This window comes from Balaenoptera borealis, assembly GCF_965194805.1.
Source record: "Balaenoptera borealis genome assembly, contig: HAP1_SCAFFOLD_1020, whole genome shotgun sequence".
Taxonomy (NCBI): domain Eukaryota; kingdom Metazoa; phylum Chordata; class Mammalia; order Artiodactyla; family Balaenopteridae; genus Balaenoptera; species Balaenoptera borealis.
In genome coordinates, this window is record NW_028123191.1 from 149900 (window position 1) to 205281 (window position 55382).

The 55382-nt window shown below is 58.5% G+C and overlaps 9 protein-coding genes across 9 annotated transcripts; all 9 read right to left on the reverse strand.

Moving 5' to 3' along the window:
* Positions 1–3160: 3160 nt before the first annotated feature.
* On the reverse strand, positions 3161–4647 carry LOC309621809 (metallothionein-1E; the record flags this gene model as incomplete). Its single annotated transcript, XM_082409137.1, has 3 exons — positions 3161–3252; positions 3979–4044; positions 4620–4647. 3 exons carry the CDS (start codon positions 4645–4647, stop codon positions 3161–3163), a joined length of 186 nt encoding a protein of 61 aa, XP_082265263.1.
* A 3882-nt stretch (positions 4648–8529) lies between these two features.
* Positions 8530–10018, reverse strand: LOC309621813 (metallothionein-1E; the record flags this gene model as incomplete). The annotated part of the gene is made up of 3 exons (XM_082409141.1): positions 8530–8621; positions 9350–9415; positions 9991–10018. 3 exons carry the CDS (start codon positions 10016–10018, stop codon positions 8530–8532), a joined length of 186 nt encoding a protein of 61 aa, XP_082265267.1.
* A 3883-nt stretch (positions 10019–13901) lies between these two features.
* On the reverse strand, positions 13902–15389 carry LOC309621816 (metallothionein-1E; the record flags this gene model as incomplete). The annotated part of the gene is made up of 3 exons (XM_082409144.1): positions 13902–13993; positions 14721–14786; positions 15362–15389. 3 exons carry the CDS (start codon positions 15387–15389, stop codon positions 13902–13904), a joined length of 186 nt encoding a protein of 61 aa, XP_082265270.1.
* Positions 15390–19270: 3881 nt separating this feature from the next.
* Positions 19271–20761, reverse strand: LOC309621820 (metallothionein-1E; the record flags this gene model as incomplete). The annotated part of the gene is made up of 3 exons (XM_082409148.1): positions 19271–19362; positions 20093–20158; positions 20734–20761. The coding sequence occupies 3 exons, from the start codon at positions 20759–20761 to the stop codon at positions 19271–19273; spliced, it is 186 nt and encodes a 61-aa protein (XP_082265274.1).
* Positions 20762–24644: 3883 nt separating this feature from the next.
* On the reverse strand, positions 24645–26132 carry LOC309621822 (metallothionein-1E; the record flags this gene model as incomplete). Its single annotated transcript, XM_082409150.1, has 3 exons — positions 24645–24736; positions 25464–25529; positions 26105–26132. The coding sequence occupies 3 exons, from the start codon at positions 26130–26132 to the stop codon at positions 24645–24647; spliced, it is 186 nt and encodes a 61-aa protein (XP_082265276.1).
* A 3907-nt stretch (positions 26133–30039) lies between these two features.
* Positions 30040–31523, reverse strand: LOC309621824 (metallothionein-1E; the record flags this gene model as incomplete). Its single annotated transcript, XM_082409152.1, has 3 exons — positions 30040–30131; positions 30855–30920; positions 31496–31523. The coding sequence occupies 3 exons, from the start codon at positions 31521–31523 to the stop codon at positions 30040–30042; spliced, it is 186 nt and encodes a 61-aa protein (XP_082265278.1).
* A 3878-nt stretch (positions 31524–35401) lies between these two features.
* On the reverse strand, positions 35402–36885 carry LOC309621827 (metallothionein-1E; the record flags this gene model as incomplete). The annotated part of the gene is made up of 3 exons (XM_082409155.1): positions 35402–35493; positions 36217–36282; positions 36858–36885. 3 exons carry the CDS (start codon positions 36883–36885, stop codon positions 35402–35404), a joined length of 186 nt encoding a protein of 61 aa, XP_082265281.1.
* Positions 36886–40796: 3911 nt separating this feature from the next.
* Positions 40797–42285, reverse strand: LOC309621818 (metallothionein-1E; the record flags this gene model as incomplete). The annotated part of the gene is made up of 3 exons (XM_082409146.1): positions 40797–40888; positions 41617–41682; positions 42258–42285. 3 exons carry the CDS (start codon positions 42283–42285, stop codon positions 40797–40799), a joined length of 186 nt encoding a protein of 61 aa, XP_082265272.1.
* A 3906-nt stretch (positions 42286–46191) lies between these two features.
* LOC309621825 (metallothionein-1E) lies at positions 46192–47675 on the reverse strand (the record flags this gene model as incomplete). The annotated part of the gene is made up of 3 exons (XM_082409153.1): positions 46192–46283; positions 47007–47072; positions 47648–47675. The coding sequence occupies 3 exons, from the start codon at positions 47673–47675 to the stop codon at positions 46192–46194; spliced, it is 186 nt and encodes a 61-aa protein (XP_082265279.1).
* Between the last annotated feature and the right edge of the window lie 7707 nt (positions 47676–55382).

Genomic DNA, 55382 nt, shown 5'->3' on the forward strand with positions numbered 1-55382 from the left:
CCTTTGCCTAAACTTTGCAGGGGCGCTCCTCACCGTGGCCGGTCCACCCCACGCCAGGGTGGAGGTTCCCTGATCATGGGATGCTCCCCAGGGAAGGCATCACTGTAGGCGATAGGCAGACCTGGCATGAAATAACAAAGCGACACAAGTGGAGAGTTCCCTTTGGGTAGTCCTGACGATTACACACCATGGAGTCCATGCCAAGCCTTGTTAATCACTTTTGCTCTTTGAATTGTCACACCAACCCGGAAGGGAGCTAGTAGTCAGCAGCCCGTTTCCCAAAGGCCAAACTACCTACAGTACGAGGAGGCTACAGTAAAGGCAGGCACACAGTGCTGGGGAGTGGTGCCCTGCTTCTGTGGTCTTGTGGCTTCGCAGCTGAAAGAGAGAGTCAGTGAGAAAGCTCCCCTTTGGCCCAGAGCTGTGTCTTCAGCCCGTCTCTACCGTGTCCAGCTGAATCCTGGGGGGGGACCGAAGTGACAGAATAGGAATGTATTTATGCTTTTGTGGCTTCCTTCTGACTCTCTCCTTCAGCAGTGTTCAAGAGGTTTCTTTTGGTACAACGTATTTCAGAAAACCCCTGAAAAGAAAATGGTAGGGAAATCCTGGTGCAGGTGACAGCAGAGATGGCAGGATCCTTCTGCATCTGTTAGGAGGACACCGACTGTCTTGCTCACGGCTTTCTATCTGTGGTGTCAATGGCTCCTTGCGTGAAGGGAGGATAACCCCCTCCGGGGAAGTGGTCCCATGCTCACAGGGTTGATGAGGACGACCCAGAACACAGAGCTAAACACACCATCCTTGCTTGCGTGTCTGGAAGGAGAACAATGTCTCCTAGGCTAATGATAACAAATAAATAAATAAATAGGTGATATGATCGATTACTCCCTGAGTGCCCAGTATATTCTGACATTCTTTGCACGGATTCAGTTCTTTCATCCCGAGAGCCAGACACTATTTTTTTGCCCTTTAGAGCAGCGGAGACTGAGCCACAGCGAGGTTATGTCCCATGGCTATCTGTGGCACAGATGGGACTGGCCCTCCTGCAGGCTGACTGCAGCCCCCCGCCCAATCGGACAGCATTTCATGCCATGAAAGGTGAGGACACTGAACACCTGGCCCAGAGGCAGCAGTGGGAAAGCACTGAGCAGCTGGCAGTCAGAACCCTCTGCACAGCTCTGTGACCTCTCTGGGCTTCAGCCTCCCACCTCTGCAGCCAGGAGCACAGCTGGACTGTCTCCGAAGACCCTTGCGGCCCTGAAAAAGGAGAGGCCGGATTCAGCCTCCAGTGATGTCATAACCGGCACCATGTGGCCGGGAGGTGAGACAGCTGTAGTGTAGGTTTGGTCCTTTGAGTCTAGGCTGTGTGCCCTTGGGTAAGTTGCTCAACCTCTCTGGAATTGGCACCGTCGCTCCAGACCATGCAGGTTCACTGAGTGTGTCCAAATGCTGTGGCGGTGACTCGTTCCATGGGGCTTGTTGGAGGAGATCCCCACGCCCTCTGGCACTGGGTAAGCAAGGTTCCTATCCATCTCTGCCCTCACCATGAGCTTGCTTGCAAAGCAGGGAGCCTTTCTCCAGGAGCTTGTTGGGAGCTAAAGGATTCTCCGTGCACAGATGTCAGTGTGGAGATAGCGATCAGAAAGGACACCGTTCGGGAAGCCCGAGCTAGGAGCCAGGCCACTGTCTCGCTTATTCCCCCTCTTGGAAATTAATCTTTTCTGTAGAAAGGAGGAAATGACATCTCAGAGAGTATCAGTGACTTGCCAGGTCAGGAAGTGGCACGGTGGCTGTGAACCCGGGTGCCTGACACCAGCACCCACGCACGCAGCACGGGCCGGCTCCCGAAATGCCCTCTTCACACAGGGCACCTGTGGCCGATCTTGGTCCTGACTTCTGAGCCTCTTGTCTCCTCTTTCTCTTGGAGTGCCCATGAAATAGGAATTCCCTCCCCAGACCGCCAGGGGGCCCAGCACCTGAACTATATCACCTGTCCCCTCAGCACACACGTCTTGCTAATAAACACCACCAGGCCCTCCGCACTGCAGCACCACCATCACTCTGCAGCGGAACACGTGAAGTCCTCCTTCTGAAACCAAGTCTCCGGGAAACGGCTGGGAAATGCCCACCAGACAAATCCAAGTCACTTTCGGGGTGTCAGGTAGCCACGGGCTGGATTTTGAGGGAAGGGAAGATGTCAGGCTGATCTAGGGAGGCACTGGCGAAGATTCAGGGCCAAGCCCCTGCAGGGAGCCGTCAGGGGTGGCGAGTGTCCTGTCCGTAGCCCTGGGCGAGCCAAGACTGATGTTGCGTGTGGGGAGGCAGGGGGCAGAGCTGCTCCAGGCGTGTGTGGTCCACACAGTGGGGCATGTGTGAAGTGTTCCCGGGACTCAAGCACACACTTCAATGTATGTGCAGCCTATGAGAGCCTCTAATTTTCAGAATTGCTCCTCCACGTGTTAAGGTGATTTTACGTGTTGAAGGGAAAAATGGGTTTCCCATATCGTGTCCTTTTACATTTTTTTCTTAGCGATTCTTTTTACTGACCAGGGTGAAAACTGTGGCAGAAAATACAAATAGGTCTTTCCAGGGTGTGTTAGACGCAAGCCCCGTGTAGAAGTCAAACAAGGGGGGTGTGGGATTCCATCCCCTCTGGGTGCTTTTCCAGGCTCTCATCACCGAGGACTGAGTTTGGCAGGGGCCCCCAGAGAAGGAAAATGAGAAACGGACCACTTGCTCTGCAATCCATACTCCTAAGGGGAATAGAGGGAGTGCGTCCTCTGTGTGTCCGATGCCCTGTGTCTTCTGGGCGAGGCTTTCCTTTGGAGCTGAGAAACTGAAGCTCACATTAACCTAAGCGGCTAAGACGCTCCGTGTGTGTGTGTGTGTTTTGGGGGGTGGGGGAGGGTCCTCTTTGGTCCAGAGCCGAGGTCTCTGCACTTCCAGCCCAGTTCCCCACGCCAGCCCTGATGGGCACGGAGTCTCTTTGTCCAAGACAGACAAAGGAAGACAGAGCCAGAATGAAGTCAACAACTTTTATTACAGCTCACATATTTCATAGAAAAAGGAATGTAGCGTCAGGTCCGGTTGTATGAAAAACGGTAAAATGCAGGTTCGTCCTGGTTGCTCTGTTGACACCCGGGGCAGGCTCTCCGCGACATCAGGCACAGCAGCTGCACTTGTCCGAGGCCCCTTTGCAGACGCAGCCCTGGGCACACTTGGCGCAGCCCACGGGGCAGCAGGAGCAGCAGCCTGGGGAAGCGAGGGCAGCGTGCGGTCGGACCACGCGTTGTCCGGAGCCACCCTTCCCAGCAGCAGGCCTGGCCCCAGCTGCCCTCAGGCCCAGACCCTGAGTTTAGGATGGTGTCCTCTGTCCTGAGATCATTGCTCTCAGACACTAGGTTCAGGTTGCCTGCCCCATCTGTGCCCAGGACAGGGCACAGAGCCTTGGAGAGACAGTGAGCAGGGCCTCTGGGGACGAGAGAAAGCCAGCGCCCAGCACCGTCAGTGATGTGAGCAAAGTCCTCAGGATCAAAGTGGAGGCAAAGCCCTGACAGAGCAGCTCCCGCTCGGGATAGGGAAGCTCTGGGCTGCTTCGACAGGAAGGGGCTGCCCCAGGTCCGAGAAACCACACACGGTCACTAGTTCATGTCCCTAAAGTGCTTCAGTCCCTGAGAGGATTCAGAAGCGTGACTCAGGAGGCAGGAGGACTAGTTCTACTGACAGGTCTGAGGTTGTTTGTTAATGACCCGTCTGGGCCTCAGTCTCCCTGTTCTCTAGTGCGCACTTGGGTCTCGGTCATCTGGAAGGTGATTCCAGCTCTGATTGTGAATCCCTTCCTGGTGGGGGGGGGGGGTGGGGGGGGGGGGGGTTACCGGGAAGTTTGGTCACTGTCCTGCTCCTGCCTGCTGAGCTCTGGGCTCCCTGCTCGCACTCAGCCCAGACCCCGCATTCCCAGAGAAGGCCCCGCACACTCACTCTTCTTGCAGGAGGTGCATCTGCAGGCTTTGCAGGTGCAGGAGCCAGCGCAGCTGCAGGAGCCGCCTGCCAGGAAGGGAAAGGCCCGCGGTGAGCAGGGAGAGGGATGCAGGAGCTAGAGCAGACGGTCAGCAATGCCTCCCTGAGCCCTCCTCCTCTGTCAGGACCCAGCCCTGGGAGCTCGTGTCCACTCAGGCGGATAGAGAAGCCCCAGCTCCTCTCTTCTGGTCCAAGGAGAGTAGGTCCCCTCCTGATGGACTCCACAGGGAAGGTCCCAGGCTCCAGACCCAGCCCAGGCTGACTGGGGCTGGGGGCCAGGGCCCATGGCCTGAACCCGAAAGAGGCAATGTCCCCTCCTCCCATCAAGTCCTGGCAGCTCCGAGGCCTCCTCCAAACACTGGGTCCCGGTCTAGCAGTCCCCTGACCAGCTGGGTGACCTCAAGAAGGACAGCCTGGAGCCTCCGTGCCCTCAGTGTTAACGGAGAGGCAAAGGGAGACTGACGTGCTCTCAGGAGCCTGGCAGGCAAGAAAGCCCTGGACCCGTGACAGGAGTCCTCCTGAGCTCCAACTCAAAACCCTCCCTTCTCGTCCTGTGCCTGCGAAGGGGGGCATCCTAAGGCTCAAAGCCAGGGTTCCCTTACCAGTGGGGCAGGAGCACTTGGGGTCCATCTGGAGGAGGAGTGAGGCCCGAGGTCCAAAGCAAGGGGCGAAGCGGCTTCACTGGTCCGGTCGGGGGCGTGTGGGAGCCAGGAGCCCGTGGGCTCAGTTATAGGCCGAGGAGGCGGCCCGGGCGCAGAGGCCCCGCCCCCGCCTTGCACCCGCCCCGCGGATCCGCGCCCGCGCCCGCGCCCGCGCTGCCCGCGGCGCCCTGGGCCGGGCTGTGAGCAACACGCGGGGCCGAGCGCACGATTCCACTTCGGTGCCGGCTGGAGCGGAGGAAGCGGGTGCCGTGCGGTAAGCGGTGTCCCAGCCCCCGGCCGCCCCTTCGCGATGTGGCCGACGGGAGCAGCCCCCCTGTTGCCGGGTTGTGCAGGAATCCAGCTCCCGCGTCCTCCGGTCTTCCCCGCCCCAGGCCGCGCGCCGCCGGCCTCCGGGTCGCCGTTTCCTGCAGCCTGAGAACAGCCCCCGCCTCCCGCTCGTGTCCCTGGCTTGGCCGGAGCCGGGGAGCGGTGTCAGAGACCGCAGGCGCATGTGACCCTCACCGCCGTTTCGCCCACCCCGTGTGTCCCCAGGCGTTGGCAGCCCCGGTCTCCACCACGGTCCTTTGGAAGCACTTTTCCGGTACCGTCTCCTGTAACCGCCCCGCGATGAACATTGCCTTCGGCCGCTAGTCGTCACTTGTGTTTTCCTTTCCTGGAGGGATCATGGCGCATTTCTCCGGGGGCTCCTTTGCCTAAACTTTGCAGGGGCGCTCCTCACCGTGGCCGGTCCACCCCACGCCAGGGTGGAGGTTCCCTGATCATGGGATGCTCCCCAGGGAAGGCATCACTGTAGGCGATAGGCAGACCTGGCATGAAATAACAAAGCGACACAAGTGGAGAGTTCCCTTTGGGTAGTCCTGACGATTACACACCATGGAGTCCATGCCAAGCCTTGTTAATCACTTTTGCTCTTTGAATTGTCACACCAACCCGGAAGGGAGCTAGTAGTCAGCAGCCCGTTTCCCAAAGGCCAAACTACCTACAGTACGAGGAGGCTACAGTAAAGGCAGGCACACAGTGCTGGGGAGTGGTGCCCTGCTTCTGTGGTCTTGTGGCTTCGCAGCTGAAAGAGAGAGTCAGTGAGAAAGCTCCCCTTTGGCCCAGAGCTGTGTCTTCAGCCCGTCTCTACCGTGTCCAGCTGAATCCTGGGGGGGGGACCGAAGTGACAGAATAGGAATGTATTTATGCTTTTGTGGCTTCCTTCTGACTCTCTCCTTCAGCAGTGTTCAAGAGGTTTCTTTTGGTACAACGTATTTCAGAAAACCCCTGAAAAGAAAATGGTAGGGAAATCCTGGTGCAGGTGACAGCAGAGATGGCAGGATCCTTCTGCATCTGTTAGGAGGACACCGACTGTCTTGCTCACGGCTTTCTATCTGTAGTGTCAATGGCTCCTTGCGTGAAGGGAGGATAACCCCCTCCGGGGAAGTGGTCCCATGCTCACAGGGTTGATGAGGACGACCCAGAACACAGAGCTAAACACACCATCCTTGCTTGCGTGTCTGGAAGGAGAACAATGTCTCCTAGGCTAATGATAACAAATAAATAAATAAATAGGTGATATGATCGATTACTCCCTGAGTGCCCAGTATATTCTGACATTCTTTGCACGGATTCAGTTCTTTCATCCCGAGAGCCAGACACTATTTTTTTGCCCTTTAGAGCAGCGGAGACTGAGCCACAGCGAGGTTATGTCCCATGGCTATCTGTGGCACAGATGGGACTGGCCCTCCTGCAGGCTGACTGCAGCCCCCCGCCCAACCGGACAGCATGTCATGCCATGAAAGGTGAGGACACTGAACACCTGGCCCAGAGGCAGCAGTGGGAAAGCACTGAGCAGCTGGCAGTCAGAACCCTCTGCACAGCTCTGTGACCTCTCTGGGCTTCAGCCTCCCACCTCTGCAGCCAGGAGCACAGCTGGACTGTCTCCGAAGACCCTTGCGGCCCTGAAAAAGGAGAGGCCGGATTCAGCCTCCAGTGATGTCATAACCGGCACCATGTGGCCGGGAGGTGAGACAGCTGTAGTGTAGGTTTGGTCCTTTGAGTCTAGGCTGTGTGCCCTTGGGTAAGTTGCTCAACCTCTCTGGAATTGGCACCGTCGCTCCAGACCATGCAGGTTCACTGAGTGTGTCCAAATGCTGTGGCGGTGACTCGTTCCATGGGGCTTGTTGGAGGAGATCCCCACGCCCTCTGGCACTGGGTAAGCAAGGTTCCTATCCATCTCTGCCCTCACCATGAGCTTGCTTGCAAAGCAGGGAGCCTTTCTCCAGGAGCTTGTTGGGAGCTAAAGGATTCTCCGTGCACAGATGTCAGTGTGGAGATAGCGATCAGAAAGGACACCGTTCGGGAAGCCCGAGCTAGGAGCCAGGCCACTGTCTCGCTTATTCCCCCTCTTGGAAATTAATCTTTTCTGTAGAAAGGAGGAAATGACATCTCAGAGAGTATCAGTGACTTGCCAGGTCAGGAAGTGGCACGGTGGCTGTGAACCCGGGTGCCTGACACCAGCACCCACGCACGCAGCACGGGCCGGCTCCCGAAATGCCCTCTTCACACAGGGCACCTGTGGCCGATCTTGGTCCTGACTTCTGAGCCTCTTGTCTCCTCTTTCTCTTGGAGTGCCCATGAAATAGGAATTCCCTCCCCAGACCGCCAGGGGGCCCAGCACCTGAACTATATCACCTGTCCCCTCAGCACACACGTCTTGCTAATAAACACCACCAGGCCCTCCGCACTGCAGCACCACCATCACTCTGCAGCGGAACACGTGAAGTCCTCCTTCTGAAACCAAGTCTCTGGGAAACGGCTGGGAAATGCCCACCAGACAAATCCAAGTCACTTTCGGGGTGTCAGGTAGCCACGGGCTGGATTTTGAGGGAAGGGAAGATGTCAGGCTGATCTAGGGAGGCACTGGCGAAGATTCAGGGCCAAGCCCCTGCAGGGAGCCGTCAGGGGTGGCGAGTGTCCTGTCCGTAGCCCTGGGCGAGCCAAGACTGATGTTGCGTGTGGGGAGGCAGGGGGCAGAGCTGCTCCAGGCGTGTGTGGTCCACACAGTGGGGCATGTGTGAAGTGTTCCCGGGACTCAAGCACACACTTCAATGTATGTGCAGCCTATGAGAGCCTCTAATTTTCAGAATTGCTCCTCCACGTGTTAAGGTGATTTTACGTGTTGAAGGGAAAAATGGGTTTCCCATATCGTGTCCTTTTACATTTTTTTCTTAGCGATTCTTTTTACTGACCAGGGTGAAAACTGTGGCAGAAAATACAAATAGGTCTTTCCAGGGTGTGTTAGACGCAAGCCCCGTGTAGAAGTCAAACAAGGGGGGTGTGGGATTCCATCCCCTCTGGGTGCTTTTCCAGGCTCTCATCACCGAGGACTGAGTTTGGCAGGGGCCCCCAGAGAAGGAAAATGAGAAACGGACCACTTGCTCTGCAATCCATACTCCTAAGGGGAATAGAGGGAGTGCGTCCTCTGTGTGTCCGATGCCCTGTGTCTTCTGGGCGAGGCTTTCCTTTGGAGCTGAGAAACTGAAGCTCACATTAACCTAAGCGGCTAAGACGCTCCGTGTGTGTGTGTGTGTGTGTTTTGGGGGGTGGGGGAGGGTCCTCTTTGGTCCAGAGCCGAGGTCTCTGCACTTCCAGCCCAGCTCCCCACGCCAGCCCTGATGGGCACGGAGTCTCTTTGTCCAAGACAGACAAAGGAAGACAGAGCCAGAATGAAGTCAACAACTTTTATTACAGCTCACATATTTCATAGAAAAAGGAATGTAGCGTCAGGTCCGGTTGTATGAAAAACGGTAAAATGCAGGTTCGTCCTGGTTGCTCTGTTGACACCCGGGGCAGGCTCTCCGCGACATCAGGCACAGCAGCTGCACTTGTCCGAGGCCCCTTTGCAGACGCAGCCCTGGGCACACTTGGCGCAGCCCACGGGGCAGCAGGAGCAGCAGCCTGGGGAAGCGAGGGCAGCGTGCGGTCGGACCACGCGTTGTCCGGAGCCACCCTTCCCAGCAGCAGGCCTGGCCCCAGCTGCCCTCAGGCCCAGACCCTGAGTTTAGGATGGTGTCCTCTGTCCTGAGATCATTGCTCTCAGACACTAGGTTCAGGTTGCCTGCCCCATCTGTGCCCAGGACAGGGCACAGAGCCTTGGAGAGACAGTGAGCAGGGCCTCTGGGGACGAGAGAAAGCCAGCGCCCAGCACCGTCAGTGATGTGAGCAAAGTCCTCAGGATCAAAGTGGAGGCAAAGCCCTGACAGAGCAGCTCCCGCTCGGGATAGGGAAGCTCTGGGCTGCTTCGACAGGAAGGGGCTGCCCCAGGTCCGAGAAACCACACACGGTCACTAGTTCATGTCCCTAAAGTGCTTCAGTCCCTGAGAGGATTCAGAAGCGTGACTCAGGAGGCAGGAGGACTAGTTCTACTGACAGGTCTGAGGTTGTTTGTTAATGACCCGTCTGGGCCTCAGTCTCCCTGTTCTCTAGTGCGCACTTGGGTCTCGGTCATCTGGAAGGTGATTCCAGCTCTGATTGTGAATCCCTTCCTGGTGGGGGGGGGGGGTGGGGGGGTGGGGGGGGTTACCGGGAAGTTTGGTCACTGTCCTGCTCCTGCCTGCTGAGCTCTGGGCTCCCTGCTCGCACTCAGCCCAGACCCCGCATTCCCAGAGAAGGCCCCGCACACTCACTCTTCTTGCAGGAGGTGCATCTGCAGGCTTTGCAGGTGCAGGAGCCAGCGCAGCTGCAGGAGCCGCCTGCCAGGAAGGGAAAGGCCCGCGGTGAGCAGGGAGAGGGATGCAGGAGCTAGAGCAGACGGTCAGCAATGCCTCCCTGAGCCCTCCTCCTCTGTCAGGACCCAGCCCTGGGAGCTCGTGTCCACTCAGGCGGATAGAGAAGCCCCAGCTCCTCTCTTCTGGTCCAAGGAGAGTAGGTCCCCTCCTGATGGACTCCACAGGGAAGGTCCCAGGCTCCAGACCCAGCCCAGGCTGACTGGGGCTGGGGGCCAGGGCCCATGGCCTGAACCCGAAAGAGGCAATGTCCCCTCCTCCCATCAAGTCCTGGCAGCTCCGAGGCCTCCTCCAAACACTGGGTCCCGGTCTAGCAGTCCCCTGACCAGCTGGGTGACCTCAAGAAGGACAGCCTGGAGCCTCCGTGCCCTCAGTGTTAACGGAGAGGCAAAGGGAGACTGACGTGCTCTCAGGAGCCTGGCAGGCAAGAAAGCCCTGGACCCGTGACAGGAGTCCTCCTGAGCTCCAACTCAAAACCCTCCCTTCTCGTCCTGTGCCTGCGAAGGGGGGCATCCTAAGGCTCAAAGCCAGGGTTCCCTTACCAGTGGGGCAGGAGCACTTGGGGTCCATCTGGAGGAGGAGTGAGGCCCGAGGTCCAAAGCAAGGGGCGAAGCGGCTTCACTGGTCCGGTCGGGGGCGTGTGGGAGCCAGGAGCCCGTGGGCTCAGTTATAGGCCGAGGAGGCGGCCCGGGCGCAGAGGCCCCGCCCCCGCCTTGCACCCGCCCCGCGGATCCGCGCCCGCGCCCGCGCCCGCGCTGCCCGCGGCGCCCTGGGCCGGGCTGTGAGCAACACGCGGGGCCGAGCGCACGATTCCACTTCGGTGCCGGCTGGAGCGGAGGAAGCGGGTGCCGTGCGGTAAGCGGTGTCCCAGCCCCCTGGCCGCCCCTTCGCGATGTGGCCGACGGGAGCAGCCCCCCTGTTGCCGGGTTGTGCAGGAATCCAGCTCCCGCGTCCTCCGGTCTTCCCCGCCCCAGGCCGCGCGCCGCCGGCCTCCGGGTCGCCGTTTCCTGCAGCCTGAGAACAGCCCCCGCCTCCCGCTCGTGTCCCTGGCTTGGCCGGAGCCGGGGAGCGGTGTCAGAGACCGCAGGCGCATGTGACCCTCACCGCCGTTTCGCCCACCCCGTGTGTCCCCAGGCGTTGGCAGCCCCGGTCTCCACCACGGTCCTTTGGAAGCACTTTTCCGGTACCGTCTCCTGTAACCGCCCCGCGATGAACATTGCCTTCGGCCGCTAGTCGTCACTTGTGTTTTCCTTTCCTGGAGGGATCATGGCGCATTTCTCCGGGGGCTCCTTTGCCTAAACTTTGCAGGGGCGCTCCTCACCGTGGCCGGTCCACCCCACGCCAGGGTGGAGGTTCCCTGATCATGGGATGCTCCCCAGGGAAGGCATCACTGTAGGCGATAGGCAGACCTGGCATGAAATAACAAAGCGACACAAGTGGAGAGTTCCCTTTGGGTAGTCCTGACGATTACACACCATGGAGTCCATGCCAAGCCTTGTTAATCACTTTTGCTCTTTGAATTGTCACACCAACCCGGAAGGGAGCTAGTAGTCAGCAGCCCGTTTCCCAAAGGCCAAACTACCTACAGTACGAGGAGGCTACAGTAAAGGCAGGCACACAGTGCTGGGGAGTGGTGCCCTGCTTCTGTGGTCTTGTGGCTTCGCAGCTGAAAGAGAGAGTCAGTGAGAAAGCTCCCCTTTGGCCCAGAGCTGTGTCTTCAGCCCGTCTCTACCGTGTCCAGCTGAATCCTGGGGGGGGGACCGAAGTGACAGAATAGGAATGTATTTATGCTTTTGTGGCTTCCTTCTGACTCTCTCCTTCAGCAGTGTTCAAGAGGTTTCTTTTGGTACAACGTATTTCAGAAAACCCCTGAAAAGAAAATGGTAGGGAAATCCTGGTGCAGGTGACAGCAGAGATGGCAGGATCCTTCTGCATCTGTTAGGAGGACACCGACTGTCTTGCTCACGGCTTTCTATCTGTAGTGTCAATGGCTCCTTGCGTGAAGGGAGGATAACCCCCTCCGGGGAAGTGGTCCCATGCTCACAGGGTTGATGAGGACGACCCAGAACACAGAGCTAAACACACCATCCTTGCTTGCGTGTCTGGAAGGAGAACAATGTCTCCTAGGCTAATGATAACAAATAAATAAATAAATAGGTGATATGATCGATTACTCCCTGAGTGCCCAGTATATTCTGACATTCTTTGCACGGATTCAGTTCTTTCATCCCGAGAGCCAGACACTATTTTTTTGCCCTTTAGAGCAGCGGAGACTGAGCCACAGCGAGGTTATGTCCCATGGCTATCTGTGGCACAGATGGGACTGGCCCTCCTGCAGGCTGACTGCAGCCCCCCGCCCAACCGGACAGCATGTCATGCCATGAAAGGTGAGGACACTGAACACCTGGCCCAGAGGCAGCAGTGGGAAAGCACTGAGCAGCTGGCAGTCAGAACCCTCTGCACAGCTCTGTGACCTCTCTGGGCTTCAGCCTCCCACCTCTGCAGCCAGGAGCACAGCTGGACTGTCTCCGAAGACCCTTGCGGCCCTGAAAAAGGAGAGGCCGGATTCAGCCTCCAGTGATGTCATAACCGGCACCATGTGGCCGGGAGGTGAGACAGCTGTAGTGTAGGTTTGGTCCTTTGAGTCTAGGCTGTGTGCCCTTGGGTAAGTTGCTCAACCTCTCTGGAATTGGCACCGTCGCTCCAGACCATGCAGGTTCACTGAGTGTGTCCAAATGCTGTGGCGGTGACTCGTTCCATGGGGCTTGTTGGAGGAGATCCCCACGCCCTCTGGCACTGGGTAAGCAAGGTTCCTATCCATCTCTGCCCTCACCATGAGCTTGCTTGCAAAGCAGGGAGCCTTTCTCCAGGAGCTTGTTGGGAGCTAAAGGATTCTCCGTGCACAGATGTCAGTGTGGAGATAGCGATCAGAAAGGACACCGTTCGGGAAGCCCGAGCTAGGAGCCAGGCCACTGTCTCGCTTATTCCCCCTCTTGGAAATTAATCTTTTCTGTAGAAAGGAGGAAATGACATCTCAGAGAGTATCAGTGACTTGCCAGGTCAGGAAGTGGCACGGTGGCTGTGAACCCGGGTGCCTGACACCAGCACCCACGCACGCAGCACGGGCCGGCTCCCGAAATGCCCTCTTCACACAGGGCACCTGTGGCCGATCTTGGTCCTGACTTCTGAGCCTCTTGTCTCCTCTTTCTCTTGGAGTGCCCATGAAATAGGAATTCCCTCCCCAGACCGCCAGGGGGCCCAGCACCTGAACTATATCACCTGTCCCCTCAGCACACACGTCTTGCTAATAAACACCACCAGGCCCTCCGCACTGCAGCACCACCATCACTCTGCAGCGGAACACGTGAAGTCCTCCTTCTGAAACCAAGTCTCCGGGAAACGGCTGGGAAATGCCCACCAGACAAATCCAAGTCACTTTCGGGGTGTCAGGTAGCCACGGGCTGGATTTTGAGGGAAGGGAAGATGTCAGGCTGATCTAGGGAGGCACTGGCGAAGATTCAGGGCCAAGCCCCTGCAGGGAGCCGTCAGGGGTGGCGAGTGTCCTGTCCGTAGCCCTGGGCGAGCCAAGACTGATGTTGCGTGTGGGGAGGCAGGGGGCAGAGCTGCTCCAGGCGTGTGTGGTCCACACAGTGGGGCATGTGTGAAGTGTTCCCGGGACTCAAGCACACACTTCAATGTATGTGCAGCCTATGAGAGCCTCTAATTTTCAGAATTGCTCCTCCACGTGTTAAGGTGATTTTACGTGTTGAAGGGAAAAATGGGTTTCCCATATCGTGTCCTTTTACATTTTTTTCTTAGCGATTCTTTTTACTGACCAGGGTGAAAACTGTGGCAGAAAATACAAATAGGTCTTTCCAGGGTGTGTTAGACGCAAGCCCCGTGTAGAAGTCAAACAAGGGGGGTGTGGGATTCCATCCCCTCTGGGTGCTTTTCCAGGCTCTCATCACCGAGGACTGAGTTTGGCAGGGGCCCCCAGAGAAGGAAAATGAGAAACGGACCACTTGCTCTGCAATCCATACTCCTAAGGGGAATAGAGGGAGTGCGTCCTCTGTGTGTCCGATGCCCTGTGTCTTCTGGGCGAGGCTTTCCTTTGGAGCTGAGAAACTGAAGCTCACATTAACCTAAGCGGCTAAGACGCTCCGTGTGTGTGTGTGTGTGTGTTTTGGGGGGTGGGGGAGGGTCCTCTTTGGTCCAGAGCCGAGGTCTCTGCACTTCCAGCCCAGCTCCCCACGCCAGCCCTGATGGGCACGGAGTCTCTTTGTCCAAGACAGACAAAGGAAGACAGAGCCAGAATGAAGTCAACAACTTTTATTACAGCTCACATATTTCATAGAAAAAGGAATGTAGCGTCAGGTCCGGTTGTATGAAAAACGGTAAAATGCAGGTTCGTCCTGGTTGCTCTGTTGACACCCGGGGCAGGCTCTCCGCGACATCAGGCACAGCAGCTGCACTTGTCCGAGGCCCCTTTGCAGACGCAGCCCTGGGCACACTTGGCGCAGCCCACGGGGCAGCAGGAGCAGCAGCCTGGGGAAGCGAGGGCAGCGTGCGGTCGGACCACGCGTTGTCCGGAGCCACCCTTCCCAGCAGCAGGCCTGGCCCCAGCTGCCCTCAGGCCCAGACCCTGAGTTTAGGATGGTGTCCTCTGTCCTGAGATCATTGCTCTCAGACACTAGGTTCAGGTTGCCTGCCCCATCTGTGCCCAGGACAGGGCACAGAGCCTTGGAGAGACAGTGAGCAGGGCCTCTGGGGACGAGAGAAAGCCAGCGCCCAGCACCGTCAGTGATGTGAGCAAAGTCCTCAGGATCAAAGTGGAGGCAAAGCCCTGACAGAGCAGCTCCCGCTCGGGATAGGGAAGCTCTGGGCTGCTTCGACAGGAAGGGGCTGCCCCAGGTCCGAGAAACCACACACGGTCACTAGTTCATGTCCCTAAAGTGCTTCAGTCCCTGAGAGGATTCAGAAGCGTGACTCAGGAGGCAGGAGGACTAGTTCTACTGACAGGTCTGAGGTTGTTTGTTAATGACCCGTCTGGGCCTCAGTCTCCCTGTTCTCTAGTGCGCACTTGGGTCTCGGTCATCTGGAAGGGGATTCCAGCTCTGATTGTGAATCCCTTCCTGGTGGGTGGGGGGGTGGGGGGGTGGGGGGGGTTACCGGGAAGTTTGGTCACTGTCCTGCTCCTGCCTGCTGAGCTCTGGGCTCCCTGCTCGCACTCAGCCCAGACCCCGCATTCCCAGAGAAGGCCCCGCACACTCACTCTTCTTGCAGGAGGTGCATCTGCAGGCTTTGCAGGTGCAGGAGCCAGCGCAGCTGCAGGAGCCGCCTGCCAGGAAGGGAAAGGCCCGCGGTGAGCAGGGAGAGGGATGCAGGAGCTAGAGCAGACGGTCAGCAATGCCTCCCTGAGCCCTCCTCCTCTGTCAGGACCCAGCCCTGGGAGCTCGTGTCCACTCAGGCGGATAGAGAAGCCCCAGCTCCTCTCTTCTGGTCCAAGGAGAGTAGGTCCCCTCCTGATGGACTCCACAGGGAAGGTCCCAGGCTCCAGACCCAGCCCAGGCTGACTGGGGCTGGGGGCCAGGGCCCATGGCCTGAACCCGAAAGAGGCAATGTCCCCTCCTCCCATCAAGTCCTGGCAGCTCCGAGGCCTCCTCCAAACACTGGGTCCCGGTCTAGCAGTCCCCTGACCAGCTGGGTGACCTCAAGAAGGACAGCCTGGAGCCTCCGTGCCCTCAGTGTTAACGGAGAGGCAAAGGGAGACTGACGTGCTCTCAGGAGCCTGGCAGGCAAGAAAGCCCTGGACCCGTGACAGGAGTCCTCCTGAGCTCCAACTCAAAACCCTCCCTTCTCGTCCTGTGCCTGCGAAGGGGGGCATCCTAAGGCTCAAAGCCAGGGTTCCCTTACCAGTGGGGCAGGAGCACTTGGGGTCCATCTGGAGGAGGAGTGAGGCCCGAGGTCCAAAGCAAGGGGCGAAGCGGCTTCACTGGTCCGGTCGGGGGCGTGTGGGAGCCAGGAGCCCGTGGGCTCAGTTATAGGCCGAGGAGGCGGCCCGGGCGCAGAGGCCCCGCCCCCGCCTTGCACCCGCCCCGCGGATCCGCGCCCGCGCCCGCGCCCGCGCTGCCCGCGGCGCCCTGGGCCGGGCTGTGAGCAACACGCGGGGCCGAGCGCACGATTCCACTTCGGTGCCGGCTGGAGCGGAGGAAGCGGGTGCCGTGCGGTAAGCGGTGTCCCAGCCCCCTGGCCGCCCCTTCGCGATGTGGCCGACGGGAGCAGCCCCCCTGTTGCCGGGTTGTGCAGGAATCCAGCTCCCGCGTCCTCCGGTCTTCCCCGCCCCAGGCCGCGCGCCGCCGGCCTCCGGGTCGCCGTTTCCTGCAGCCTGAGAACAGCCCCCGCCTCCCGCTCGTGTCCCTGGCTTGGCCGGAGCCGGGGAGCGGTGTCAGAGACCGCAGGCGCATGTGACCCTCACCGCCGTTTCGCCCACCCCGTGTGTCCCCAGGCGTTGGCAGCCCCGGTCTCCACCACGGTCCTTTGGAAGCACTTTTCCGGTACCGTCTCCTGTAACCGCCCCGCGATGAACATTGCCTTCGGCCGCTAGTCGTCACTTGTGTTTTCCTTTCCTGGAGGGATCATGGCGCATTTCTCCGGGGGCTCCTTTGCCTAAACTTTGCAGGGGCGCTCCTCACCGTGGCCGGTCCACCCCACGCCAGGGTGGAGGTTCCCTGATCATGGGATGCTCCCCAGGGAAGGCATCACTGTAGGCGATAGGCAGACCTGGCATGAAATAACAAAGCGACACAAGTGGAGAGTTCCCTTTGGGTAGTCCTGACGATTACACACCATGGAGTCCATGCCAAGCCTTGTTAATCACTTTTGCTCTTTGAATTGTCACACCAACCCGGAAGGGAGCTAGTAGTCAGCAGCCCGTTTCCCAAAGGCCAAACTACCTACAGTACGAGGAGGCTACAGTAAAGGCAGGCACACAGTGCTGGGGAGTGGTGCCCTGCTTCTGTGGTCTTGTGGCTTCGCAGCTGAAAGAGAGAGTCAGTGAGAAAGCTCCCCTTTGGCCCAGAGCTGTGTCTTCAGCCCGTCTCTACCGTGTCCAGCTGAATCCTGGGGGGGGGACCGAAGTGACAGAATAGGAATGTATTTATGCTTTTGTGGCTTCCTTCTGACTCTCTCCTTCAGCAGTGTTCAAGAGGTTTCTTTTGGTACAACGTATTTCAGAAAACCCCTGAAAAGAAAATGGTAGGGAAATCCTGGTGCAGGTGACAGCAGAGATGGCAGGATCCTTCTGCATCTGTTAGGAGGACACCGACTGTCTTGCTCACGGCTTTCTATCTGTGGTGTCAATGGCTCCTTGCGTGAAGGGAGGATAACCCCCTCCGGGGAAGTGGTCCCATGCTCACAGGGTTGATGAGGACGACCCAGAACACAGAGCTAAACACACCATCCTCGCTTGCGTGTCTGGAAGGAGAACAATGTCTCCTAGGCTAATGATAACAAATAAATAAATAAATAGGTGATATGATCGATTACTCCCTGAGTGCCCAGTATATTCTGACATTCTTTGCACGGATTCAGTTCTTTCATCCCGAGAGCCAGACACTATTTTTTTGCCCTTTAGAGCAGCGGAGACTGAGCCACAGCGAGGTTATGTCCCATGGCTATCTGTGGCACAGATGGGACTGGCCCTCCTGCAGGCTGACTGCAGCCCCCCGCCCAACCGGACAGCATGTCATGCCATGAAAGGTGAGGACACTGAACACCTGGCCCAGAGGCAGCAGTGGGAAAGCACTGAGCAGCTGGCAGTCAGAACCCTCTGCACAGCTCTGTGACCTCTCTGGGCTTCAGCCTCCCACCTCTGCAGCCAGGAGCACAGCTGGACTGTCTCCGAAGACCCTTGCGGCCCTGAAAAAGGAGAGGCCGGATTCAGCCTCCAGTGATGTCATAACCGGCACCATGTGGCCGGGAGGTGAGACAGCTGTAGTGTAGGTTTGGTCCTTTGAGTCTAGGCTGTGTGCCCTTGGGTAAGTTGCTCAACCTCTCTGGAATTGGCACCGTCGCTCCAGACCATGCAGGTTCACTGAGTGTGTCCAAATGCTGTGGCGGTGACTCGTTCCATGGGGCTTGTTGGAGGAGATCCCCACGCCCTCTGGCACTGGGTAAGCAAGGTTCCTATCCATCTCTGCCCTCACCATGAGCTTGCTTGCAAAGCAGGGAGCCTTTCTCCAGGAGCTTGTTGGGAGCTAAAGGATTCTCCGTGCACAGATGTCAGTGTGGAGATAGCGATCAGAAAGGACACCGTTCGGGAAGCCCGAGCTAGGAGCCAGGCCACTGTCTCGCTTATTCCCCCTCTTGGAAATTAATCTTTTCTGTAGAAAGGAGGAAATGACATCTCAGAGAGTATCAGTGACTTGCCAGGTCAGGAAGTGGCACGGTGGCTGTGAACCCGGGTGCCTGACACCAGCACCCACGCACGCAGCACGGGCCGGCTCCCGAAATGCCCTCTTCACACAGGGCACCTGTGGCCGATCTTGGTCCTGACTTCTGAGCCTCTTGTCTCCTCTTTCTCGTGGAGTGCCCATGAAATAGGAATTCCCTCCCCAGACCGCCAGGGGGCCCAGCACCTGAACTATATCACCTGTCCCCTCAGCACACACGTCTTGCTAATAAACACCACCAGGCCCTCCGCACTGCAGCACCACCATCACTCTGCAGCGGAACACGTGAAGTCCTCCTTCTGAAACCAAGTCTCCGGGAAACGGCTGGGAAATGCCCACCAGACAAATCCAAGTCACTTTCGGGGTGTCAGGTAGCCACGGGCTGGATTTTGAGGGAAGGGAAGATGTCAGGCTGATCTAGGGAGGCACTGGCGAAGATTCAGGGCCAAGCCCCTGCAGGGAGCCGTCAGGGGTGGCGAGTGTCCTGTCCGTAGCCCTGGGCGAGCCAAGACTGATGTTGCGTGTGGGGAGGCAGGGGGCAGAGCTGCTCCAGGCGTGTGTGGTCCACACAGTGGGGCATGTGTGAAGTGTTCCCGGGACTCAAGCACACACTTCAATGTATGTGCAGCCTATGAGAGCCTCTAATTTTCAGAATTGCTCCTCCACGTGTTAAGGTGATTTTACGTGTTGAAGGGAAAAATGGGTTTCCCATATCGTGTCCTTTTACATTTTTTTCTTAGCGATTCTTTTTACTGACCAGGGTGAAAACTGTGGCAGAAAATACAAATAGGTCTTTCCAGGGTGTGTTAGACGCAAGCCCCGTGTAGAAGTCAAACAAGGGGGGTGTGGGATTCCATCCCCTCTGGGTGCTTTTCCAGGCTCTCATCACCGAGGACTGAGTTTGGCAGGGGCCCCCAGAGAAGGAAAATGAGAAACGGACCACTTGCTCTGCAATCCATACTCCTAAGGGGAATAGAGGGAGTGCGTCCTCTGTGTGTCCGATGCCCTGTGTCTTCTGGGCGAGGCTTTCCTTTGGAGCTGAGAAACTGAAGCTCACATTAACCTAAGCGGCTAAGACGCTCCGTGTGTGTGTGTGTGTGTTTTGGGGGGTGGGGGAGGGTCCTCTTTGGTCCAGAGCCGAGGTCTCTGCACTTCCAGCCCAGTTCCCCACGCCAGCCCTGATGGGCACGGAGTCTCTTTGTCCAAGACAGACAAAGGAAGACAGAGCCAGAATGAAGTCAACAACTTTTATTACAGCTCACATATTTCATAGAAAAAGGAATGTAGCGTCAGGTCCGGTTGTATGAAAAACGGTAAAATGCAGGTTCGTCCTGGTTGCTCTGTTGACACCCGGGGCAGGCTCTCCGCGACATCAGGCACAGCAGCTGCACTTGTCCGAGGCCCCTTTGCAGACGCAGCCCTGGGCACACTTGGCGCAGCCCACGGGGCAGCAGGAGCAGCAGCCTGGGGAAGCGAGGGCAGCGTGCGGTCGGACCACGCGTTGTCCGGAGCCACCCTTCCCAGCAGCAGGCCTGGCCCCAGCTGCCCTCAGGCCCAGACCCTGAGTTTAGGATGGTGTCCTCTGTCCTGAGATCATTGCTCTCAGACACTAGGTTCAGGTTGCCTGCCCCATCTGTGCCCAGGACAGGGCACAGAGCCTTGGAGAGACAGTGAGCAGGGCCTCTGGGGACGAGAGAAAGCCAGCGCCCAGCACCGTCAGTGATGTGAGCAAAGTCCTCAGGATCAAAGTGGAGGCAAAGCCCTGACAGAGCAGCTCCCGCTCGGGATAGGGAAGCTCTGGGCTGCTTCGACAGGAAGGGGCTGCCCCAGGTCCGAGAAACCACACACGGTCACTAGTTCATGTCCCTAAAGTGCTTCAGTCCCTGAGAGGATTCAGAAGCGTGACTCAGGAGGCAGGAGGACTAGTTCTACTGACAGGTCTGAGGTTGTTTGTTAATGACCCGTCTGGGCCTCAGTCTCCCTGTTCTCTAGTGCGCACTTGGGTCTCGGTCATCTGGAAGGTGATTCCAGCTCTGATTGTGAATCCCTTCCTGGTGGGGGGGGGGGGGGTGGGGGGGTGGTGGGGGTTACCGGGAAGTTTGGTCACTGTCCTGCTCCTGCCTGCTGAGCTCTGGGCTCCCTGCTCGCACTCAGCCCAGACCCCGCATTCCCAGAGAAGGCCCCGCACACTCACTCTTCTTGCAGGAGGTGCATCTGCAGGCTTTGCAGGTGCAGGAGCCAGCGCAGCTGCAGGAGCCGCCTGCCAGGAAGGGAAAGGCCCGCGGTGAGCAGGGAGAGGGATGCAGGAGCTAGAGCAGACGGTCAGCAATGCCTCCCTGAGCCCTCCTCCTCTGTCAGGACCCAGCCCTGGGAGCTCGTGTCCACTCAGGCGGATAGAGAAGCCCCAGCTCCTCTCTTCTGGTCCAAGGAGAGTAGGTCCCCTCCTGATGGACTCCACAGGGAAGGTCCCAGGCTCCAGACCCAGCCCAGGCTGACTGGGGCTGGGGGCCAGGGCCCATGGCCTGAACCCGAAAGAGGCAATGTCCCCTCCTCCCATCAAGTCCTGGCAGCTCCGAGGCCTCCTCCAAACACTGGGTCCCGGTCTAGCAGTCCCCTGACCAGCTGGGTGACCTCAAGAAGGACAGCCTGGAGCCTCCGTGCCCTCAGTGTTAACGGAGAGGCAAAGGGAGACTGACGTGCTCTCAGGAGCCTGGCAGGCAAGAAAGCCCTGGACCCGTGACAGGAGTCCTCCTGAGCTCCAACTCAAAACCCTCCCTTCTCGTCCTGTGCCTGCGAAGGGGGGCATCCTAAGGCTCAAAGCCAGGGTTCCCTTACCAGTGGGGCAGGAGCACTTGGGGTCCATCTGGAGGAGGAGTGAGGCCCGAGGTCCAAAGCAAGGGGCGAAGCGGCTTCACTGGTCCGGTCGGGGGCGTGTGGGAGCCAGGAGCCCGTGGGCTCAGTTATAGGCCGAGGAGGCGGCCCGGGCGCAGAGGCCCCGCCCCCGCCTTGCACCCGCCCCGCGGATCCGCGCCCGCGCCCGCGCCCGCGCTGCCCGCGGCGCCCTGGGCCGGGCTGTGAGCAACACGCGGGGCCGAGCGCACGATTCCACTTCGGTGCCGGCTGGAGCGGAGGAAGCGGGTGCCGTGCGGTAAGCGGTGTCCCAGCCCCCTGGCCGCCCCTTCGCGATGTGGCCGACGGGAGCAGCCCCCCTGTTGCCGGGTTGTGCAGGAATCCAGCTCCCGCGTCCTCCGGTCTTCCCCGCCCCAGGCCGCGCGCCGCCGGCCTCCGGGTCGCCGTTTCCTGCAGCCTGAGAACAGCCCCCGCCTCCCGCTCGTGTCCCTGGCTTGGCCGGAGCCGGGGAGCGGTGTCAGAGACCGCAGGCGCATGTGACCCTCACCGCCGTTTCGCCCACCCCGTGTGTCCCCAGGCGTTGGCAGCCCCGGTCTCCACCACGGTCCTTTGGAAGCACTTTTCCGGTACCGTCTCCTGTAACCGCCCCGCGATGAACATTGCCTTCGGCCGCTAGTCGTCACTTGTGTTTTCCTTTCCTGGAGGGATCATGGCGCATTTCTCCGGGGGCTCCTTTGCCTAAACTTTGCAGGGGCGCTCCTCACCGTGGCCGGTCCACCCCACGCCAGGGTGGAGGTTCCCTGATCATGGGATGCTCCCCAGGGAAGGCATCACTGTAGGCGATAGGCAGACCTGGCATGAAATAACAAAGCGACACAAGTGGAGAGTTCCCTTTGGGTAGTCCTGACGATTACACACCATGGAGTCCATGCCAAGCCTTGTTAATCACTTTTGCTCTTTGAATTGTCACACCAACCCGGAAGGGAGCTAGTAGTCAGCAGCCCGTTTCCCAAAGGCCAAACTACCTACAGTACGAGGAGGCTACAGTAAAGGCAGGCACACAGTGCTGGGGAGTGGTGCCCTGCTTCTGTGGTCTTGTGGCTTCGCAGCTGAAAGAGAGAGTCAGTGAGAAAGCTCCCCTTTGGCCCAGAGCTGTGTCTTCAGCCCGTCTCTACCGTGTCCAGCTGAATCCTGGGGGGGGGACCGAAGTGACAGAATAGGAATGTATTTATGCTTTTGTGGCTTCCTTCTGACTCTCTCCTTCAGCAGTGTTCAAGAGGTTTCTTTTGGTACAACGTATTTCAGAAAACCCCTGAAAAGAAAATGGTAGGGAAATCCTGGTGCAGGTGACAGCAGAGATGGCAGGATCCTTCTGCATCTGTTAGGAGGACACCGACTGTCTTGCTCACGGCTTTCTATCTGTAGTGTCAATGGCTCCTTGCGTGAAGGGAGGATAACCCCCTCCGGGGAAGTGGTCCCATGCTCACAGGGTTGATGAGGACGACCCAGAACACAGAGCTAAACACACCATCCTTGCTTGCGTGTCTGGAAGGAGAACAATGTCTCCTAGGCTAATGATAACAAATAAATAAATAAATAGGTGATATGATCGATTACTCCCTGAGTGCCCAGTATATTCTGACATTCTTTGCACGGATTCAGTTCTTTCATCCCGAGAGCCAGACACTATTTTTTTGCCCTTTAGAGCAGCGGAGACTGAGCCACAGCGAGGTTATGTCCCATGGCTATCTGTGGCACAGATGGGACTGGCCCTCCTGCAGGCTGACTGCAGCCCCCCGCCCAACCGGACAGCATGTCATGCCATGAAAGGTGAGGACACTGAACACCTGGCCCAGAGGCAGCAGTGGGAAAGCACTGAGCAGCTGGCAGTCAGAACCCTCTGCACAGCTCTGTGACCTCTCTGGGCTTCAGCCTCCCACCTCTGCAGCCAGGAGCACAGCTGGACTGTCTCCGAAGACCCTTGCGGCCCTGAAAAAGGAGAGGCCGGATTCAGCCTCCAGTGATGTCATAACCGGCACCATGTGGCCGGGAGGTGAGACAGCTGTAGTGTAGGTTTGGTCCTTTGAGTCTAGGCTGTGTGCCCTTGGGTAAGTTGCTCAACCTCTCTGGAATTGGCACCGTCGCTCCAGACCATGCAGGTTCACTGAGTGTGTCCAAATGCTGTGGCGGTGACTCGTTCCATGGGGCTTGTTGGAGGAGATCCCCACGCCCTCTGGCACTGGGTAAGCAAGGTTCCTATCCATCTCTGCCCTCACCATGAGCTTGCTTGCAAAGCAGGGAGCCTTTCTCCAGGAGCTTGTTGGGAGCTAAAGGATTCTCCGTGCACAGATGTCAGTGTGGAGATAGCGATCAGAAAGGACACCGTGTGGGAAGCCCGAGCTAGGAGCCAGGCCACTGTCTCGCTTATTCCCCCTCTTGGAAATTAATCTTTTCTGTAGAAAGGAGGAAATGACATCTCAGAGAGTATCAGTGACTTGCCAGGTCAGGAAGTGGCACGGTGGCTGTGAACCCGGGTGCCTGACACCAGCACCCACGCACGCAGCACGGGCCGGCTCCCGAAATGCCCTCTTCACACAGGGCACCTGTGGCCGATCTTGGTCCTGACTTCTGAGCCTCTTGTCTCCTCTTTCTCTTGGAGTGCCCATGAAATAGGAATTCCCTCCCCAGACCGCCAGGGGGCCCAGCACCTGAACTATATCACCTGTCCCCTCAGCACACACGTCTTGCTAATAAACACCACCAGGCCCTCCGCACTGCAGCACCACCATCACTCTGCAGCGGAACACGTGAAGTCCTCCTTCTGAAACCAAGTCTCCGGGAAACGGCTGGGAAATGCCCACCAGACAAATCCAAGTCACTTTCGGGGTGTCAGGTAGCCACGGGCTGGATTTTGAGGGAAGGGAAGATGTCAGGCTGATCTAGGGAGGCACTGGCGAAGATTCAGGGCCAAGCCCCTGCAGGGAGCCGTCAGGGGTGGCGAGTGTCCTGTCCGTAGCCCTGGGCGAGCCAAGACTGATGTTGCGTGTGGGGAGGCAGGGGGCAGAGCTGCTCCAGGCGTGTGTGGTCCACACAGTGGGGCATGTGTGAAGTGTTCCCGGGACTCAAGCACACACTTCAATGTATGTGCAGCCTATGAGAGCCTCTAATTTTCAGAATTGCTCCTCCACGTGTTAAGGTGATTTTACGTGTTGAAGGGAAAAATGGGTTTCCCATATCGTGTCCTTTTACATTTTTTTCTTAGCGATTCTTTTTACTGACCAGGGTGAAAACTGTGGCAGAAAATACAAATAGGTCTTTCCAGGGTGTGTTAGACGCAAGCCCCGTGTAGAAGTCAAACAAGGGGGGTGTGGGATTCCATCCCCTCTGGGTGCTTTTCCAGGCTCTCATCACCGAGGACTGAGTTTGGCAGGGGCCCCCAGAGAAGGAAAATGAGAAACGGACCACTTGCTCTGCAATCCATACTCCTAAGGGGAATAGAGGGAGTGCGTCCTCTGTGTGTCCGATGCCCTGTGTCTTCTGGGCGAGGCTTTCCTTTGGAGCTGAGAAACTGAAGCTCACATTAACCTAAGCGGCTAAGACGCTCCGTGTGTGTGTGTGTGTGTGTTTTGGGGGGTGGGGGAGGGTCCTCTTTGGTCCAGAGCCGAGGTCTCTGCACTTCCAGCCCAGCTCCCCACGCCAGCCCTGATGGGCACGGAGTCTCTTTGTCCAAGACAGACAAAGGAAGACAGAGCCAGAATGAAGTCAACAACTTTTATTACAGCTCACATATTTCATAGAAAAAGGAATGTAGCGTCAGGTCCGGTTGTATGAAAAACGGTAAAATGCAGGTTCGTCCTGGTTGCTCTGTTGACACCCGGGGCAGGCTCTCCGCGACATCAGGCACAGCAGCTGCACTTGTCCGAGGCCCCTTTGCAGACGCAGCCCTGGGCACACTTGGCGCAGCCCACGGGGCAGCAGGAGCAGCAGCCTGGGGAAGCGAGGGCAGCGTGCGGTCGGACCACGCGTTGTCCGGAGCCACCCTTCCCAGCAGCAGGCCTGGCCCCAGCTGCCCTCAGGCCCAGACCCTGAGTTTAGGATGGTGTCCTCTGCCCTGAGATCATTGCTCTCAGACACTAGGTTCAGGTTGCCTGCCCCATCTGTGCCCAGGACAGGGCACAGAGCCTTGGAGAGACAGTGAGCAGGGCCTCTGGGGACGAGAGAAAGCCAGCGCCCAGCACCGTCAGTGATGTGAGCAAAGTCCTCAGGATCAAAGTGGAGGCAAAGCCCTGACAGCAGCTCCCGCTCGGGATAGGGAAGCTCTGGGCTGCTTCGACAGGAAGGGGCTGCCCCAGGTCCGAGAAACCACACACGGTCACTAGTTCATGTCCCTAAAGTGCTTCAGTCCCTGAGAGGATTCAGAAGCGTGACTCAGGAGGCAGGAGGACTAGTTCTACTGACAGGTCTGAGGTTGTTTGTTAATGACCCGTCTGGGCCTCAGTCTCCCTGTTCTCTAGTGCGCACTTGGGTCTCGGTCATCTGGAAGGTGATTCCAGCTCTGATTGTGAATCCCTTCCTGGTGGGGGGGGGGTGGTGGGGGGGTGGTGGGGGTTACCGGGAAGTTTGGTCACTGTCCTGCTCCTGCCTGCTGAGCTCTGGGCTCCCTGCTCGCACTCAGCCCAGACCCCGCATTCCCAGAGAAGGCCCCGCACACTCACTCTTCTTGCAGGAGGTGCATCTGCAGGCTTTGCAGGTGCAGGAGCCAGCGCAGCTGCAGGAGCCGCCTGCCAGGAAGGGAAAGGCCCGCGGTGAGCAGGGAGAGGGATGCAGGAGCTAGAGCAGACGGTCAGCAATGCCTCCCTGAGCCCTCCTCCTCTGTCAGGACCCAGCCCTGGGAGCTCGTGTCCACTCAGGCGGATAGAGAAGCCCCAGCTCCTCTCTTCTGGTCCAAGGAGAGTAGGTCCCCTCCTGATGGACTCCACAGGGAAGGTCCCAGGCTCCAGACCCAGCCCAGGCTGACTGGGGCTGGGGGCCAGGGCCCATGGCCTGAACCCGAAAGAGGCAATGTCCCCTCCTCCCATCAAGTCCTGGCAGCTCCGAGGCCTCCTCCAAACACTGGGTCCCGGTCTAGCAGTCCCCTGACCAGCTGGGTGACCTCAAGAAGGACAGCCTGGAGCCTCCGTGCCCTCAGTGTTAACGGAGAGGCAAAGGGAGACTGACGTGCTCTCAGGAGCCTGGCAGGCAAGAAAGCCCTGGACCCGTGACAGGAGTCCTCCTGAGCTCCAACTCAAAACCCTCCCTTCTCGTCCTGTGCCTGCGAAGGGGGGCATCCTAAGGCTCAAAGCCAGGGTTCCCTTACCAGTGGGGCAGGAGCACTTGGGGTCCATCTGGAGGAGGAGTGAGGCCCGAGGTCCAAAGCAAGGGGCGAAGCGGCTTCACTGGTCCGGTCGGGGGCGTGTGGGAGCCAGGAGCCCGTGGGCTCAGTTATAGGCCGAGGAGGCGGCCCGGGCGCAGAGGCCCCGCCCCCGCCTTGCACCCGCCCCGCGGATCCGCGCCCGCGCCCGCGCCCGCGCTGCCCGCGGCGCCCTGGGCCGGGCTGTGAGCAACACGCGGGGCCGAGCGCACGATTCCACTTCGGTGCCGGCTGGAGCGGAGGAAGCGGGTGCCGTGCGGTAAGCGGTGTCCCAGCCCCCTGGCCGCCCCTTCGCGATGTGGCCGACGGGAGCAGCCCCCCTGTTGCCGGGTTGTGCAGGAATCCAGCTCCCGCGTCCTCCGGTCTTCCCCGCCCCAGGCCGCGCGCCGCCGGCCTCCGGGTCGCCGTTTCCTGCAGCCTGAGAACAGCCCCCGCCTCCCGCTCGTGTCCCTGGCTTGGCCGGAGCCGGGGAGCGGTGTCAGAGACCGCAGGCGCATGTGACCCTCACCGCCGTTTCGCCCACCCCGTGTGTCCCCAGGCGTTGGCAGCCCCGGTCTCCACCACGGTCCTTTGGAAGCACTTTTCCGGTACCGTCTCCTGTAACCGCCCCGCGATGAACATTGCCTTCGGCCGCTAGTCGTCACTTGTGTTTTCCTTTCCTGGAGGGATCATGGCGCATTTCTCCGGGGGCTCCTTTGCCTAAACTTTGCAGGGGCGCTCCTCACCGTGGCCGGTCCACCCCACGCCAGGGTGGAGGTTCCCTGATCATGGGATGCTCCCCAGGGAAGGCATCACTGTAGGCGATAGGCAGACCTGGCATGAAATAACAAAGCGACACAAGTGGAGAGTTCCCTTTGGGTAGTCCTGACGATTACACACCATGGAGTCCATGCCAAGCCTTGTTAATCACTTTTGCTCTTTGAATTGTCACACCAACCCGGAAGGGAGCTAGTAGTCAGCAGCCCGTTTCCCAAAGGCCAAACTACCTACAGTACGAGGAGGCTACAGTAAAGGCAGGCACACAGTGCTGGGGAGTGGTGCCCTGCTTCTGTGGTCTTGTGGCTTCGCAGCTGAAAGAGAGAGTCAGTGAGAAAGCTCCCCTTTGGCCCAGAGCTGTGTCTTCAGCCCGTCTCTACCGTGTCCAGCTGAATCCTGGGGGGGGGACCGAAGTGACAGAATAGGAATGTATTTATGCTTTTGTGGCTTCCTTCTGACTCTCTCCTTCAGCAGTGTTCAAGAGGTTTCTTTTGGTACAACGTATTTCAGAAAACCCCTGAAAAGAAAATGGTAGGGAAATCCTGGTGCAGGTGACAGCAGAGATGGCAGGATCCTTCTGCATCTGTTAGGAGGACACCGACTGTCTTGCTCACGGCTTTCTATCTGTAGTGTCAATGGCTCCTTGCGTGAAGGGAGGATAACCCCCTCCGGGGAAGTGGTCCCATGCTCACAGGGTTGATGAGGACGACCCAGAACACAGAGCTAAACACACCATCCTTGCTTGCGTGTCTGGAAGGAGAACAATGTCTCCTAGGCTAATGATAACAAATAAATAAATAAATAGGTGATATGATCGATTACTCCCTGAGTGCCCAGTATATTCTGACATTCTTTGCACGGATTCAGTTCTTTCATCCCGAGAGCCAGACACTATTTTTTTGCCCTTTAGAGCAGCGGAGACTGAGCCACAGCGAGGTTATGTCCCATGGCTATCTGTGGCACAGATGGGACTGGCCCTCCTGCAGGCTGACTGCAGCCCCCCGCCCAACCGGACAGCATGTCATGCCATGAAAGGTGAGGACACTGAACACCTGGCCCAGAGGCAGCAGTGGGAAAGCACTGAGCAGCTGGCAGTCAGAACCCTCTGCACAGCTCTGTGACCTCTCTGGGCTTCAGCCTCCCACCTCTGCAGCCAGGAGCACAGCTGGACTGTCTCCGAAGACCCTTGCGGCCCTGAAAAAGGAGAGGCCGGATTCAGCCTCCAGTGATGTCATAACCGGCACCATGTGGCCGGGAGGTGAGACAGCTGTAGTGTAGGTTTGGTCCTTTGAGTCTAGGCTGTGTGCCCTTGGGTAAGTTGCTCAACCTCTCTGGAATTGGCACCGTCGCTCCAGACCATGCAGGTTCACTGAGTGTGTCCAAATGCTGTGGCGGTGACTCGTTCCATGGGGCTTGTTGGAGGAGATCCCCACGCCCTCTGGCACTGGGTAAGCAAGGTTCCTATCCATCTCTGCCCTCACCATGAGCTTGCTTGCAAAGTAGGGAGCCTTTCTCCAGGAGCTTGTTGGGAGCTAAAGGATTCTCCGTGCACAGATGTCAGTGTGGAGATAGCGATCAGAAAGGACACCGTGTGGGAAGCCCGAGCTAGGAGCCAGGCCACTGTCTCGCTTATTCCCCCTCTTGGAAATTAATCTTTTCTGTAGAAAGGAGGAAATGACATCTCAGAGAGTATCAGTGACTTGCCAGGTCAGGAAGTGGCACGGTGGCTGTGAACCCGGGTGCCTGACACCAGCACCCACGCACGCAGCACGGGCCGGCTCCCGAAATGCCCTCTTCACACAGGGCACCTGTGGCCGATCTTGGTCCTGACTTCTGAGCCTCTTGTCTCCTCTTTCTCTTGGAGTGCCCATGAAATAGGAATTCCCTCCCCAGACCGCCAGGGGGCCCAGCACCTGAACTATATCACCTGTCCCCTCAGCACACACGTCTTGCTAATAAACACCACCAGGCCCTCCGCACTGCAGCACCACCATCACTCTGCAGCGGAACACGTGAAGTCCTCCTTCTGAAACCAAGTCTCCGGGAAACGGCTGGGAAATGCCCACCAGACAAATCCAAGTCACTTTCGGGGTGTCAGGTAGCCACGGGCTGGATTTTGAGGGAAGGGACGATGTCAGGCTGATCTAGGGAGGCACTGGCGAAGATTCAGGGCCAAGCCCCTGCAGGGAGCCGTCAGGGGTGGCGAGTGTCCTGTCCGTAGCCCTGGGCGAGCCAAGACTGATGTTGCGTGTGGGGAGGCAGGGGGCAGAGCTGCTCCAGGCGTGTGTGGTCCACACAGTGGGGCATGTGTGAAGTGTTCCCGGGACTCAGGCACACACTTCAATGTATGTGCAGCCTATGAGAGCCTCTAATTTTCAGAATTGCTCCTCCACGTGTTAAGGTGATTTTACGTGTTGAAGGGAAAAATGGGTTTCCCATATCGTGTCCTTTTACATTTTTTCTTAGCGATTCCTTTTACTGACCAGGGTGAAAACTGTGGCAGAAAATACAAATAGGTCTTTCCAGGGTGTGTTAGACGCAAGCCCCGTGTAGAAGTCAAACAAGAGGGGTGTGTGGGATTCCATCCCCTCTGGGTGCTTTTCCAGGCTCTCATCACCGAGGACTGAGTTTGGCAGGGGCCCCCAGAGAAGGAAAATGAGAAACGGACCACTTGCTCTGCAATCCATACTCCTAAGGGGAATAGAGGGAGTGCGTCCTCTGTGTGTCCGATGCCCTGTGTCTTCTGGGCGAGGCTTTCCTTTGGAGCTGAGAAGCTGAAGCTCACATTAACCTAAGCGGCTAAGACGCTCCGTGTGTGTGTGTGTGTGTGTGTGTGTGTGTGTGTGTTTTCGGGGGTGGGGGTGGGGGTGGGGTCCTCTTTGGTCCAGAGCCGAGGTCTCTGCACTTCCAGCCCAGTTCCCCACGCCAGCCCTGATGGGCACGGAGTCTCTTTGTCCAAGACAGACAAAGGAAGACAGAGCCAGAATGAAGTCAACAACTTTTATTACAGCTCACATATTTCATAGAAAAAGGAATGTAGCGTCAGGTCCGGTTGTATGAAAAACGGTAAAATGCAGGTTCGTCCTGGTTGCTCTGTTGACACCCGGGGCAGGCTCTCCGCGACATCAGGCACAGCAGCTGCACTTGTCCGAGGCCCCTTTGCAGACGCAGCCCTGGGCACACTTGGCGCAGCCCACGGGGCAGCAGGAGCAGCAGCCTGGGGAAGCGAGGGCAGCGTGCGGTCGGACCACGCGTTGTCCGGAGCCACCCTTCCCAGCAGCAGGCCTGGCCCCAGCTGCCCTCAGGCCCAGACCCTGAGTTTAGGATGGTGTCCTCTGCCCTGAGATCATTGCTCTCAGACACTAGGTTCAGGTTGCCTGCCCCATCTGTGCCCAGGACAGGGCACAGAGCCTTGGAGAGACAGTGAGCAGGGCCTCTGGGGACGAGAGAAAGCCAGCGCCCAGCACCGTCAGTGATGTGAGCAAAGTCCTCAGGATCAAAGTGGAGGCAAAGCCCTGACAGAGCAGCTCCCGCTCGGGATAGGGAAGCTCTGGGCTGCTTCGACAGGAAGGGGCTGCCCCAGGTCCGAGAAACCACACACGGTCACTAGTTCATGTCCCTAAAGTGCTTCAGTCCCTGAGAGGATTCAGAAGCGTGACTCAGGAGGCAGGAGGACTAGTTCTACTGACAGGTCTGAGGTTGTTTGTTAATGACCCGTCTGGGCCTCAGTCTCCCTGTTCTCTAGTGCGCACTTGGGTCTCGGTCATCTGGAAGGTGATTCCAGCTCTGATTGTGAATCCCTTCCTGGTGAGGTGGGGTGGTGGTGGTGGGGGTTACCGGGAAGTTTGGTCACTGTCCTGCTCCTGCCTGCTGAGCTCTGGGCTCCCTGCTCGCACTCAGCCCAGACCCCGCATTCCCAGAGAAGGCCCCGCACACTCACTCTTCTTGCAGGAGGTGCATCTGCAGGCTTTGCAGGTGCAGGAGCCAGCGCAGCTGCAGGAGCCGCCTGCCAGGAAGGGAAAGGCCCGCGGTGAGCAGGGAGAGGGATGCAGGAGCTAGAGCAGACGGTCAGCAATGCCTCCCTGAGCCCTCCTCCTCTGTCAGGACCCAGCCCTGGGAGCTCGTGTCCACTCAGGCGGATAGAGAAGCCCCAGCTCCTCTCTTCTGGTCCAAGGAGAGTAGGTCCCCTCCTGATGGACTCCACAGGGAAGGTCCCAGGCTCCAGACCCAGCCCAGGCTGACTGGGGCTGGGGGCCAGGGCCCATGGCCTGAACCCGAAAGAGGCAATGTCCCCTCCTCCCATCAAGTCCTGGCAGCTCCGAGGCCTCCTCCAAACACTGGGTCCCGGTCTAGCAGTCCCCTGACCAGCTGGGTGACCTCAAGAAGGACAGCCTGGAGCCTCCGTGCCCTCAGTGTTAACGGAGAGGCAAAGGGAGACTGACGTGCTCTCAAGAGCCTGGCAGGCAAGAAAGCCCTGGACCCGTGACAGGAGTCCTCCTGAGCTCCAACTCAAAACCCTCCCTTCTCGTCCTGTGCCTGCGAAGGGGGGCATCCTAAGGCTCAAAGCCAGGGTTCCCTTACCAGTGGGGCAGGAGCACTTGGGGTCCATCTGGAGGAGGAGTGAGGCCCGAGGTCCAAAGCAAGGGGCGAAGCGGCTTCACTGGTCCGGTCGGGGGCGTGTGGGAGCCAGGAGCCCGTGGGCTCAGTTATAGGCCGAGGAGGCGGCCCGGGCGCAGAGGCCCCGCCCCCGCCTTGCACCCGCCCCGCGGATCCGCGCCCGCGCCCGCGCCCGCGCTGCCCGCGGCGCCCTGGGCCGGGCTGTGAGCAACACGCGGGGCCGAGCGCACGATTCCACTTCGGTGCCGGCTGGAGCGGAGGAAGCGGGTGCCGTGCGGTAAGCGGTGTCCCAGCCCCCTGGCCGCCCCTTCGCGATGTGGCCGACGGGAGCAGCCCCCCTGTTGCCGGGTTGTGCAGGAATCCAGCTCCCGCGTCCTCCGGTCTTCCCCGCCCCAGGCCGCGCGCCGCCGGCCTCCGGGTCGCCGTTTCCTGCAGCCTGAGAACAGCCCCCGCCTCCCGCTCGTGTCCCTGGCTTGGCCGGAGCCGGGGAGCGGTGTCAGAGACCGCAGGTGCATGTGACCCTCACCGCCGTTTCGCCCACCCCGTGTGTCCCCAGGCGTTGGCAGCCCCGGTCCCCACCACGGTCCTTTGGAAGCACTTTTCCGGTACCGTCTCCTGTAACCGCCCCGCGATGAACATTGCCTTCGGCCGCTAGTCGTCACTTGTGTTTTCCTTTCCTGGAGGGATCATGGCGCATTTCTCCGGGGGCTCCTTTGCCTAAACTTTGCAGGGGCGCTCCTCACCGTGGCCGGTCCACCCCACGCCAGGGTGGAGGTTCCCTGATCATGGGATGCTCCCCAGGGAAGGCATCACTGTAGGCGATAGGCAGACCTGGCATGAAATAACAAAGCGACACAAGTGGAGAGTTCCCTTTGGGTAGTCCTGACGATTACACACCATGGAGTCCATGCCAAGCCTTGTTAATCACTTTTGCTCTTTGAATTGTCACACCAACCCGGAAGGGAGCTAGTAGTCAGCAGCCCGTTTCCCAAAGGCCAAACTACCTACAGTACGAGGAGGCTACAGTAAAGGCAGGCACACAGTGCTGGGGAGTGGTGCCCTGCTTCTGTGGTCTTGTGGCTTCGCAGCTGAAAGAGAGAGTCAGTGAGAAAGCTCCCCTTTGGCCCAGAGCTGTGTCTTCAGCCCGTCTCTACCGTGTCCAGCTGAATCCTGGGGGGGGACCGAAGTGACAGAATAGGAATGTATTTATGCTTTTGTGGCTTCCTTCTGACTCTCTCCTTCAGCAGTGTTCAAGAGGTTTCTTTTGGTACAACGTATTTCAGAAAACCCCTGAAAAGAAAATGGTAGGGAAATCCTGGTGCAGGTGACAGCAGAGATGGCAGGATCCTTCTGCATCTGTTAGGAGGACACCGACTGTCTTGCTCACGGCTTTCTATCTGTGGTGTCAATGGCTCCTTGCGTGAAGGGAGGATAACCCCCTCCGGGGAAGTGGTCCCATGCTCACAGGGTTGATGAGGACGACCCAGAACACAGAGCTAAACACACCATCCTCGCTTGCGTGTCTGGAAGGAGAACAATGTCTCCTAGGCTAATGATAACAAATAAATAAATAAATAGGTGATATGATCGATTACTCCCTGAGTGCCCAGTATATTCTGACATTCTTTGCACGGATTCAGTTCTTTCATCCCGAGAGCCAGACACTATTTTTTTGCCCTTTAGAGCAGCGGAGACTGAGCCACAGCGAGGTTATGTCCCATGGCTATCTGTGGCACAGATGGGACTGGCCCTCCTGCAGGCTGACTGCAGCCCCCCGCCCAACCGGACAGCATGTCATGCCATGAAAGGTGAGGACACTGAACACCTGGCCCAGAGGCAGCAGTGGGAAAGCACTGAGCAGCTGGCAGTCAGAACCCTCTGCACAGCTCTGTGACCTCTCTGGGCTTCAGCCTCCCACCTCTGCAGCCAGGAGCACAGCTGGACTGTCTCCGAAGACCCTTGCGGCCCTGAAAAAGGAGAGGCCGGATTCAGCCTCCAGTGATGTCATAACCGGCACCATGTGGCCGGGAGGTGAGACAGCTGTAGTGTAGGTTTGGTCCTTTGAGTCTAGGCTGTGTGCCCTTGGGTAAGTTGCTCAACCTCTCTGGAATTGGCACCGTCGCTCCAGACCATGCAGGTTCACTGAGTGTGTCCAAATGCTGTGGCGGTGACTCGTTCCATGGGGCTTGTTGGAGGAGATCCCCACGCCCTCTGGCACTGGGTAAGCAAGGTTCCTATCCATCTCTGCCCTCACCATGAGCTTGCTTGCAAAGCAGGGAGCCTTTCTCCAGGAGCTTGTTGGGAGCTAAAGGATTCTCCGTGCACAGATGTCAGTGTGGAGATAGCGATCAGAAAGGACACCGTTCGGGAAGCCCGAGCTAGGAGCCAGGCCACTGTCTCGCTTATTCCCCCTCTTGGAAATTAATCTTTTCTGTAGAAAGGAGGAAATGACATCTCAGAGAGTATCAGTGACTTGCCAGGTCAGGAAGTGGCACGGTGGCTGTGAACCCGGGTGCCTGACACCAGCACCCACGCACGCAGCACGGGCCGGCTCCCGAAATGCCCTCTTCACACAGGGCACCTGTGGCCGATCTTGGTCCTGACTTCTGAGCCTCTTGTCTCCTCTTTCTCTTGGAGTGCCCATGAAATAGGAATTCCCTCCCCAGACCGCCAGGGGGCCCAGCACCTGAACTATATCACCTGTCCCCTCAGCACACACGTCTTGCTAATAAACACCACCAGGCCCTCCGCACTGCAGCACCACCATCACTCTGCAGCGGAACACGTGAAGTCCTCCTTCTGAAACCAAGTCTCCGGGAAACGGCTGGGAAATGCCCACCAGACAAATCCAAGTCACTTTCGGGGTGTCAGGTAGCCACGGGCTGGATTTTGAGGGAAGGGACGATGTCAGGCTGATCTAGGGAGGCACTGGCGAAGATTCAGGGCCAAGCCCCTGCAGGGAGCCGTCAGGGGTGGCGAGTGTCCTGTCCGTAGCCCTGGGCGAGCCAAGACTGATGTTGCGTGTGGGGAGGCAGGGGGCAGAGCTGCTCCAGGCGTGTGTGGTCCACACAGTGGGGCATGTGTGAAGTGTTCCCGGGACTCAAGCACACACTTCAATGTATGTGCAGCCTATGAGAGCCTCTAATTTTCAGAATTGCTCCTCCACGTGTTAAGGTGATTTTACGTGTTGAAGGGAAAAATGGGTTTCCCATATCGTGTCCTTTTACATTTTTTTCTTAGCGGTTCTTTTTACTGACCAGGGTGAAAACTGTGGCAGAAAATACAAATAGGTCTTTCCAGGGTGTGTTAGACGCAAGCCCCGTGTAGAAGTCAAACAAGGGGGGTGTGGGATTCCATCCCCTCTGGGTGCTTTTCCAGGCTCTCATCACCGAGGACTGAGTTTGGCAGGGGCCCCCAGAGAAGGAAAATGAGAAACGGACCACTTGCTCTGCAATCCATACTCCTAAGGGGAATAGAGGGAGTGCGTCCTCTGTGTGTCCGATGCCCTGTGTCTTCTGGGCGAGGCTTTCCTTTGGAGCTGAGAAACTGAAGCTCACATTAACCTAAGCGGCTAAGACGCTCCGTGTGTGTGTGTGTGTTTTGGGGGGTGGGGGAGGGTCCTCTTTGGTCCAGAGCCGAGGTCTCTGCACTTCCAGCCCAGCTCCCCACGCCAGCCCTGATGGGCACGGAGTCTCTTTGTCCAAGACAGACAAAGGAAGACAGAGCCAGAATGAAGTCAACAACTTTTATTACAGCTCACATATTTCATAGAAAAAGGAATGTAGCGTCAGGTCCGGTTGTATGAAAAACGGTAAAATGCAGGTTCGTCCTGGTTGCTCTGTTGACACCCGGGGCAGGCTCTCCGCGACATCAGGCACAGCAGCTGCACTTGTCCGAGGCCCCTTTGCAGACGCAGCCCTGGGCACACTTGGCGCAGCCCACGGGGCAGCAGGAGCAGCAGCCTGGGGAAGCGAGGGCAGCGTGCGGTCGGACCACGCGTTGTCCGGAGCCACCCTTCCCAGCAGCAGGCCTGGCCCCAGCTGCCCTCAGGCCCAGACCCTGAGTTTAGGATGGTGTCCTCTGCCCTGAGATCATTGCTCTCAGACACTAGGTTCAGGTTGCCTGCCCCATCTGTGCCCAGGACAGGGCACAGAGCCTTGGAGAGACAGTGAGCAGGGCCTCTGGGGACGAGAGAAAGCCAGCGCCCAGCACCGTCAGTGATGTGAGCAAAGTCCTCAGGATCAAAGTGGAGGCAAAGCCCTGACAGAGCAGCTCCCGCTCGGGATAGGGAAGCTCTGGGCTGCTTCGACAGGAAGGGGCTGCCCCAGGTCCGAGAAACCACACACGGTCACTAGTTCATGTCCCTAAAGTGCTTCAGTCCCTGAGAGGATTCAGAAGCGTGACTCAGGAGGCAGGAGGACTAGTTCTACTGACAGGTCTGAGGTTGTTTGTTAATGACCCGTCTGGGCCTCAGTCTCCCTGTTCTCTAGTGCGCGCCTGGGTCTCGGTCATCTGGAAGGGGATTCCAGCTCTGATTGTGAATCCCTTCCTGGTGAGGTGGGGTGGTGGTGGTGGGGGTTACCGGGAAGTTTGGTCACTGTCCTGCTCCTGCCTGCTGAGCTCTGGGCTCCCTGCTCGCACTCAGCCCAGACCCCGCATTCCCAGAGAAGGCCCCGCACACTCACTCTTCTTGCAGGAGGTGCATCTGCAGGCTTTGCAGGTGCAGGAGCCAGCGCAGCTGCAGGAGCCGCCTGCCAGGAAGGGAAAGGCCCGCGGTGAGCAGGGAGAGGGATGCAGGAGCTAGAGCAGACGGTCAGCAATGCCTCCCTGAGCCCTCCTCCTCTGTCAGGACCCAGCCCTGGGAGCTCGTGTCCACTCAGGCGGATAGAGAAGCCCCAGCTCCTCTCTTCTGGTCCAAGGAGAGTAGGTCCCCTCCTGATGGACTCCACAGGGAAGGTCCCAGGCTCCAGACCCAGCCCAGGCTGACTGGGGCTGGGGGCCAGGGCCCATGGCCTGAACCCGAAAGAGGCAATGTCCCCTCCTCCCATCAAGTCCTGGCAGCTCCGAGGCCTCCTCCAAACACTGGGTCCCGGTCTAGCAGTCCCCTGACCAGCTGGGTGACCTCAAGAAGGACAGCCTGGAGCCTCCGTGCCCTCAGTGTTAACGGAGAGGCAAAGGGAGACTGACGTGCTCTCAGGAGCCTGGCAGGCAAGAAAGCCCTGGACCCGTGACAGGAGTCCTCCTGAGCTCCAACTCAAAACCCTCCCTTCTCGTCCTGTGCCTGCGAAGGGGGGCATCCTAAGGCTCAAAGCCAGGGTTCCCTTACCAGTGGGGCAGGAGCACTTGGGGTCCATCTGGAGGAGGAGTGAGGCCCGAGGTCCAAAGCAAGGGGCGAAGCGGCTTCACTGGTCCGGTCGGGGGCGTGTGGGAGCCAGGAGCCCGTGGGCTCAGTTATAGGCCGAGGAGGCGGCCCGGGCGCAGAGGCCCCGCCCCCGCCTTGCACCCGCCCCGCGGATCCGCGCCCGCGCCCGCGCCCGCGCTGCCCGCGGCGCCCTGGGCCGGGCTGTGAGCAACACGCGGGGCCGAGCGCACGATTCCACTTCGGTGCCGGCTGGAGCGGAGGAAGCGGGTGCCGTGCGGTAAGCGGTGTCCCAGCCCCCTGGCCGCCCCTTCGCGATGTGGCCGACGGGAGCAGCCCCCCTGTTGCCGGGTTGTGCAGGAATCCAGCTCCCGCGTCCTCCGGTCTTCCCCGCCCCAGGCCGCGCGCCGCCGGCCTCCGGGTCGCCGTTTCCTGCAGCCTGAGAACAGCCCCCGCCTCCCGCTCGTGTCCCTGGCTTGGCCGGAGCCGGGGAGCGGTGTCAGAGACCGCAGGCGCATGTGACCCTCACCGCCGTTTCGCCCACCCCGTGTGTCCCCAGGCGTTGGCAGCCCCGGTCTCCACCACGGTCCTTTGGAAGCACTTTTCCGGTACCGTCTCCTGTAACCGCCCCGCGATGAACATTGCCTTCGGCCGCTAGTCGTCACTTGTGTTTTCCTTTCCTGGAGGGATCATGGCGCATTTCTCCGGGGGCTCCTTTGCCTAAACTTTGCAGGGGCGCTCCTCACCGTGGCCGGTCCACCCCACGCCAGGGTGGAGGTTCCCTGATCATGGGATGCTCCCCAGGGAAGGCATCACTGTAGGCGATAGGCAGACCTGGCATGAAATAACAAAGCGACACAAGTGGAGAGTTCCCTTTGGGTAGTCCTGACGATTACACACCATGGAGTCCATGCCAAGCCTTGTTAATCACTTTTGCTCTTTGAATTGTCACACCAACCCGGAAGGGAGCTAGTAGTCAGCAGCCCGTTTCCCAAAGGCCAAACTACCTACAGTACGAGGAGGCTACAGTAAAGGCAGGCACACAGTGCTGGGGAGTGGTGCCCTGCTTCTGTGGTCTTGTGGCTTCGCAGCTGAAAGAGAGAGTCAGTGAGAAAGCTCCCCTTTGGCCCAGAGCTGTGTCTTCAGCCCGTCTCTACCGTGTCCAGCTGAATCCTGGGGGGGGGACCGAAGTGACAGAATAGGAATGTATTTATGCTTTTGTGGCTTCCTTCTGACTCTCTCCTTCAGCAGTGTTCAAGAGGTTTCTTTTGGTACAACGTATTTCAGAAAACCCCTGAAAAGAAAATGGTAGGGAAATCCTGGTGCAGGTGACAGCAGAGATGGCAGGATCCTTCTGCATCTGTTAGGAGGACACCGACTGTCTTGCTCACGGCTTTCTATCTGTAGTGTCAATGGCTCCTTGCGTGAAGGGAGGATAACCCCCTCCGGGGAAGTGGTCCCATGCTCACAGGGTTGATGAGGACGACCCAGAACACAGAGCTAAACACACCATCCTTGCTTGCGTGTCTGGAAGGAGAACAATGTCTCCTAGGCTAATGATAACAAATAAATAAATAAATAGGTGATATGATCGATTACTCCCTGAGTGCCCAGTATATTCTGACATTCTTTGCACGGATTCAGTTCTTTCATCCCGAGAGCCAGACACTATTTTTTTGCCCTTTAGAGCAGCGGAGACTGAGCCACAGCGAGGTTATGTCCCATGGCTATCTGTGGCACAGATGGGACTGGCCCTCCTGCAGGCTGACTGCAGCCCCCCGCCCAACCGGACAGCATGTCATGCCATGAAAGGTGAGGACACTGAACACCTGGCCCAGAGGCAGCAGTGGGAAAGCACTGAGCAGCTGGCAGTCAGAACCCTCTGCACAGCTCTGTGACCTCTCTGGGCTTCAGCCTCCCACCTCTGCAGCCAGGAGCACAGCTGGACTGTCTCCGAAGACCCTTGCGGCCCTGAAAAAGGAGAGGCCGGATTCAGCCTCCAGTGATGTCATAACCGGCACCATGTGGCCGGGAGGTGAGACAGCTGTAGTGTAGGTTTGGTCCTTTGAGTCTAGGCTGTGTGCCCTTGGGTAAGTTGCTCAACCTCTCTGGAATTGGCACCGTCGCTCCAGACCATGCAGGTTCACTGAGTGTGTCCAAATGCTGTGGCGGTGACTCGTTCCATGGGGCTTGTTGGAGGAGATCCCCACGCCCTCTGGCACTGGGTAAGCAAGGTTCCTATCCATCTCTGCCCTCACCATGAGCTTGCTTGCAAAGCAGGGAGCCTTTCTCCAGGAGCTTGTTGGGAGCTAAAGGATTCTCCGTGCACAGATGTCAGTGTGGAGATAGCGATCAGAAAGGACACCGTTCGGGAAGCCCGAGCTAGGAGCCAGGCCACTGTCTCGCTTATTCCCCCTCTTGGAAATTAATCTTTTCTGTAGAAAGGAGGAAATGACATCTCAGAGAGTATCAGTGACTTGCCAGGTCAGGAAGTGGCACGGTGGCTGTGAACCCGGGTGCCTGACACCAGCACCCACGCACGCAGCACGGGCCGGCTCCCGAAATGCCCTCTTCACACAGGGCACCTGTGGCCGATCTTGGTCCTGACTTCTGAGCCTCTTGTCTCCTCTTTCTCGTGGAGTGCCCATGAAATAGGAATTCCCTCCCCAGACCGCCAGGGGGCCCAGCACCTGAACTATATCACCTGTCCCCTCAGCACACACGTCTTGCTAATAAACACCACCAGGCCCTCCGCACTGCAGCACCACCATCACTCTGCAGCGGAACACGTGAAGTCCTCCTTCTGAAACCAAGTCTCCGGGAAACGGCTGGGAAATGCCCACCAGACAAATCCAAGTCACTTTCGGGGTGTCAGGTAGCCACGGGCTGGATTTTGAGGGAAGGGACGATGTCAGGCTGATCTAGGGAGGCACTGGCGAAGATTCAGGGCCAAGCCCCTGCAGGGAGCCGTCAGGGGTGGCGAGTGTCCTGTCCGTAGCCCTGGGCGAGCCAAGACTGATGTTGCGTGTGGGGAGGCAGGGGGCAGAGCTGCTCCAGGCGTGTGTGGTCCACACAGTGGGGCATGTGTGAAGTGTTCCCGGGACTCAGGCACACACTTCAATGTATGTGCAGCCTATGAGAGCCTCTAATTTTCAGAATTGCTCCTCCACGTGTTAAGGTGATTTTACGTGTTGAAGGGAAAAATGGGTTTCCCATATCGTGTCCTTTTACATTTTTTCTTAGCGATTCCTTTTACTGACCAGGGTGAAAACTGTGGCAGAAAATACAAATAGGTCTTTCCAGGGTGTGTTAGACGCAAGCCCCGTGTAGAAGTCAAACAAGAGGGGTGTGTGGGATTCCATCCCCTCTGGGTGCTTTTCCAGGCTCTCATCACCGAGGACTGAGTTTGGCAGGGGCCCCCAGAGAAGGAAAATGAGAAACGGACCACTTGCTCTGCAATCCATACTCCTAAGGGGAATAGAGGGAGTGCGTCCTCTGTGTGTCCGATGCCCTGTGTCTTCTGGGCGAGGCTTTCCTTTGGAGCTGAGAAGCTGAAGCTCACATTAACCTAAGCGGCTAAGACGCTCCGTGTGTGTGTGTGTGTGTGTGTGTGTGTGTGTGTGTGTGTTTTCGGGGGTGGGGGTGGGGGTGGGGTCCTCTTTGGTCCAGAGCCGAGGTCTCTGCACTTCCAGCCCAGTTCCCCACGCCAGCCCTGATGGGCACGGAGTCTCTTTGTCCAAGACAGACAAAGGAAGACAGAGCCAGAATGAAGTCAACAACTTTTATTACAGCTCACATATTTCATAGAAAAAGGAATGTAGCGTCAGGTCCGGTTGTATGAAAAACGGTAAAATGCAGGTTCGTCCTGGTTGCTCTGTTGACACCCGGGGCAGGCTCTCCGCGACATCAGGCACAGCAGCTGCACTTGTCCGAGGCCCCTTTGCAGACGCAGCCCTGGGCACACTTGGCGCAGCCCACGGGGCAGCAGGAGCAGCAGCCTGGGGAAGCGAGGGCAGCGTGCGGTCGGACCACGCGTTGTCCGGAGCCACCCTTCCCAGCAGCAGGCCTGGCCCCAGCTGCCCTCAGGCCCAGACCCTGAGTTTAGGATGGTGTCCTCTGCCCTGAGATCATTGCTCTCAGACACTAGGTTCAGGTTGCCTGCCCCATCTGTGCCCAGGACAGGGCACAGAGCCTTGGAGAGACAGTGAGCAGGGCCTCTGGGGACGAGAGAAAGCCAGCGCCCAGCACCGTCAGTGATGTGAGCAAAGTCCTCAGGATCAAAGTGGAGGCAAAGCCCTGACAGAGCAGCTCCCGCTCGGGATAGGGAAGCTCTGGGCTGCTTCGACAGGAAGGGGCTGCCCCAGGTCCGAGAAACCACACACGGTCACTAGTTCATGTCCCTAAAGTGCTTCAGTCCCTGAGAGGATTCAGAAGCGTGACTCAGGAGGCAGGAGGACTAGTTCTACTGACAGGTCTGAGGTTGTTTGTTAATGACCCGTCTGGGCCTCAGTCTCCCTGTTCTCTAGTGCGCGCCTGGGTCTCGGTCATCTGGAAGGGGATTCCAGCTCTGATTGTGAATCCCTTCCTGGTGGGGGGGGGGGGTGGGGGGGTGGTGGGGGTTACCGGGAAGTTTGGTCACTGTCCTGCTCCTGCCTGCTGAGCTCTGGGCTCCCTGCTCGCACTCAGCCCAGACCCCGCATTCCCAGAGAAGGCCCCGCACACTCACTCTTCTTGCAGGAGGTGCATCTGCAGGCTTTGCAGGTGCAGGAGCCAGCGCAGCTGCAGGAGCCGCCTGCCAGGAAGGGAAAGGCCCGCGGTGAGCAGGGAGAGGGATGCAGGAGCTAGAGCAGACGGTCAGCAATGCCTCCCTGAGCCCTCCTCCTCTGTCAGGACCCAGCCCTGGGAGCTCGTGTCCACTCAGGCGGATAGAGAAGCCCCAGCTCCTCTCTTCTGGTCCAAGGAGAGTAGGTCCCCTCCTGATGGACTCCACAGGGAAGGTCCCAGGCTCCAGACCCAGCCCAGGCTGACTGGGGCTGGGGGCCAGGGCCCATGGCCTGAACCCGAAAGAGGCAATGTCCCCTCCTCCCATCAAGTCCTGGCAGCTCCGAGGCCTCCTCCAAACACTGGGTCCCGGTCTAGCAGTCCCCTGACCAGCTGGGTGACCTCAAGAAGGACAGCCTGGAGCCTCCGTGCCCTCAGTGTTAACGGAGAGGCAAAGGGAGACTGACGTGCTCTCAGGAGCCTGGCAGGCAAGAAAGCCCTGGACCCGTGACAGGAGTCCTCCTGAGCTCCAACTCAAAACCCTCCCTTCTCGTCCTGTGCCTGCAAAGGGGGGCATCCTAAGGCTCAAAGCCAGGGTTCCCTTACCAGTGGGGCAGGAGCACTTGGGGTCCATCTGGAGGAGGAGTGAGGCCCGAGGTCCAAAGCAAGGGGCGAAGCGGCTTCACTGGTCCGGTCGGGGGCGTGTGGGAGCCAGGAGCCCGTGGGCTCAGTTATAGGCCGAGGAGGCGGCCCGGGCGCAGAGGCCCCGCCCCCGCCTTGCACCCGCCCCGCGGATCCGCGCCCGCGCCCGCGCCCGCGCTGCCCGCGGCGCCCTGGGCCGGGCTGTGAGCAACACGCGGGGCCGAGCGCACGATTCCACTTCGGTGCCGGCTGGAGCGGAGGAAGCGGGTGCCGTGCGGTAAGCGGTGTCCCAGCCCCCTGGCCGCCCCTTCGCGATGTGGCCGACGGGAGCAGCCCCCCTGTTGCCGGGTTGTGCAGGAATCCAGCTCCCGCGTCCTCCGGTCTTCCCCGCCCCAGGCCGCGCGCCGCCGGCCTCCGGGTCGCCGTTTCCTGCAGCCTGAGAACAGCCCCCGCCTCCCGCTCGTGTCCCTGGCTTGGCCGGAGCCGGGGAGCGGTGTCAGAGACCGCAGGCGCATGTGACCCTCACCGCCGTTTCGCCCACCCCGTGTGTCCCCAGGCGTTGGCAGCCCCGGTCCCCACCACGGTCCTTTGGAAGCACTTTTCCGGTACCGTCTCCTGTAACCGCCCCGCGATGAACATTGCCTTCGGCCGCTAGTCGTCACTTGTGTTTTCCTTTCCTGGAGGGATCATGGCGCATTTCTCCGGGGGCTCCTTTGCCTAAACTTTGCAGGGGCGCTCCTCACCGTGGCCGGTCCACCCCACGCCAGGGTGGAGGTTCCCTGATCATGGGATGCTCCCCAGGGAAGGCATCACTGTAGGCGATAGGCAGACCTGGCATGAAATAACAAAGCGACACAAGTGGAGAGTTCCCTTTGGGTAGTCCTGACGATTACACACCATGGAGTCCATGCCAAGCCTTGTTAATCACTTTTGCTCTTTGAATTGTCACACCAACCCGGAAGGGAGCTAGTAGTCAGCAGCCCGTTTCCCAAAGGCCAAACTACCTACAGTACGAGGAGGCTACAGTAAAGGCAGGCACACAGTGCTGGGGAGTGGTGCCCTGCTTCTGTGGTCTTGTGGCTTCGCAGCTGAAAGAGAGAGTCAGTGAGAAAGCTCCCCTTTGGCCCAGAGCTGTGTCTTCAGCCCGTCTCTACCGTGTCCAGCTGAATCCTGGGGGGGGACCGAAGTGACAGAATAGGAATGTATTTATGCTTTTGTGGCTTCCTTCTGACTCTCTCCTTCAGCAGTGTTCAAGAGGTTTCTTTTGGTACAACGTATTTCAGAAAACCCCTGAAAAGAAAATGGTAGGGAAATCCTGGTGCAGGTGACAGCAGAGATGGCAGGATCCTTCTGCATCTGTTAGGAGGACACCGACTGTCTTGCTCACGGCTTTCTATCTGTGGTGTCAATGGCTCCTTGCGTGAAGGGAGGATAACCCCCTCCGGGGAAGTGGTCCCATGCTCACAGGGTTGATGAGGACGACCCAGAACACAGAGCTAAACACACCATCCTCGCTTGCGTGTCTGGAAGGAGAACAATGTCTCCTAGGCTAATGATAACAAATAAATAAATAAATAGGTGATATGATCGATTACTCCCTGAGTGCCCAGTATATTCTGACATTCTTTGCACGGATTCAGTTCTTTCATCCCGAGAGCCAGACACTATTTTTTTGCCCTTTAGAGCAGCGGAGACTGAGCCACAGCGAGGTTATGTCCCATGGCTATCTGTGGCACAGATGGGACTGGCCCTCCTGCAGGCTGACTGCAGCCCCCCGCCCAACCGGACAGCATGTCATGCCATGAAAGGTGAGGACACTGAACACCTGGCCCAGAGGCAGCAGTGGGAAAGCACTGAGCAGCTGGCAGTCAGAACCCTCTGCACAGCTCTGTGACCTCTCTGGGCTTCAGCCTCCCACCTCTGCAGCCAGGAGCACAGCTGGACTGTCTCCGAAGACCCTTGCGGCCCTGAAAAAGGAGAGGCCGGATTCAGCCTCCAGTGATGTCATAACCGGCACCATGTGGCCGGGAGGTGAGACAGCTGTAGTGTAGGTTTGGTCCTTTGAGTCTAGGCTGTGTGCCCTTGGGTAAGTTGCTCAACCTCTCTGGAATTGGCACCGTCGCTCCAGACCATGCAGGTTCACTGAGTGTGTCCAAATGCTGTGGCGGTGACTCGTTCCATGGGGCTTGTTGGAGGAGATCCCCACGCCCTCTGGCACTGGGTAAGCAAGGTTCCTATCCATCTCTGCCCTCACCATGAGCTTGCTTGCAAAGTAGGGAGCCTTTCTCCAGGAGCTTGTTGGGAGCTAAAGGATTCTCCGTGCACAGATGTCAGTGTGGAGATAGCGATCAGAAAGGACACCGTTCGGGAAGCCCGAGCTAGGAGCCAGGCCACTGTCTCGCTTATTCCCCCTCTTGGAAATTAATCTTTTCTGTAGAAAGGAGGAAATGACATCTCAGAGAGTATCAGTGACTTGCCAGGTCAGGAAGTGGCACGGTGGCTGTGAACCCGGGTGCCTGACACCAGCACCCACGCACGCAGCACGGGCCGGCTCCCGAAATGCCCTCTTCACACAGGGCACCTGTGGCCGATCTTGGTCCTGACTTCTGAGCCTCTTGTCTCCTCTTTCTCTTGGAGTGCCCATGAAATAGGAATTCCCTCCCCAGACCGCCAGGGGGCCCAGCACCTGAACTATATCACCTGTCCCCTCAGCACACACGTCTTGCTAATAAACACCACCAGGCCCTCCGCACTGCAGCACCACCATCACTCTGCAGCGGAACACGTGAAGTCCTCCTTCTGAAACCAAGTCTCCGGGAAACGGCTGGGAAATGCCCACCAGACAAATCCAAGTCACTTTCGGGGTGTCAGGTAGCCACGGGCTGGATTTTGAGGGAAGGGACGATGTCAGGCTGATCTAGGGAGGCACTGGCGAAGATTCAGGGCCAAGCCCCTGCAGGGAGCCGTCAGGGGTGGCGAGTGTCCTGTCCGTAGCCCTGGGCGAGCCAAGACTGATGTTGCGTGTGGGGAGGCAGGGGGCAGAGCTGCTCCAGGCGTGTGTGGTCCACACAGTGGGGCATGTGTGAAGTGTTCCCGGGACTCAGGCACACACTTCAATGTATGTGCAGCCTATGAGAGCCTCTAATTTTCAGAATTGCTCCTCCACGTGTTAAGGTGATTTTACGTGTTGAAGGGAAAAATGGGTTTCCCATATCGTGTCCTTTTACATTTTTTCTTAGCGATTCCTTTTACTGACCAGGGTGAAAACTGTGGCAGAAAATACAAATAGGTCTTTCCAGGGTGTGTTAGACGCAAGCCCCGTGTAGAAGTCAAACAAGAGGGGTGTGTGGGATTCCATCCCCTCTGGGTGCTTTTCCAGGCTCTCATCACCGAGGACTGAGTTTGGCAGGGGCCCCCAGAGAAGGAAAATGAGAAACGGACCACTTGCTCTGCAATCCATACTCCTAAGGGGAATAGAGGGAGTGCGTCCTCTGTGTGTCCGATGCCCTGTGTCTTCTGGGCGAGGCTTTCCTTTGGAGCTGAGAAGCTGAAGCTCACATTAACCTAAGCGGCTAAGACGCTCCGTGTGTGTGTGTGTGTGTGTGTGTGTGTGTGTGTGTTTTCGGGGGTGGGGGTGGGGGTGGGGTCCTCTTTGGTCCAGAGCCGAGGTCTCTGCACTTCCAGCCCAGTTCCCCACGCCAGCCCTGATGGGCACGGAGTCTCTTTGTCCAAGACAGACAAAGGAAGACAGAGCCAGAATGAAGTCAACAACTTTTATTACAGCTCACATATTTCATAGAAAAAGGAATGTAGCGTCAGGTCCGGTTGTATGAAAAACGGTAAAATGCAGGTTCGTCCTGGTTGCTCTGTTGACACCCGGGGCAGGCTCTCCGCGACATCAGGCACAGCAGCTGCACTTGTCCGAGGCCCCTTTGCAGACGCAGCCCTGGGCACACTTGGCGCAGCCCACGGGGCAGCAGGAGCAGCAGCCTGGGGAAGCGAGGGCAGCGTGCGGTCGGACCACGCGTTGTCCGGAGCCACCCTTCCCAGCAGCAGGCCTGGCCCCAGCTGCCCTCAGGCCCAGACCCTGAGTTTAGGATGGTGTCCTCTGCCCTGAGATCATTGCTCTCAGACACTAGGTTCAGGTTGCCTGCCCCATCTGTGCCCAGGACAGGGCACAGAGCCTTGGAGAGACAGTGAGCAGGGCCTCTGGGGACGAGAGAAAGCCAGCGCCCAGCACCGTCAGTGATGTGAGCAAAGTCCTCAGGATCAAAGTGGAGGCAAAGCCCTGACAGAGCAGCTCCCGCTCGGGATAGGGAAGCTCTGGGCTGCTTCGACAGGAAGGGGCTGCCCCAGGTCCGAGAAACCACACACGGTCACTAGTTCATGTCCCTAAAGTGCTTCAGTCCCTGAGAGGATTCAGAAGCGTGACTCAGGAGGCAGGAGGACTAGTTCTACTGACAGGTCTGAGGTTGTTTGTTAATGACCCGTCTGGGCCTCAGTCTCCCTGTTCTCTAGTGCGCGCCTGGGTCTCGGTCATCTGGAAGGGGATTCCAGCTCTGATTGTGAATCCCTTCCTGGTGAGGTGGGGTGGTGGTGGTGGGGGTTACCGGGAAGTTTGGTCACTGTCCTGCTCCTGCCTGCTGAGCTCTGGGCTCCCTGCTCGCACTCAGCCCAGACCCCGCATTCCCAGAGAAGGCCCCGCACACTCACTCTTCTTGCAGGAGGTGCATCTGCAGGCTTTGCAGGTGCAGGAGCCAGCGCAGCTGCAGGAGCCGCCTGCCAGGAAGGGAAAGGCCCGCGGTGAGCAGGGAGAGGGATGCAGGAGCTAGAGCAGACGGTCAGCAATGCCTCCCTGAGCCCTCCTCCTCTGTCAGGACCCAGCCCTGGGAGCTCGTGTCCACTCAGGCGGATAGAGAAGCCCCAGCTCCTCTCTTCTGGTCCAAGGAGAGTAGGTCCCCTCCTGATGGACTCCACAGGGAAGGTCCCAGGCTCCAGACCCAGCCCAGGCTGACTGGGGCTGGGGGCCAGGGCCCATGGCCTGAACCCGAAAGAGGCAATGTCCCCTCCTCCCATCAAGTCCTGGCAGCTCCGAGGCCTCCTCCAAACACTGGGTCCCGGTCTAGCAGTCCCCTGACCAGCTGGGTGACCTCAAGAAGGACAGCCTGGAGCCTCCGTGCCCTCAGTGTTAACGGAGAGGCAAAGGGAGACTGACGTGCTCTCAGGAGCCTGGCAGGCAAGAAAGCCCTGGACCCGTGACAGGAGTCCTCCTGAGCTCCAACTCAAAACCCTCCCTTCTCGTCCTGTGCCTGCGAAGGGGGGCATCCTAAGGCTCAAAGCCAGGGTTCCCTTACCAGTGGGGCAGGAGCACTTGGGGTCCATCTGGAGGAGGAGTGAGGCCCGAGGTCCAAAGCAAGGGGCGAAGCGGCTTCACTGGTCCGGTCGGGGGCGTGTGGGAGCCAGGAGCCCGTGGGCTCAGTTATAGGCCGAGGAGGCGGCCCGGGCGCAGAGGCCCCGCCCCCGCCTTGCACCCGCCCCGCGGATCCGCGCCCGCGCCCGCGCCCGCGCTGCCCGCGGCGCCCTGGGCCGGGCTGTGAGCAACACGCGGGGCCGAGCGCACGATTCCACTTCGGTGCCGGCTGGAGCGGAGGAAGCGGGTGCCGTGCGGTAAGCGGTGTCCCAGCCCCCTGGCCGCCCCTTCGCGATGTGGCCGACGGGAGCAGCCCCCCTGTTGCCGGGTTGTGCAGGAATCCAGCTCCCGCGTCCTCCGGTCTTCCCCGCCCCAGGCCGCGCGCCGCCGGCCTCCGGGTCGCCGTTTCCTGCAGCCTGAGAACAGCCCCCGCCTCCCGCTCGTGTCCCTGGCTTGGCCGGAGCCGGGGAGCGGTGTCAGAGACCGCAGGCGCATGTGACCCTCACCGCCGTTTCGCCCACCCCGTGTGTCCCCAGGCGTTGGCAGCCCCGGTCTCCACCACGGTCCTTTGGAAGCACTTTTCCGGTACCGTCTCCTGTAACCGCCCCGCGATGAACATTGCCTTCGGCCGCTAGTCGTCACTTGTGTTTTCCTTTCCTGGAGGGATCATGGCGCATTTCTCCGGGGGCTCCTTTGCCTAAACTTTGCAGGGGCGCTCCTCACCGTGGCCGGTCCACCCCACGCCAGGGTGGAGGTTCCCTGATCATGGGATGCTCCCCAGGGAAGGCATCACTGTAGGCGATAGGCAGACCTGGCATGAAATAACAAAGCGACACAAGTGGAGAGTTCCCTTTGGGTAGTCCTGACGATTACACACCATGGAGTCCATGCCAAGCCTTGTTAATCACTTTTGCTCTTTGAATTGTCACACCAACCCGGAAGGGAGCTAGTAGTCAGCAGCCCGTTTCCCAAAGGCCAAACTACCTACAGTACGAGGAGGCTACAGTAAAGGCAGGCACACAGTGCTGGGGAGTGGTGCCCTGCTTCTGTGGTCTTGTGGCTTCGCAGCTGAAAGAGAGAGTCAGTGAGAAAGCTCCCCTTTGGCCCAGAGCTGTGTCTTCAGCCCGTCTCTACCGTGTCCAGCTGAATCCTGGGGGGGGGACCGAAGTGACAGAATAGGAATGTATTTATGCTTTTGTGGCTTCCTTCTGACTCTCTCCTTCAGCAGTGTTCAAGAGGTTTCTTTTGGTACAACGTATTTCAGAAAACCCCTGAAAAGAAAATGGTAGGGAAATCCTGGTGCAGGTGACAGCAGAGATGGCAGGATCCTTCTGCATCTGTTAGGAGGACACCGACTGTCTTGCTCACGGCTTTCTATCTGTAGTGTCAATGGCTCCTTGCGTGAAGGGAGGATAACCCCCTCCGGGGAAGTGGTCCCATGCTCACAGGGTTGATGAGGACGACCCAGAACACAGAGCTAAACACACCATCCTTGCTTGCGTGTCTGGAAGGAGAACAATGTCTCCTAGGCTAATGATAACAAATAAATAAATAAATAGGTGATATGATCGATTACTCCCTGAGTGCCCAGTATATTCTGACATTCTTTGCACGGATTCAGTTCTTTCATCCCGAGAGCCAGACACTATTTTTTTGCCCTTTAGAGCAGCGGAGACTGAGCCACAGCGAGGTTATGTCCCATGGCTATCTGTGGCACAGATGGGACTGGCCCTCCTGCAGGCTGACTGCAGCCCCCCGCCCAACCGGACAGCATGTCATGCCATGAAAGGTGAGGACACTGAACACCTGGCCCAGAGGCAGCAGTGGGAAAGCACTGAGCAGCTGGCAGTCAGAACCCTCTGCACAGCTCTGTGACCTCTCTGGGCTTCAGCCTCCCACCTCTGCAGCCAGGAGCACAGCTGGACTGTCTCCGAAGACCCTTGCGGCCCTGAAAAAGGAGAGGCCGGATTCAGCCTCCAGTGATGTCATAACCGGCACCATGTGGCCGGGAGGTGAGACAGCTGTAGTGTAGGTTTGGTCCTTTGAGTCTAGGCTGTGTGCCCTTGGGTAAGTTGCTCAACCTCTCTGGAATTGGCACCGTCGCTCCAGACCATGCAGGTTCACTGAGTGTGTCCAAATGCTGTGGCGGTGACTCGTTCCATGGGGCTTGTTGGAGGAGATCCCCACGCCCTCTGGCACTGGGTAAGCAAGGTTCCTATCCATCTCTGCCCTCACCATGAGCTTGCTTGCAAAGCAGGGAGCCTTTCTCCAGGAGCTTGTTGGGAGCTAAAGGATTCTCCGTGCACAGATGTCAGTGTGGAGATAGCGATCAGAAAGGACACCGTTCGGGAAGCCCGAGCTAGGAGCCAGGCCACTGTCTCGCTTATTCCCCCTCTTGGAAATTAATCTTTTCTGTAGAAAGGAGGAAATGACATCTCAGAGAGTATCAGTGACTTGCCAGGTCAGGAAGTGGCACGGTGGCTGTGAACCCGGGTGCCTGACACCAGCACCCACGCACGCAGCACGGGCCGGCTCCCGAAATGCCCTCTTCACACAGGGCACCTGTGGCCGATCTTGGTCCTGACTTCTGAGCCTCTTGTCTCCTCTTTCTCTTGGAGTGCCCATGAAATAGGAATTCCCTCCCCAGACCGCCAGGGGGCCCAGCACCTGAACTATATCACCTGTCCCCTCAGCACACACGTCTTGCTAATAAACACCACCAGGCCCTCCGCACTGCAGCACCACCATCACTCTGCAGCGGAACACGTGAAGTCCTCCTTCTGAAACCAAGTCTCCGGGAAACGGCTGGGAAATGCCCACCAGACAAATCCAAGTCACTTTCGGGGTGTCAGGTAGCCACGGGCTGGATTTTGAGGGAAGGGACGATGTCAGGCTGATCTAGGGAGGCACTGGCGAAGATTCAGGGCCAAGCCCCTGCAGGGAGCCGTCAGGGGTGGCGAGTGTCCTGTCCGTAGCCCTGGGCGAGCCAAGACTGATGTTGCGTGTGGGGAGGCAGGGGGCAGAGCTGCTCCAGGCGTGTGTGGTCCACACAGTGGGGCATGTGTGAAGTGTTCCCGGGACTCAAGCACACACTTCAATGTATGTGCAGCCTATGAGAGCCTCTAATTTTCAGAATTGCTCCTCCACGTGTTAAGGTGATTTTACGTGTTGAAGGGAAAAATGGGTTTCCCATATCGTGTCCTTTTACATTTTTTTCTTAGCGGTTCTTTTTACTGACCAGGGTGAAAACTGTGGCAGAAAATACAAATAGGTCTTTCCAGGGTGTGTTAGACGCAAGCCCCGTGTAGAAGTCAAACAAGGGGGGTGTGGGATTCCATCCCCTCTGGGTGCTTTTCCAGGCTCTCATCACCGAGGACTGAGTTTGGCAGGGGCCCCCAGAGAAGGAAAATGAGAAACGGACCACTTGCTCTGCAATCCATACTCCTAAGGGGAATAGAGGGAGTGCGTCCTCTGTGTGTCCGATGCCCTGTGTCTTCTGGGCGAGGCTTTCCTTTGGAGCTGAGAAACTGAAGCTCACATTAACCTAAGCGGCTAAGACGCTCCGTGTGTGTGTGTGTGTTTTGGGGGGTGGGGGAGGGTCCTCTTTGGTCCAGAGCCGAGGTCTCTGCACTTCCAGCCCAGCTCCCCACGCCAGCCCTGATGGGCACGGAGTCTCTTTGTCCAAGACAGACAAAGGAAGACAGAGCCAGAATGAAGTCAACAACTTTTATTACAGCTCACATATTTCATAGAAAAAGGAATGTAGCGTCAGGTCCGGTTGTATGAAAAACGGTAAAATGCAGGTTCGTCCTGGTTGCTCTGTTGACACCCGGGGCAGGCTCTCCGCGACATCAGGCACAGCAGCTGCACTTGTCCGAGGCCCCTTTGCAGACGCAGCCCTGGGCACACTTGGCGCAGCCCACGGGGCAGCAGGAGCAGCAGCCTGGGGAAGCGAGGGCAGCGTGCGGTCGGACCACGCGTTGTCCGGAGCCACCCTTCCCAGCAGCAGGCCTGGCCCCAGCTGCCCTCAGGCCCAGACCCTGAGTTTAGGATGGTGTCCTCTGCCCTGAGATCATTGCTCTCAGACACTAGGTTCAGGTTGCCTGCCCCATCTGTGCCCAGGACAGGGCACAGAGCCTTGGAGAGACAGTGAGCAGGGCCTCTGGGGACGAGAGAAAGCCAGCGCCCAGCACCGTCAGTGATGTGAGCAAAGTCCTCAGGATCAAAGTGGAGGCAAAGCCCTGACAGAGCAGCTCCCGCTCGGGATAGGGAAGCTCTGGGCTGCTTCGACAGGAAGGGGCTGCCCCAGGTCCGAGAAACCACACACGGTCACTAGTTCATGTCCCTAAAGTGCTTCAGTCCCTGAGAGGATTCAGAAGCGTGACTCAGGAGGCAGGAGGACTAGTTCTACTGACAGGTCTGAGGTTGTTTGTTAATGACCCGTCTGGGCCTCAGTCTCCCTGTTCTCTAGTGCGCGCCTGGGTCTCGGTCATCTGGAAGGGGATTCCAGCTCTGATTGTGAATCCCTTCCTGGTGAGGTGGGGTGGTGGTGGTGGGGGTTACCGGGAAGTTTGGTCACTGTCCTGCTCCTGCCTGCTGAGCTCTGGGCTCCCTGCTCGCACTCAGCCCAGACCCCGCATTCCCAGAGAAGGCCCCGCACACTCACTCTTCTTGCAGGAGGTGCATCTGCAGGCTTTGCAGGTGCAGGAGCCAGCGCAGCTGCAGGAGCCGCCTGCCAGGAAGGGAAAGGCCCGCGGTGAGCAGGGAGAGGGATGCAGGAGCTAGAGCAGACGGTCAGCAATGCCTCCCTGAGCCCTCCTCCTCTGTCAGGACCCAGCCCTGGGAGCTCGTGTCCACTCAGGCGGATAGAGAAGCCCCAGCTCCTCTCTTCTGGTCCAAGGAGAGTAGGTCCCCTCCTGATGGACTCCACAGGGAAGGTCCCAGGCTCCAGACCCAGCCCAGGCTGACTGGGGCTGGGGGCCAGGGCCCATGGCCTGAACCCGAAAGAGGCAATGTCCCCTCCTCCCATCAAGTCCTGGCAGCTCCGAGGCCTCCTCCAAACACTGGGTCCCGGTCTAGCAGTCCCCTGACCAGCTGGGTGACCTCAAGAAGGACAGCCTGGAGCCTCCGTGCCCTCAGTGTTAACGGAGAGGCAAAGGGAGACTGACGTGCTCTCAGGAGCCTGGCAGGCAAGAAAGCCCTGGACCCGTGACAGGAGTCCTCCTGAGCTCCAACTCAAAACCCTCCCTTCTCGTCCTGTGCCTGCGAAGGGGGGCATCCTAAGGCTCAAAGCCAGGGTTCCCTTACCAGTGGGGCAGGAGCACTTGGGGTCCATCTGGAGGAGGAGTGAGGCCCGAGGTCCAAAGCAAGGGGCGAAGCGGCTTCACTGGTCCGGTCGGGGGCGTGTGGGAGCCAGGAGCCCGTGGGCTCAGTTATAGGCCGAGGAGGCGGCCCGGGCGCAGAGGCCCCGCCCCCGCCTTGCACCCGCCCCGCGGATCCGCGCCCGCGCCCGCGCCCGCGCTGCCCGCGGCGCCCTGGGCCGGGCTGTGAGCAACACGCGGGGCCGAGCGCACGATTCCACTTCGGTGCCGGCTGGAGCGGAGGAAGCGGGTGCCGTGCGGTAAGCGGTGTCCCAGCCCCCTGGCCGCCCCTTCGCGATGTGGCCGACGGGAGCAGCCCCCCTGTTGCCGGGTTGTGCAGGAATCCAGCTCCCGCGTCCTCCGGTCTTCCCCGCCCCAGGCCGCGCGCCGCCGGCCTCCGGGTCGCCGTTTCCTGCAGCCTGAGAACAGCCCCCGCCTCCCGCTCGTGTCCCTGGCTTGGCCGGAGCCGGGGAGCGGTGTCAGAGACCGCAGGCGCATGTGACCCTCACCGCCGTTTCGCCCACCCCGTGTGTCCCCAGGCGTTGGCAGCCCCGGTCTCCACCACGGTCCTTTGGAAGCACTTTTCCGGTACCGTCTCCTGTAACCGCCCCGCGATGAACATTGCCTTCGGCCGCTAGTCGTCACTTGTGTTTTCCTTTCCTGGAGGGATCATGGCGCATTTCTCCGGGGGCTCCTTTGCCTAAACTTTGCAGGGGCGCTCCTCACCGTGGCCGGTCCACCCCACGCCAGGGTGGAGGTTCCCTGATCATGGGATGCTCCCCAGGGAAGGCATCACTGTAGGCGATAGGCAGACCTGGCATGAAATAACAAAGCGACACAAGTGGAGAGTTCCCTTTGGGTAGTCCTGACGATTACACACCATGGAGTCCATGCCAAGCCTTGTTAATCACTTTTGCTCTTTGAATTGTCACACCAACCCGGAAGGGAGCTAGTAGTCAGCAGCCCGTTTCCCAAAGGCCAAACTACCTACAGTACGAGGAGGCTACAGTAAAGGCAGGCACACAGTGCTGGGGAGTGGTGCCCTGCTTCTGTGGTCTTGTGGCTTCGCAGCTGAAAGAGAGAGTCAGTGAGAAAGCTCCCCTTTGGCCCAGAGCTGTGTCTTCAGCCCGTCTCTACCGTGTCCAGCTGAATCCTGGGGGGGGGACCGAAGTGACAGAATAGGAATGTATTTATGCTTTTGTGGCTTCCTTCTGACTCTCTCCTTCAGCAGTGTTCAAGAGGTTTCTTTTGGTACAACGTATTTCAGAAAACCCCTGAAAAGAAAATGGTAGGGAAATCCTGGTGCAGGTGACAGCAGAGATGGCAGGATCCTTCTGCATCTGTTAGGAGGACACCGACTGTCTTGCTCACGGCTTTCTATCTGTAGTGTCAATGGCTCCTTGCGTGAAGGGAGGATAACCCCCTCCGGGGAAGTGGTCCCATGCTCACAGGGTTGATGAGGACGACCCAGAACACAGAGCTAAACACACCATCCTTGCTTGCGTGTCTGGAAGGAGAACAATGTCTCCTAGGCTAATGATAACAAATAAATAAATAAATAGGTGATATGATCGATTACTCCCTGAGTGCCCAGTATATTCTGACATTCTTTGCACGGATTCAGTTCTTTCATCCCGAGAGCCAGACACTATTTTTTTGCCCTTTAGAGCAGCGGAGACTGAGCCACAGCGAGGTTATGTCCCATGGCTATCTGTGGCACAGATGGGACTGGCCCTCCTGCAGGCTGACTGCAGCCCCCCGCCCAACCGGACAGCATGTCATGCCATGAAAGGTGAGGACACTGAACACCTGGCCCAGAGGCAGCAGTGGGAAAGCACTGAGCAGCTGGCAGTCAGAACCCTCTGCACAGCTCTGTGACCTCTCTGGGCTTCAGCCTCCCACCTCTGCAGCCAGGAGCACAGCTGGACTGTCTCCGAAGACCCTTGCGGCCCTGAAAAAGGAGAGGCCGGATTCAGCCTCCAGTGATGTCATAACCGGCACCATGTGGCCGGGAGGTGAGACAGCTGTAGTGTAGGTTTGGTCCTTTGAGTCTAGGCTGTGTGCCCTTGGGTAAGTTGCTCAACCTCTCTGGAATTGGCACCGTCGCTCCAGACCATGCAGGTTCACTGAGTGTGTCCAAATGCTGTGGCGGTGACTCGTTCCATGGGGCTTGTTGGAGGAGATCCCCACGCCCTCTGGCACTGGGTAAGCAAGGTTCCTATCCATCTCTGCCCTCACCATGAGCTTGCTTGCAAAGCAGGGAGCCTTTCTCCAGGAGCTTGTTGGGAGCTAAAGGATTCTCCGTGCACAGATGTCAGT